Genomic DNA, 60,948 nt, shown 5'->3' on the forward strand with positions numbered 1-60,948 from the left:
CAGCCAGCCGATCTCTCCGGCCATTGTGTGCTGCCATGTGTTTACATTGCCTTTGTGTGATTATTTGAGCAGCACCATCTTTCGTCCTGGCAGCTGCCTGAAGTCGCAGACTGTGACGTTTAGGTTGAACAGGCTGCATTTGCACATGTGCCTGTGCAGTGCCACCTAGTGGCTGCATTGTCAGCAAACGCAGCCTTCATTAAAAGGGTTGAGAGCAATATATATAAGATACAGAAAACCATGCATTTCTCTCATTCATTCCCATTCATTCATGTATCCTACAACTTACTAAACTGTTTTTTCTTTGTGCCAGTGCTGCTTTAAATTCTCCCTTTTTGGCATCCCAGTAAAGATGTGGTTCTTTGGGGAAGTTTTGCTTCAGTTCACCCCTTTCCATGAATGCCGAGGGCCTTTGTTCCTGCTGTGGTAATTTTTTTCCAGCTGCGTTTGCTGACAACGCTACCACTAGGTGGCAATGCAGTTGCACATGCACAAACACAGCCCGTGTCACTAAAACGTCACAGTCTGTGACTTCAGGCAGCTGCCAGGACTAAAGATGGCGCTGCTCAAATAATCACAGGAAGGCAACCTTACCTAAACATATGGCAGCACACAATGGCCGGAGGGAGTGAGCGAGTGAGCGAGCGGCCCGGGGACAGTGGAGGGAGCGGGCCGGGGACGGGGGGAGCAGAGCGGGACGGGGACAGGGGGGAAGCGGAGCGGGACGGGGGGAGTGGGCCGGGCCGGGCCGGGGACGGGGGGAAGCGGAGCGGGACGGGGGGAGTGGGCCGGGCCGGGGACGGTGGGGGGAGCAGAGTGGGCCGGGCCGGGGAGGGGGGAAGCGGAGCGGGACGGGGGGAGCAGAGCGGGACGGGGACGGTGGGGGGAGCGGAGTGGGCCGGGCCGGGGACGGGGTGAAGCAGAGCAGGACGGGGGGAGTGGGCCGGGCCGACGACGGGGGGAAGTGGAGCGGCCGAAAGAGCGGAGCAGCTGGAGAGAGCAGCGTGGGGGGGGGGGGGAGGAGGGGGAGAGCGGAGCTTGACGCATGTGTGAATACCCGTTCGTGTTGCATTGCTGTACGCGTAAAGTGCATGCGCAGAGGCCGACCAGGCGCGTTGCCCGAAGATGCACATGTCACGCGGTGATGTCATCAGCGTATGCGTTAACCAGTCCTGGCAAGTCGGAACGCAGCGCACGCGCAGAGAGCAGGAGCCCATCTGCGCATTTGCGCACCTTGGCGCCACCTGATGACGTCAAGGCCGGCTGCGTTGTCAGGAATCACTTTGCTTTTTCCAGGAGTGTTAGTGGTGGGCGGATCTATCCTGAACTCTCAGTGCCTTGCTGAGTCATGCAAAGGCTTCTGATTCAGGGGATGGGTGGTTCCCTTTTCCTCTGACTGTGGGGGAGGATTCTTTGTTAATCTCCCCTTTATCTCTGGGACATTCCTGCCTGCAGGTATTTGTGTAGACTTTGCTGCACTTCCCTGCAGCACTTTGACTAGGTGAGGCATCACCCTCATGGATTCTCTGCCCCCTAGAGGTCTTTCTTTGTCTCTGCAGGTTCCTGTAAATGCTGTTAGCAACTCTGGTGGGGTGCTTCTAGTGTCTGCATTTACATAGGAGGATGTAGGGTCTAACTTTTCACATTTATCAGGGTTGGCTGACCGGACAGTACAGGTTTTCATCCAGGAATCCTCCTGGACATCCTTTAACTTGCCCTCTTGGTCACTTTTTCCCCTTCCCTTTCTAAACTTTTACCAGCCTTCTGCCAGCCTGTCCCTTTTTGTTTTTGGCGGGTGTCCCTTCCAGTTCACCAGCCCTCTGCTGGAGGGTCCTCCTAACACCAGTACAGGACTTAGGGGTGCAGGTTTCACTGTAGGTTGGGGTTTCCCCTCAACCTGACACATGTGGCAACTCCTGCAGTACTCCACCATATCTTTGTGGAATTTTGTCAGTCAAACTGCTGTCTTATGCGGGCTTTTGTCTTTCGTATACCAGCATGTACAGCCATTGTTACCTCGTTGGCACTTTATATTTCTCTCCGGTACCTCTGCGGCACGACTAATTGGTGAACTACTGTCCACTCCTTGCTCTCAGGTCTGTGAGGAGAACTCCAGTTCTCAATCAGTACCTCATTCTTTAAATAGTAATAAACAGGACTCCCTCTGCTTCACTTTCAGATTGGGCAGCCTGTGCTAACTGTCGCAATTCTGGGTCGCCTCGCTGAGCTTCAGCTAGGGAAAATCCAGTTCATTCATTCCCTGGGTCTCCTAACTTTCCAAAGAAAGTCTCAGACAGGCAGACCTCATGGTCATCTGCCCGCAGTGCCAATGCAGTCTCCTCTGGGGGAGCTGATTCATCAAGGCCTGATCCACTACACATTCAGGGACTCTGCAGAGGACCATCTCCTGCCACTGCCCTGTCTCTCTGATCTCCTGCGGTCTCTCTTTCACTGCTGGGGGGGTGGGGGCTCCCACTTTCACCCCCACCAGATCATTACCTAGGAGCAGGTCAACCCCATTCACAGGCAAACTAGAGACAATCCCTACAGTCACCGGTCCCGAAACTAGGTCACACTCCAGGAGCACCCGGTGTACAGGTACAGGCATACACTGCCCTCCAATACTATTCACCAAGATTTTGGTGTTCAATGCACTCTCTGGGGGAAAGGTCAGGCCTTTTTCCCAGTAAAAGGGATCTAGTGGCCCGTGTCCCTGAGCATCATTATGGGCTTGCTTGCCCCACTCGAGGGGTAAGGGGTTACTTTCCCTTCAAATACAAAACCCTGATGAGATGAGCTAGTTTTAACAATTCTGTACCCAGCCCTGAATTACACTCCTCCATATTGCCCATGCTTTCACTGGGGTTACTCAATCCAATGTGTCTGGGAGGCTGAGTCTGCCATGAAATGAATGTACTGCCCTGCTCTGGCAAAAAGGGCAGTGATCTGTGAGATGCAGTAGTGCGCTGCCACTTTCAAGATTCTACTAAGATCTGCAGCTCATCCTTGGAAGGATAAGAACATAAGAAATAGGAGCAGGAGTAGACTATTCAGCCCTTCAAGCCTGCTCTGCCATTCAATGAGATTATGGCTGACCTACTTCAGCACCTTTTTCCTGCACTATCCCCATAACCCTTAATGTTAATATGTAGAAATCTATCAATCTCAGTCCTGAACATACTGAGCCTCCACAGCCCTCCCGGGTACAGAATTCCAAAGATTCACCACTCTCCGAGCGACGAAATTCCTCCTCATGTCAATCCTAAATGGCCTTCCCCTTATTCTGAGATTGTGTCCCCTGGTTCTGGACTCCCCAGCTAGGGGAAACATCCTTCTTGCATCAATCAACCCTGTCGAGCCCTGTAAGAATTTTGTATGCTTCAATGAGATCACCTTGGGTGGCGCAGTGGTTAGCACCGCAGCCTCAACAGCTCCAGCAACCTGGGTTCGGTTCTGGGTACTGCCTGTGCGGAGTTTGCAAGTTCTCCCTGTGACTGCATGGGTTTCCTCCGGGTGCTCTGGTTTCCTCCCACATGCCAAAGACTTGCGGGTTGATAGGTAAATTGGCCATTGTAAAAAAAAATTGCCCCTAGTGTAGGTAGGTGGTAGGAGAATTGAGGGAATGTGAGAGGGAAAATGGGATTCATGTAGGGTTAGTATAAATGGGTGGTTGATAGTCAGTGGGGACTCAGTGGGCTGAAGGGCCTGTTTCAGTGTTGTATCTTTCTATGACCTCTCATTCTTCTAAACTCCAGAGAATAAAGGCCCAGTCTATTTAATCTTTTCTCATAGGACAATCCCTCCATCCCAGGAATTAGTCTGGTGAACCTTTGTTGCACTCCATGTATGGAAAGTATATCTTTCCTTACGTAAGGAGACCAGAACTGCACTCAATACTCCAGGTGCGGTCTCACCAAGGCTCTATACAATTGCAGTATGACTTCTTTACTCCTATACTCAAATCCTCTTGTAATGAAGGCCAACATACCATTTGCCTGCTGTACCTGCATGTTAGCTTTCAGTAACTCACAAACAAGAACACCCAAGTCCCTTTGAAATTCAACACTTCCCAGCCTCTCACCATTTAAGAAATAATCTGTATTTCTGTTTCTCCTACCAAAGTGGATAACCTCACATTTCTCCATATTGCATTCCATCTGCCAAATCTTTGCCCACTTACGTAGCCTCTCCAAATCTCCTTGAAGCGTCTTTGCACCCTGTTTACAACACACATTTACACCAAGTTTGGTGTCATCGGCACACTTGGAAATATTACATTTAATCCCCAAATCCAAATCATTGATATAGATTGTGAAAAGCTGGGGCCACGCACTGAGCCTTGCAGTATCCCACTATTCACACCCTGCCAATCCAAAAATGACGCATTTATTTCTACTCTCTGTTTTCTGTCTGTTAACCAGTTCTCGGAGGTTTTTAGCATTTTCCTCTGTGAAGACAGACACAAAATATTGTTTTGTTTCTCTGCCATTTCCTTATTCCCCACAATAAATTCTCCTGACTCCACTTGTAATGGACTCAAATTTGTCTTTGCTAATCTTTTCCTTTTTACTTATATATAGAAGCTTTTACGGTCTGTTTTTATGTTTCTTGCTAGTTTACTCTCTTTCTATTTTCCCTTTCTTAATCTTTTTCTTGGTCCTCCTTTGCAGCATTCTGAAATGCTCCCAATCCTGAGGCTTACCATTTTTTAAATCAACTTTATACACCTCTTCCTTTGATGCAATACAATCCTTGATACCTTTCATAAATAAAAACAAAGTGTTGGAAATACTCAGCAGTTCTGGCAGCATCTGTGGAGAGAGAAGCAGAGTTAATGGCTCAGTTCTGATGAAAGGTCACTGACCTGAAACATTAACTCTGCTTCCCTCTCTAAAGATGCTGCCAGATCTGCTGAGTATTTCCAGCACTTTCTGTTTTTATTTCAGATTTCCAGCAGCCGCAGTATTTTGCTTTTATTACCTTGATTTCTTTCGTTAGCCACGGTTGGAACACTTTCCTTGCTGGGTTTTGCGCATTAAAGGAATATATTTTGTTGTAGACTATGTATTAGTTCTTTAAATGTTAGCCATTGCCTGTCTACCGTCATACTTTTTTAATGCCATTTCCCAATCCACCATAGCCAATTTGCCTCTCATATCTTCATAGTTTTCTTTGCTTAGATTTAAGACCCTAGTTTCTGATTGAATTACATCACTTTCAAATTTAATGTAAAATTAAAAGTCCCAGCACGGTTCAGGTGAAGTCCATCCCAAGGGTACAGCCTCCACGTTTCCCAGTACTGGTTCCAGTGCCCCATGACCTGGAACCCACTTCTCCCACCCCAGTCTTTGAGCCACACATTCATATCTCCAATCTTATTTACCCTATGCCAATTTGTACATGGCTCAGGTAATAATCCAGAGATTATTACCTTTGAGGTCCTGCTTTTTAATTTAGTGCCTAGCTCCTCATACTACCTATGCAGAACCTCTTTCTGAGTCCTATCTATGTCGTTGGTACTTACATGGACCACAACCACTGAATCCTCCCTTTCCCACTGCAAGTTCCTGTCCAGCCCTGAGCAGATGTCCCAAAACCTGGCACCAAAGAACAAAGAACAAAGAAAATTACAGCACAGGAACAGGCCCTTCGGCCCTCCAAGCCTGCGCCAATCCAGATCCTCTATCAGACAGGCAACACAACCTTCTGGATTCATGCTCTCTCAGCTGCAGAGAACAGCATCTATCCCCCTGAGTATACTGTCCTCTACTACCACTACAGTCCTTTTAACTCCCCCCACTTGAATGGCTTCTTGTACCATTGTGCCATGGTCAGTCTGCTCATTCACACGACAACCCTCGCTCTTGTCCATACAAGCTGCAAGAACCTCAAACCTATTTCTCAGTTGCAAGGACTATTGCACTCCCACCTTTGCGATCCCCTTACCTGCCTGACTCGCTGTCACACCCTCCTGTCTCTGACCACTGAGCAAATCAGACGACCCCATCCTAAGGGGTGTGATGCCTTCTGGAACAAAGTGTCCAGGTAACTTACCCCCTCCCTGATGCATCACAATGTCTGCTGCTCGGCCTCCAGCTCATCTACTCTGAGCCGAAGCTCCTCAAGCTGCAGAAACCTACTGCAGACATGGTTGCCATGAATTGCAGTGGCATCCAGGAACTACCACATACTGCAGCCACGATACATCGCCTGTCATTCCATCTATATTGTGTTAATTTAATTTAATTTATTTTAATAGTTCCCCACTTCACCTAACTCCCTCATTCACCAAACTCCGTTCTTCACACTCTGTGCACTCAAGCAGCACTCACTGCAGACAAGCAGCACTCAGTGCAGACAAGCAGGACTCAGAGACCCCTGAATTTATAATCTCTGAAAAACAATGGAGTCAGCTCTGCTAGTACTCAGAAACCAGTTTAAGCTAGCTACCTAATTAACTAGCTACAGCTACTCTGAGAGAGCTTGTATATCCCTACTTAAAACAGGAAGAAACTTAACTTGCCTCTTAACTTGAACAGTAATTTTATTTAATTGCTAAATGTAAACACAAACTAGATTTTAGAGAGAAATTAACCCTTAAAATGTCATCACTTACCAAACTCCAGTCTTCATACTCTGTGCACTGAACCATCACTCAGTGCTGAGTGACCTTTGGCGACGAGAGAATAGATGTCCGTGACCATCTTTCTGGACAGTCGCAGTCTGCTGTAGCAGTCTCGGTCATATCCAACATGGCCATCAGCTCCATCTTCGGTGGTAGATCCTACGTTGAGGGTATGGTCGCTGTGTCTTCCTTGTGCCTCTTTCCTCTCCCATGCCCTCCTGCTGCTCAGAGTTCTGCTTCTCCTGTGGCAAGATATATCTCATGCTTTATGGCTAATGACCCCTCTAAGGAGCTGCACGAACAGCAGCAGAGAACCATCACAGAGCACGTATCTCAACCACAGTAGTCACTGAGGTCTTAAAGAGGAACCAGATAGATCAGGAATTGCCCTGCAGTATTCTCCAGCTGGTCCATATAGTCACCATCTGCAGGTCTGGGACCTGGACATTCATAAAAAGCTGCTTTGAATGCAGAACGACATGGAAACGAGCACCAGGATAACCATCACTCTACTGCCTCCTCAGTGACGCAGCTGTTCAGCAGAACACAAATTAGTCAACTGTTTTCAGATGTTTATTGCAGAACTTTAACACAATCCCCACAACTCAGCATGAAATAAGTGCACTAATTGAATTTGTAAACTGCATCAATAAGGCAGCATGATCATCCTGACATCAGTAGTGGGGAAAATGCTAGAATCCATTATAAAAGATGTAATAGCAGAGCACTTGGAAAACAATGACATGATTGGACAAAGTCAACATGGATTTACAAAAGGGAAATCATGCTTGACAAATCTACTGGAACTTTTTGAGCATGAAACTAGTAGAATAAATAAGGGAGAACCAGTGGATGTGGTGTATTGGACTTTCAGAAAGCTTTCGATAAAGTCCCAGATAAGAGATTTGCATGCAAAATTAAAGCACATGGGATTGGGGGTAAGGTACTGACATGGATAGAGAACTGGTTATAGAATCATAGAGAGATACAGCACTGAAACAGGCCCTTCAGCCCACCGAGTCTGTGCCGACCAACAACCACCCATTTATACTAATCCTACATTTAATCCCATATTCCCTACCACATCCCCACCTTCCCTCAATTCTCCTACCACCTACCTACACTAGGGGCAATTTACAATGGCCAATTTACCTATCAACCTGCAAGTCTTTGGCTGTGGGACAAAACCAGAGCACCCGGCAGAAACCCACGCAGTCACAGGGAGAACTTGCAAACTCCGCACAGGCAGTACCCAGAACCTATCCCAGGTCGCTGGAGCTGTGAGGCTGTAGTGCTAACCACTGCACCGCCCTACTGCACCACTGTGCAGTACGGGAAACAAAGAGTAGGAATAAACGGGTCTTTTTCCAAGTGGCAGGCAGTAACTAGTGGGGTACCGCAGGGATCAGTGCTGGGACCCCAGCTATTCACAATATATATTAATGATTTAGATGAGGGAATTAAATGTAATATATCCAAGTTTGCAGATGACACAAAGCTGGGTGGGAATGTGAGCTGTGAAGAGGATGCAGAGATGCTCCAGTGTGATTTGGACAGATTGAGTGAGTGAGCAAATACATGGCAGATGCAGTATAATGTGGATAAATGTTAGATTATCCACTTCGGTGGCAAAAACAGAAAGGCAGATTATTATATGAATGGCGATATATTGGGAAAGGGGGAGGTGCAGCGAGACCTGGGTGTCCTTGTGCACCAGTTGCTGAAAGTAAGCATGCAGGTGCAGCAGGCAATTAAGAAGGCAAATGATATGTTGGCCTTCATAGCGAGAGGATTTGAATACAGGAGCAAAGATGTCTTGCTGCAATTATACAAGGCCTTGGTGAGACCACATCTGGTGTATTGTGTGCAATTTTAGTCTCCTTATCTGAGGAAGAATCTTGCTATAGAGGGAGTGCAGCGAAGGTTCATCTGACTGATTCCTGGGATGGCAGGACTGACATATGAAGAGAGATTGGGTCAATCAAGCTTGTATTCGCTAGAGTTTAGAAGAATGAGAGGGGATCTCATAGAAACCTACAAAATTCTAACAGGACTGGACAGACTAGATGCAGGAAGGATGTTCCCGATGGTGGGGTATTCCAGGACCAGGGGGTCACAGTCTAAGGATAAGGGGTAAGCCATTTAGGACTGAGATGAGGAGGGATTTCTTCACCCAGAGAGTGGTGAACCTGTGGAATTCACTACCACAGAAAGCAGTTGAGGCCAAATCATTAAATATATTCAAGAAAGAGTTAGATATAGTTCTTAGGGCTAAAGGAATCAAGGGATATGGGGCGAAAGCGGGAACAGGGTACTGAGTTTGGACGATTAGCCATGATCGTATTGAATGGCAGTGCAGGCTCGAAGGGCTGAATGGCCTACTCCTGCTCCTATTTTCTATGTTTCTCTGGGTCTTGGGGAGAAAGCCAGAGAGAGACAGGCTTCCTTGTTCCAGGTTCCAGTTCAATCTACCTTCTGCCTTTCTCTGTGGCACAATTCAATAAACCCCGGGCTGCCCAGCAGGTCTGTCATGTGACCAGCTGGTTTGACCACATCTGTTTGCGGATTTTGCTATCATAGCAGTCATCCTGGAGTGTGAGCTTCCCCACCTTCAATGTCTGGTGATCACAGTCTATTTTGGGTTAAGTGGACCTTTGTTTCTCCAAGCACTGTCTGTTAGTATGCAAATATTTTTCCAGGCAAGTGTCAGTTGATTTTTTTTTAACAAGTCCTATCCTCACTCCAGCAAGAGTTTAAAATCAATGTTCATATGACAAAATTAATATGCCTCATTCTTGGCAGGTTGGGTCTGCAGGACACTTCCATGCTCAGCGGAATAAAAAGCGATTTTTAGAAAAGATAATTTCATTAAAAGGGACTAGAGAGAAGATAAGGACAGGAACACACACATGCATCTCTGTCATTCATTCAGAACCCTAAAAATTGTTATAGCCTGTCTGTTCTTGGTGGCAGTGCTGCTTTAAATGACCCTTTCTGGCATCCCAATAAACATGCGGTTTTTGGGGCAGTTTTTTCTTCAGTATGCATATTTCCATGACTGCCTAAAGGGGTATTTCTTCTTGTTGAGGTCTGCAGAGGGGAGGGTTAGGTTTAATTAGTCCTAGGTTGGAGTTCTGTTCAGGGGCGGCGGCAGTGGGCAGTTACACTCTGAACTCGCTTTCAATGCCTTGATGAGTCATGCTTTTCACCTGAAGGGATGGTTGGTTCCTTTTTCCTGACTGGGGGGGGGGGGGGGGGGGGGGGAGGGGGGGCAGCAGATTCTTTGCTAATCTTCTCTTTGTCCTCTGGGACACTCCTGCTTGCAGGTATTTGTCCAGATTCTACTGCACGCCCCTATGGCACTTCGACTAGGTAAGGCATCACCCTCACGGTTTCTCTGCCCTCTTGAGGACTTCCTTTGTCTCTTCAGGTGCCTGTAAATGATGTTAGCAACTCTGGTGTGGTGCTTCTAGTATTTGCATTTACCTAGGAAGATGTGGGGTCAAATTTTTCAAACATCTCAGGTTGGCTGACCGGACAGTAGGGGTTTTCATCCAGGATTCTTCCCAGACTCCCTTTAACCTGCCCTCTTTGTCCCTTTTTCCCCTTTCCTTTCTAACCTGTTGCCAGCACTTACCTTCCAGGAGCGGAGCGGAGAGGAACGGAGCGGGTCTGTGGGAAGAACGCCAAGTGCTGAGCCTATAAATCGACCCCGAGCATCGAGGCCCAGTCTCTTACCTTCCGGGAGCGGAGCACAGCAGAGAGCTGTTGAACCTCTTCCAGCGCGCCGGAGTTTTTAAAAAAAAAGCCAACAGGGATGTCAGAGGAGAGCTGCAAGGTGATTGGTTGGTGAGTAGCAGCTGTTAGAATATCTTAAAAAAATAAGGGGAAAGTTTTTTTTTGTTGAAAATAAAACCTCTGGTGATAAGGTGAGTACTACTAAAGTGTTTTTTTACGGACTTTAGATTGTAGTGGGTAGAACAAGGCCCCTAGTGTAATTAGTATTTTTTAATTCAGGGAGTAACTAATTAACCTAAGGGTAAGTCATGGCAGGAGAGCTCAGCCCCGTGATATGCTCCTCCTGCGCTATATGGGAAATCAGGGATGCTTCCAGTGTCCCTGATGACCATGTGTGCAGGAAGTGTATCCATCTGCAGCTACTGACTACCCGCATTACGGAGCTGGAGCTGCGGGTGGATTCACTGTGGAACATCTGCGATGCTGAGGATGTCGTGGATAGCACGTTTAGTGAGGTGGTCACACCGCAGGTAATGGCTGCACAGGCAGAAAAGGGATGGGTGACCACCAGACAGAGTAGTAGGCGTAGGCAGGTAGTGCAGGAGTCCCCTGTGGCCATCCCCCTCTCAAACAGCTATACCGCTTTGGGGGGGATGACCTCCCAGGGGAAAGCAGCAACAGCCAAGTTCATGGCACCACAGAGGGCTCTGCTGCACAGCAGGGGAGGAAAAGGATTAGAAGAGCTATAGTGATAGGGGATTCTATCGTAAGGGGTGCAGACAGGCGTATCTGTGGCCACAAACGAGACTCCAGGATGGTATGTTGCCTCCCTGGTACTAGGGTCAAGGATGTCTCGGAGCGGCTGCAGGACATTCTGAAAGGGGAGGGTGAACAGCCAGAGGTCGTGGTCCATATTGGTACTAATGATATAGGCAGGAAGAGAGATGAGGTCCTGCAAAATGAATATAGGGAGGTAGGCAGAAGGTTAAAAATCAGGACCTCTAGGGTTGTAATCTCAGGATTACTCCCTGTGCCACGTGCTAGTGAAGGTAGGAATAGGAGGATAAGGCAAATGAATGCATGGCTGAAGAGCTGGTGTAGGTGGGAGGGCGTCAGCTACTTGGATCATTGGGATCTCTTCTGGCGCAGAGATGACCTGTACAAGAAGGACGGGTTGCATCTAAACTGGAAGGGGACCAATATCCTTGCGGGGAGGTTTGCCAGTACTACTCGGGAGGGTTTAAACTAGTCTTGCAAAAGGTGGGATCCAAAGTAGTAGTCTCTCAGATGAGATAGTTGAGGCAAATGTAGAGGTTAAAGCAAGCAAGTCCAGTAGGCAGGCCGGGCAGGGGCAGGACAGGGAGCGTGGAAGATCTGATAGGCTAAACTGCATTTACTTTAATGCAAGAAGCCTTACAGATAAGGCAGATGAACTCAGAGCATGGACCAGTACATGGGATTGTGATATTATAGCTATTACGGAAATGTGGTGGAGGGATGGGCAGGACTGGCAGCTCAATGTTCCGGGGTACTGATGCTTCCGGCATGACAGAGGTGGAGGTAAGAGAGGAGGGGGAGTTGCACTATTGATTAGGGAGGACATCATGCAGTACTTAGAGAGGATATCCCGGGGGGAAGGTCCAGCGAGGCCATATGGGTAGAACTTAGAAATAAGAAAGGGGTGATCACTTTGATGGGATTATACTATAGGCCCCCCAATAGTCAGAGGGAATTGGAGGAGCATATATGTAGGGAAATCATAGATAGGTGTAGGAATTGTAGGGTTGTAATAGTAGGTGATTTTAACTTCCCTAATATTGACTGTAGATGGTACATGGTGTGCTGATGGTGGAGGGAGTGAATGTTTAAGGTGGTGGACAGAGTGCCAATCAATCTCATTCTCCTCCTTAAAACCTATTTATGTGACCAAGTTTTTGGTCAGTCCTTATTTGCTTGGGCATCATTTATCTATGTGATTACACTACTGTTACACCTTGGGATGGTTTCTCACGTTAAAGGCATCATAAAATACAAGTTGCTTTTACTTCAGTACTATAGTCGTGTTGTTCAAGATGGCTCCTGGGCTGGAAGCTCCCTGTTCAACTCTATCCATGGCCATCTGCTCCCATCCCTAACGTTTTCTCCCCCAATCTGCCCTCTTAAACTGTTTAAATTCCCCTGGCTCTTTAAATCAGTTCATTTTAGCCCTATCTAAAAGTTAACAGTTAGTTTAGTGTATGTTACCTGGGCCCACTGCCCTCCCCCAGCCACACCTGCTCTTTGTTTTCTCAATGAAATTGATCCGGATGAAACTGACGAGCACAGCTGCCGATACTTTAATCTCCGATCCTGCTGTCTTCACAGTCCAGAGTGTCTGCAGCCACGGCATGCGGTAAGTCCATTGAGGTGAAGAAGGAGCTGCGGGACCCGAGAGAAGTCCTGTGAAAAGGTGCCCCGAACACCCAAAACATCCACGAGCGGCCCCCCCGCCCGCAACTTCAAAGCGCCCGCGGGAGATGGCTCGGAGAGCATCTGCAGCGCACTGTCGGCAATGCTGCATGCCTTTATTTAAACCACTGCAAAAAAAAAAATTAGCAAATGTAATCACCTCCAAGTCTGCCAAATGATGCTTCACCTCCCGAAGGACGTGGATGAGCTTTCCGGACGTCGATGGTGGGCACTGAGGAAATGGCTTATTACCTGCACCAGATTCCACCCCCCCTCCCCCCCCCCCCTTTACCCCCCTTCCACCCCCCCACCCCCGTCCCCTTCCCTGCTCCACCCTCTCAGCTCACCCCCTCACAACCCCGTCCCAGCCCGCCCCCCCCTCGCACCATCTTCACCCCGCACCCCCTTCCCCTGCACCCCCCCCACCCCCTCCCTCTACCCCTCCCCCTTGCATCCCCTCCTCCCACCGGCACCATCCTACACCTGTGTAGGGGCCCCAACAACCCCACTGCCTTGTCGGCGTCTCGGGAGAGACCAAGGCTAAGGGAGTAAACCCTAACAGAAAATCCGGAGCGGAACCCCGTAGGCGGTCATGTGTCACCTTTGGCATGTTTCCGGCAGTTCCTGCAGCCATACTGGTGCCAAACGTCGTGTCCTGCACTCCTTTGGACCCCACCAGAAAGGCCGAGAGGGGGGTTTTGACGACTGGGCAACTCTCAACCTCCATAAATTTGCCCAGGCATGCGCCATGGAGAGGTCACTCCATAGTTGCCTCACAGCGACTAAAACAACACGGAAGGCAGCAGTTACGGGTTATAAGTCCAGATAAATTGGCGTAGAAACTGGGCGCCACGGGTTGCCTTTGTCGGTGGGAGAGGTCATTGCACCTCACTGGACAGCTACCGCCCGCCTCAAACCGGGCAGCCCCCGGTCAATAAGGTTCTGTCCCGCCACAGTCTGCCTGCTTCAATGGGTGCTTGGAGCTCAGGGTCATTGCCCGAAAGGTGGACTGATACACCGCACCAAACAACATGAAAAAAGGAAAGAAGGTACCAGCCCTTCGCTTTGCAAGCTGGAACGTCAGAACTATGTGTCCTGGCCTGTCGGAAGACCTTACACAAATCAACGATTCTCGGAAGACCGCCATCATTAACAACGAGCTCAGTAGATTCAATGTGGACATTGCAGCACTTCAGGAGACTCGCCTCCCCGCGAGTGGCTCTCTAGCAGAGCAAGACTACACCTTCTTCTGGCAGGGCAGGGATCCTGAAGAACCAAGACAGCATGGAGTGGGCTTCGCCATCAGAAACTCCTTGCTCAGCATGATAGAGCCTCCCTCAAATGGCTCGGAACGCATACTGTCCATCCGACTGCTCACCACCTCTGGTCCAGTACACCTACTCAGCATCTATGCTCCAACACTCTGCTCCGCACCTGAAGCTAAAGACCAGTTCTATGAACAACTCCATAACATCATTAGCAGCATCCCCAACACCGAACACCTATTCCTGCTGGGGGACTTTAATGCCAGGGTTGGGGCCGACCATGACTCATGGCCCTCCTGCCTTGGGCGCTATGGCGTTGGAAGGATGAATGAGAACGGGCAGAGACTGCTTGAGTTGTGTACCTATCATAACCTCTGCATCACCAACTCGTTCTTTCACACTAAACCCTGTCACCAGGTTTCATGGAGGCACCCAAGATCACGTCGTTGGCACCAGCTAGACCTCATTGTCACAAGGCGAGCCGCCTTAAACAGTGTTCAAATCACACGCAGCTTCCACAGTGCGGACTGCGACACCGACCACTCCCTGGTGTGCAGCAAGGTTAGACTCAGACCAAAGAAGTTGCATCATTCCAAGCAGAAGGGCCACCCGCGCATCAACACGAGCAGAATTTCTCACCCACAGCTGTTACAAAAATTTCTAAATTCACTTGTAACAGCCCTTCAAAACACTCCCACAGGGGATGCTGAGACCAAGTGGGCCCACATCAGAGACGCCATCTATGAGTCAGCTTTGACCACCTACGGCAAAAGTGCGAAGAGAAATGCAGACTGGTTTCAATCTCATAATGAAGAGCTGGAACCTGTCATAGCCGCTAAGCGCATTGCACTTTTGAACTACAAGAAAGCCCCCAGCGATTTAACATCCGCAGCACTTAAAGCAGCCAGAAGTACTGCACAAAGAACAGCTAGGCGTTGCGCAAACGACTACTGGCAACACCTATGCAGTCATATTCAGCTGGCCTCAGACACCGGAAACATCAGAGGAATGTATGATGGCATGAAGAGAGCTCTTGGGCCAACCATCAAGAAGATCGTCCCCCTCAAATCTAAATCGGGGGACATAATCACTGACCAACGCAAACAAATGGACCGCTGGGTTGAGCACTACCTAGAACTGTACTCCAGGGAGAATGCTGTCACTGAGACTGCCCTCAATGCAGCCCAGCCTCTACCAGTCATGGATGAGCTGGACATACAGCCAACCAAATCGGAACTCAGTGATGCCATTGATTCCCTAGCCAGTGGAAAAGCCCCTGGGAAGGACAGCATTACCCCTGAAATAATCAAGAGTGCCAAGCCTGCTATACTCTCAGCACTACATGAACTGCTATGCCTGTGCTGGGACGAGGGAGCAGTACCCCAGGACATGCGCGATGCCAACATCATCACCCTCTATAAAAACAAAGGTGACCGCGGTGACTGCAACAACTACCGTGGAATCTCCCTGCTCAGCATAGTGGGGAAAGTCTTTGCTCGAGTCGCTCTGAACAGGCTCCAGAAGCTGGCCGAGCGCGTCTACCCTGAGGCACAGTGTGGCTTTCGTGCAGAGAGATCGACTATTGACATGCTGTTCTCCCTTCGTCAGATACAGGAGAAATGCCGTGAACAACAGATGCCCCTCTACATTGCTTTCATTAATCTCACCAAAGCCTTTGACCTCGTCAGCAGACGTGGTCTCTTCAGACTACTAGAAAAGATCGGATGTCCACCAAAGCTACTAAGTATCATCACCTCATTCCATGACAATATGAAAGGCACAATTCAACATGGTGGCTCCTCATCAGAGCCCTTTCCTATCCTGAGTGGTGTGAAACAGGGCTGTGTTCTCGCACCCACACTTTTTGGGATTTTCTTCTCCCTGCTGCTTTCACATGCGTTCAAATCCTCTGAAGAAGGAATTTTCCTCCACACAAGATCAGGGGGCAGGTTGTTCAACCTTGCCCGTCTAAGAGCGAAGTCCAAAGTACGGAAAGTCCTCATCAGAGAACTCCTCTTTGCTGACGATGCTGCTTTAACATCTCACACTGAAGAATGCCTGCAGAGTCTCATCGACAGGTTTGCGTCTGCCTGCAATGAATTTGGCCTAACCATCAGCCTCAAGAAAACGAACATCATGGGGCAGGATGTCAGAAATGCTCCATCCATCAATATTGGCGACCACGCTCTGGAAGTGGTTCAAGAGTTCACCTACCTAGGCTCAACTATCACCAGTAACCTGTCTCTAGATGCAGAAATCAACAAGCGCATGGGTAAGGCTTCCACTGCTATGTCCAGACTGGCCAAGAGAGTGTGGGAAAATGGCGCACTGACACGGAACACAAAAGTCCGAGTGTATCAGGCCTGTGTCCTCAGTACCTTGCTCTACGGCAGCGAGGCCTGGACAACGTATGCCAGCCAAGAGCGACGTCTCAATTCATTCCATCTTCGCTGCCTTCGGAGAATACTTGGCATCAGGTGGCAGGACTATATCTCCAACACAGAAGTCCTTGAAGCGGCCAACACCCCCAGCTTATACACACTACTGAGTCAGCGGCGCTTGAGATGGCTTGGCCATGTGAGCCGCATGGAAGATGGCAGGATCCCCAAAGACACATTGTACAGCGAGCTCGCCACTGGTATCAGACCCACCGGCCGTCCATGTCTCCGTTATAAAGACGTCTGCAAACGCGACATGAAATCGTGTGACATTGATCACAAGTCGTGGGAGTCAGTTGCCAGCATTCGCCAGAGCTGGCGGGCAGCCATAAAGACAGGGCTAAATTGTGGCGAGTCGAAGAGACTTAGTAGTTGGCAGGAAAAAAGACAGAGGCGCAAGGGGAGAGCCAACTGTGCAACAGCCCCAACAAACAAATTTCTCTGCAGCACCTGTGGAAGAGCCTGTCACTCCAGAATTGGCCTTTATAGCCACTCCAGGCGCTGCTTCACAAACCACTGACCACCTCCAGGCGCGTATCCATTGTCTCTCGAGATAAGGAGGCCCAAAAGAAGAAAGAAGAATATTGACTGGGACTGCCTCTGTGCAAAGGGATCAGATGGGGAAGAATTTGTTAAGTGTGTCCAGGATAGTTTTCTGAAGCAGTATGTGGATGGCCCTACTAGAGAAGGGGCTACACTCGACCTCCTCATAGGAAATGAGGATGGGCAGGTGGTTGATGTGTCAGTGGGGGAGCACTCTGGGACCAGTGACCATAACTCTATTAGCTTCAAGATAGTTATGGAAAAGGATAGGACTGGTCCTCAAGTTGAAGTCCTAAATTGGGGGAAGGCTAATTTCGATGGCATCAGACAGGAACTCTCAAAAGTTGAATGGGAGAGGCTGTTTACAGGTAAAGGGACGTCTGGCAAGTGGAAGGCATTTAAAAGTGAGATAGGAAGAGTTCAGGGTCGGCATGTTCCTGTTAGATGGAAGGGCAAGGCTGGCAAGTTTAGGGAACCTTGGTTGACGAGGGATATTGAGGGTCTGGTCAGTACAAAGAAGGAGGCATATGTCAGGAATAAAAACAAGAAATGCTGGAACCACTCAGCAGGTCTGGCAGCATCTGTGGAAAGAGAAGCAGAGTTAACGTTTCGGGTCAGTGACCCTTCATCGGAACTGCATATATAGGCAGCTGGGATCAAGCGAGTCTCTCGAGGAGTATAGGGGATGTAGGACTTCTTTGGCCGCCTTGTCTCGAGAGACAATGGGTAAGCGCCTGGAGGTGGTCAGTGGTTTGTGAAGCAGCGCCTGGAATGGCTATAAAGGCTAATTCTAGAGTGACAGACTCTTCCACAGGTGCTGCAGATAAAATTGGTTGTCGGGGCTGTTACACAGTTAGCTCTCCCCTTGCGCTTCTGTCTTTTTTCCTGCTAACTGCTAAGTCTCTTTGACTCACCACGCGTTAGCCCCGCCTTTATGGTTGCCCGCCAGCTCTGGCGATCGCTGGCAACTGACTCCCACGACTAGTGATCAATGTCACAGGACTTCATGTCGCATTTGCAGACCTCTTTAAAGCGGAGACAAGGATGGCCGGTGGGTCTGATACCAGTGACGAGCTCGCTGTACAATGTGTCCTTGGGGATCCTGCCATCTTCCAAGCGGCTCACATGGCCAAGCCATCTCAAGCGCCGCTGACTCAGTAGGGTGTATATGCTGGGGATGTTGGCCGGCTCGAGGACTTCTGTGTTGGAGATACGGTCCTGCCACCTGATGCCAAGGATTCTCCGGAGGCAGCGAAGATGGAATGAATTGTGACGTCGCTCTTGGCTGACGTACATTGTCCAGGCCTCGCTGCCGTAGAGCAAGGTACTGAGGACACAGGCTTGATACACATGGACTTTTGTGTTCTGTGTCAATGCGCCATTTTCCCACACTCTCTTGGCCAGTCTGGACATAGCAGAGGAAGCCTTTCCCATGCGCTTGTTGAATTCTGCATCTAGAGACAGGTTACTGGTGATAGTTGAGCCTAGGTAGGTGAACTCTTGAACCACTTCCAGAGCGTGGTCGCTGATATTGATGGATGGAGCATTTCTGACGTCCTGCCCCATGATGTTCGTTTTCTTGAGGCTGATGGTTAGGCCAAATTCGGTGCAGGCAGCCGCAATCCTGTCGATGAGACTCTGCAGACACTCTTCAGTGTGAGATGTTAAAGCAGCATCGTCAACAAAGAGGAGTTCCCTGATGAGGACTTTCCGTACTTTGGACTTCGCTCTTAGACGGGCAAGGTTGAACAACCTGCCACCTGATCGTGTGTGGAGGAAAATTCCTTCTTCTGAAGACTTGAACGCACGTGAGAGCAGCAGGGAGAAGAAGATCCCAAACAGTGTAGGTGCGAGAACACAGCCCTGTTTCACGCCACTCAGGATAGGAAAGGGGTCTGATGAGGCGCTGCTATGCTGAATTGTGCCTTTCATATTGTCATGGAATGAGGTGATGATACTCAGTAGCTTTGGTGGACATCCGATCTTTGCTAGTCGTCTGAAGAGACCACGTCTGCTGATGAGGTCAAAGGCTTTGGTGAGATCAAAGAAAGCAACATAGAGGGGCATCTGTTGTTCACGGCATTTCTCCTGTAGCTGGCGAAGGGAGAACAGCATGTCAATGCTGGATCTCTCTGCTCGAAAGCCACACTGTGCCTCAGGGTAGACACGCTCAGCCAGCTTCTGGAGCCTGTTTAAAGCGACTCGAGCAAAGACTTTCTCCACTATGCTGAGCAGGGAGATTCCACGATAGTTGTTGCAGTCACCACGGTCACCCTTGTTCTTATAGAGGATGATGATATTGGCATCGCGCATGTCCTGTGGTACTGCTCCCTCGTCCCAGCACAGGCAAAGCAGTTCGTACAGTGCTTGGCACTCTTGATGATTTCAGGGGTAATGCCGTCCTTCCCAGGGGGGTTTTCCACTGGCGAGAGAATCAATGGCATCACTGAGTTCCGATTTTGTTGGCTGTATGTCCAGCTCATCCATGACTGTCAGAGACTGGGCTGCATTGAGGGCGGTCTCAGTGACAACATTTTCCCTGGAGTACAGTTCTAGGTAGTGTTCCACCCAGCGGGCCATCTGCTTGCATTGGTCAGTGATCGTGTCCCCTGATTTAGATTTGAGGGGGGCAATCTTCTTGATGGTTGGCCCAAAAGCTCTCTTTATGCCACCATACATTCCTCTGATATTTCCAGTGTCAGAGGCCAGCTGAATATGACTGCATAGGTGTTGCCAGTAGCCATTTGCGCAGTGCCTGGCTGTTCTTTGTGCAGCGCTTCTGGCTGCTTTAAGTGCTACGGATGTTAACTCCTTGGGGGCTTTCTTGTAGTTCAGCAGTGCAATGCGCTTAGCAGCTACGACAGGTTCCAGCTCTTCAATGTGAAATTGAAATCAGTCTGCATTCCGCTTCACACGTTTGTCATAGGTGGTCATTACTTAAGGACTACACTTAAGGAAATTAGGAGTGCGAAAAGGGGCCATGAGATTTCCCTGGCAGATAAGATAAAGGGAAATCCTAAAAGATTCTATAAGTATATTAAGAGTAAAAGGGTAGCGAGAGAGAGATTAGGTCCCCTTAAGGATAAGTGTGGTAATCTATGTGTGGAGCCATGGGAAATGGGCGAGGTCTTAAATTAATATTTCTCATCCGTATTTACCGTGGAGATCGTCATGGAAGCTAGTGAGCTCAAGAGAGGGAACAGCGATATCTTGGAGCATATCAACATTACAAAGGAGGAGGTGGTTTTGAAGCGCATTAAGGTGGATAAATCCCCAGGGCCTGACCAGGTGTATCCTAGGATGCTATGGGAAGCAAGGGAGGAGATTGCTGGGGCCCTGGCAGAGATTTTTGTATCATCGTTAGCCACGGGTGAGGTACCGGAAGACTGGAGGATAGCTAATGTCGTGCCTTTATTTAAGAAGGGCAGCAGGGATAAGCCAGGGAACTACAGGCCAGTGAGCCTTACATCAATGGTGGGAAAGTTATTGGAAGGGATTCATATGCATTTGGAAAGGCATGGTCTGATTAGGGATAGTCAGCATGGCTTTGTGCATGGGAAATCATGTCTCACGAATTTGATTGAGTTTTTCAAGGAGGTGACCAAGAGGATTGAGGAGGGCAGGGCGATGGACGTTGTCTACATGGACATTAGCAAGGCCCTTGACAAGGGCCCGCATGGTAGGCTGGTTCAGAAGGTTCAAACACATGGGATCCAGGGTGAGCTAGCCAATTGGATACAAAATTGGTTTGGTGACAGGAGGCAGAGGGTGGTAGTGCAGGGTTGTTTTTCAGATTGGAGGCCGGTGACCAGTGGTGTGTCACAGGGATCGGTGCTGGGACCTCTGTCGTTTGTCATATATATTAATGACTTGGATGCGAATGTAGGGGGCATGATTAGTAAGTTTGCAGATGACACCACAATTGGTGGTATAGTGGACAGTGAAGAAGGTTGTCTAAGGCTACAACAGGATATAGATCAACTGGGAAAGTGGGCAAGGGATTGGAAAATGGAATTGAATGCAGACAAGTGTGAAGTGATGCATTTTGGGAAGTTAAACCAGGGCGGGACATATACAGTGAATGGCAGGGCCCTGGGGAGTGTTGTTGAGCAGAGAGACCTTGGGGTGCAAGTACATAGTTCCCTGAAAGTGACAACACAGGTAGACAGGGTGGTGAAGAAGGTGTATGGCATGCTTGCCTTCATCGGCCGAGGCACTGAGAACAAGAGTTGGGACGTCATGTTACAGTTGTACATAATGTTGGCTCGGCCACACTTGGAATACTGTGTGCATTTCTGGTCACCGCACTACAGGAAAGATGTGATTAAGCTCGAGAGGGTGCAGAAAAGATTCACAAGGATGTTTCCTGGTTTGGAGGGCTTGAGTTATAAAGGGAGACTGGATAGGCTGGGTCTGTTTTCCCTGGAGCGAAGGAGGCTGAGAGGGGACATGATAGAGGTATATAAAATTATGAAAGGCATAGATAGGGTAGATAGTCGGAGTCTGTTTCCCATGGTAGGGGTGACTAAAACTAGAGGGCATAGATTTAAGGTGAGAGGGAGGAGGTTTAAAGGGAATCAAAGGGGTAAATGTTTCACACAAAGAATAGTGGGGATCTGGAATGAGCTGCCTGAGGAGGTAGTGGAGGCAGGAACATTGGCAACATTTAAGTGGCATCTGGACAGGTACTTGAATGAGCAAGGCATCGAGGGATATGTATTGAATGCAGGCAGGTGGGATTAGTATAGATAGGCATTATGGTCAGCATGGACGCGGTGGGCCGTAGGGCCTGTTTTTAGGCTGTACGACTCTCTGACTCTCTCTCTCTCTCTCTCTTACTCTCCTTGTGCCTGCCTGTCCTCTTTTGTTCTCAGCAGGGGTCCCTTACAGTTCACCAGCCCACTACTGAAGGGTCCTCCAAACACCGATATAGGAGATATGGGTACAGGTTTCACTGTAGGTTAGGGTTTCCCCTCAACCTGGCACATGTGGCAACTCCTACAGTACTCCACCACATCTCTGTGGTGTTTTGGCCAGTCAAACTGCTGTCTTATGCGGTTTGTTTTTCGTATACCCACATGTACAGCCACTGCAATCTCATGGGCCATCCTTACTATTTTTCTCCAGTACCTCTGCGGCACCACTAACTGGTGAACCACTGTCCACTCCTTGCTCTCAGGTCTGTGAGGAGAACTCCATTTCCTCATCAGTACCTCGTTCTGTAAGTAGTAGCAATCAGGGACTCCCTCTGCTTCACTTTCAGACTGGGCAGCCTGTGCGAACTCTCGCAATACTGGGTCAGCTTGCTGAGCCTCAGCTAGGGAAGATCTATTTAACTCATTCTCTGGGTCTAACTTTCCAAAGAAAACCTCAGATGGACAGACCTCATGGCCATCTGCCTGCAGTGCCAATTCAGTCTCCTCTGAGAGAGCTGGTTTGATCATGGCCTAATTCATTACACATTCAAAGAAACTGCAGGGGACCTTCTCCTGCCACTGCCCTGTTTCTCTGACCTCCTGCAGTCTCTCTTTCACTACTGGGGAAGCTACCATCTTTATCCCCGCCAGATCATTACCTAGGAGCAGGTCAACCCTGTCCGCAGGCAAACTAAGGACAATCCCTACAGTCACCGGTCCCGAAACTAGGTCACAGTCCAAGCGCAGCCGGTGTAAAGATACAGGCATTCGCTGCCCTCCAATACCATTCACCACCATTCTGGTGTTTACTGAGTTTACTAGGAGACTGAGTGAGACCAACAGAGGTTAAAAGTGCAGCGGCAGCATGAAGGAGCGAGACTGAGTGAGACCGGCAGAGTTTAAAAGTGCAGTGGCAGTGGGAAGGAGTGAGACTGAGTGAGAGTTGGCAGAGTTTAAAAGCGTAGCTGCAGCTGGAAGGAACGAGACTGAGTGAGACCGGCAGAGTTTAAAAGTGCAGCGGCAGCGGGAAGCAGTTTTGAAAATAAAAGCCAACAGTGACGTCACAGGAGAGCTGCAAGGTGATTGGTTGGTGAGTCACTGCTGTTAGGGAATAGCTCTAAATAGCTGGGTAAGTATCTCAGGTAAGAAATGTTTAAAAGTTTAAAGTTTATTTCAAATATAGTAAGTAGTGTTTTTTTTTTAGGGAGTTCTGTAGTAACGCGGACCAGGGAAGAAGGGCCCTAGAGTAACTGATATTATTGGACATTAAGATCTTCCAGAAGGTTTAATTTAAAGTCATGGCAGGAGAGCTCAAAGCCGTGGTGTGCTCCTCGTGCTCCATGTCGGAAGCCGGGAACAATTCCAGTGCCCGGCACCAGCATGTGTGCAGGAAGTGTCTCCAGCTACAACTCCTGGAAGTCCAGGTTTCAGAGCTGGAGCGGCAGTTGGGCACATTGTGGTGCATCCACGAGGCAGAGAGTATTGTGGATAGCACGTATAGAGAGGTGGTCACACCGCAGGCTCAGACTCCACAGGCAGGAAGGGAATGGGTGACCACCAAGCAGAGCAAGAGGACTAGGCAGGCAGTGCAGGAATCTCCTGTGGCTATTCCCCTGCAAAACAGATATACTGCTTTGGATACTGTTGGGGGGAATGGCCTCTCAGGAGAAAGCAGCAACAGCCCAATTTGTTGCACCACGGTTGGCTCTGCTGCACAGGGAGGAGTAAAATGTATGGGAATGCAATAGTTATAGGGAATTCAACTGTAATGGGAATAGATAGCCGTTTCTGTGGCCGCAAAAGAGACTCCAGGATGGATGCCTCCCTGGTGCTAGGGTCAAGCATGTCTCAGAGCGGTTACAGGACATTCTGAAGGGAGAGGGTGAACAGCCAGTGGTCTTGGTACACATTGGTACAAACAACGTAGGTTAAAAAAAAAATCCTAAAAGCAGAATATAGGGAGCTAGGAAGTAAGTTGAAAAGTAGGACCTCAAAGGTAGTGATCTCAGGATTACTACCAGGGCCACGTGCTAGTCAGAGTAGAAATAGCAGGATATATCGGATGAATACATGGTGTGAAGGGGAGGGTTTTAGATTCCTGGGACATTGGGACCAGTTCTGGGGGAGGTGGGACCAGTACAAACTGGACGGGTTACACTTGGACAGGACCGGGACTGATGTCCTAGGGGCAGTATTTGCGAGAGTGGGTGGGGAGGTTTAAACTAAAATGGCAGGGGGATGGGAACCTTTGCAAGGAGACAGAGGAGGGGGGATCAAAGACAACAAAAGACAGTAAGGGGAATAAGAAAAGTGATAGGCAGAGAAATCAAGGGCCAGAATCAAACAGGGTCACAGTGAAAAATAGTGCGAAGGGGACAAATAATGTTAAAAAGACAAGCCTTAAGGCTTTGTGCCTTAACACACGGAGCATTCGCAATAAAGTAGATGAATTAATCGTGCAAATAGATGTAAACGAGTATGATATAGACGGGATTACTGAGACATGGCTGCAAGGTGACCAGGGATGGGAACTGAACATCCAGGGATATTCAGTATTTAGGAAGGAGAGACAAAAAGCAGAAGGCGGTGGAGTTGCATTGCTGGTTAAAGAGGAAATTAACACAATAGTGAGGATGATTTGATGATGTGGAATCTGTATGGGTAGAGCTGAGACACACTAAGGGACAAAAGAAGTTAGTGGGGGTTGTATATAAACTCCCAAACTGTAGTGGTGATGTTCGGAATGGCATTAAACAGGAAATTAGAGATGCATGCGATAAAGGAACATCTGTAATTAATCTGCATATAGTTTGGGCAAATCAAATTAGTGGGCCATCAGCAGCAGCAGAATTGTACTCAACCACAATCTGTAACCTCATGACTGGCATATCCCCCACTCTACCATTACCATCAAGCAATGGTTCAATGAAGAGTGCAGGAGGGCATGCCAGAAGCAGCACCAGGCCTACCTCAAAATGAGGTGCCAACCTGGTGAAGCTACAACCCAGGAGTACTTGCATGCCAAACTGCATAAGCAGCATGCGATAGAGCTAAGCGATCCCATAACTAACGGATCAGATCTAAGCTCTGCAGTCCTGCCACATCCAGCCGTGAATGGTGGACAATTAAACAACTAACTAAACAAATATACAAACTGGGTGGTTTTATTTTAATAAAAAAAAGTCAACAGATGAAACTCTCCACTTAACTGGAGGAGGTGGATCCCCATTCTCAATGATGGGGGAGCCCAGCACATCAGTGCAAAAGATAAGGCTGAAGCATTTGCAACAATCTTCAGCCAAAAGTGCCGAGTTGATGATCCATCTTGGCCTCCTCCTGAAGTCCCCAGCATCACAGATGCCAGAGTTCAGACAATTCGATTCACCCCGCGTGATATCAAGAAACGACTGAAGGCACTGGATACTGCAAAAGCTATGGGCCCTGACAATATTCCGGCAATAGTACTGAAGACCTGTGCTCCAGAACTTGCCGCGCCCCTAGCCAAGCTGTTCCAGTACAGCTGCAACACTGGCATCTACCCTGCAATGTGGAAAATTGCCCAGGTATGTCCTGTACATAAAAAGCAGGACAAGTCCAACCCGGCCAATTACCGCCCCATCAGCCTACTCTCAATCATCAGTAAAGTGATGGAAGGTGTCATCAACAGTGCCATCAAGCAGCACTTGCTTAGCAATAACTTGCTAACTGACTCTCAGTTTGGGTTCCGCCAGGGCCACTCAGCTCATGACCTCATTACAGCCTTGGTTCAAACATGGACAAAACAGCTGAACTCAAGAGGTGAGGTGAGAGTGACAGCTCTTGACATCAAGGCAGCATTTGACTGAGTATGGCATCAAGGAGCCCTAGCAAAACTGGAGTCAATGGGAATCAAGGGGGAAAACCCTCCGTTGGCTGGAGTCATAACTAGTGCAAAGGAAGATGGTTGTGGTTGTTGGAGGTCAATCATCTCAGTTCCAGGACATCACTGCAAGAGTTCCTCAGGGTAGTGTCCTGGGCCCAACCATCTTCAGCTGCTTCATCAATGACCTTCCTTCAATCATAAGGTCAGAAGTGGGGATGTTCGCTGATGATTGCACAATGTTCAGCACCATTCGTGACTCCTCAGATACTGAAGCAGCCCGTGTAGAAATGCAGCAAGACCTGGACAATATCCAGGCTTGGGCTGATAAGTGGCAAGTAACATTCACGCCACACAAGTGCCAGGCAATGACCATCTCCAACAAGAGAGAATCTAACCATCCCCCCCCCTTGACATTCAATGGCATTACCATCGCTGAATCCCCCACTATCAACATCCTAGGGGCTACCATTGACCAGAAACTGAACTGGAGTAGCCATATAAATACCGTGGCTACAAGAGCAGGTCAGAGGCTAGGAATCCTGAGGCTTGTAACTCACCTCCTGACTCCCCAAAGCCTGTCCACCATCTACAAGGCACAAGTCAGGAGGGTGATGGAATACTCTCCACTTGCCTGGATGGGTGCAGCTCCAACAACATTCAAGATGCTCGACACCATCCAGAACAAAGCAGCCCACTTGATTGGCACCCCATCTGCAAACATTCACTCCCTCCACCACCGATGTACAGTGGCAGCAGTGAGTACCATCTACAAGATGCACTGCAGCAATGCACCAAGGCTCCTTGGACAGCACCTTCCAAACCCGCGACCTCTACCAACTAGAAGGACAAGGGCAGCAAATACATAGGAACACTACCACCTGCAAGTCCCCTCCAAGTCACACACCATCCTGACTTGGAACTATATTGCCGTTCCTTCACTGTCACTGGGTCAAAATCCTGGAACTCCCTTCCTAACAGCACTGTGGGTGTACCTACCCCAAATGGACTGCAGCGGTTCAAGAAGGCAGCTCACCACCACCTTCTCAAAGGCAATTAGGGATGGGCAATAAATGCTGGCCTGGCCAGTGACGCCTACATTTTGAGGTATGCCTGGTGCTGCTCCTGGCCTGCCCTCCTGCACTCTTCATTGATCCAGGGTTGGTCTCCTAGCTTGATGATAATGGTCGAGTGGGGGATATACAGGCCATGAGGTTACAGATTGTGGTTGAGTACATTTCTGCTGCTGCTGATGGCCCACAGCGCCTCATAGATGCCCAGTTTTGCATTGCTAGATCTGTTCTAAATCTATCCCATTTAGCACGGCGATAGTACCACACAACACGATGGATGGTATCCTCAATGTGAAGCCGGGATTTTATCTCCACAAGGACTGTGCGGTGGTCACTCCTACCAATACAATCATCGACAGAAGCATCTGCAGCAGGCAGATTGGTGAGGACGAGGTCAAGTATGTTTTTCCCTCGTGTTGGTTCCCCCACCACCTGCCGCAGACCCAGTCTAGCAGCTATGTCCTTTAGTACTCAGCCAGCTCAGTGAGTAGTGGTGCTACCGAGCCACTCTTGGTAATGGACATTGAAGTCCCCCACCCAGAGTACATTTTGTGCCCTTGCCACCCTCAGTGCTTCCTCCAAGTGGTGTTCAACATGGCAGAGTACTGACACATCAGCTGAGGGAGGGCGGTAATCAGTGGGAGGTTACCTTGCCCATGTTTGACCTGATGTCATGAGACTTCATGGGGTCCGGAGCCGACGTTGAGGACTCCCAGGGCAACTCCCTCCCTACTGTAGACCACTGTCCCGCCACCTCTGCTGGGTCTGTCCTGCCCCTGGGACAGGACATACCCAGGGATAGGGATTGCAGTGTCTGGGACATTATCTGTAAGGTATGATTCCGTGAGTATGACTGTCAGGCTGTTGTTTGACTAGTCTGTGGGACAGCTCTCCCAACTTTGGCACAAGCCCCCAGATATCAGTAAGGAGGACTTTGCAGGGTCGACAGGGCTGGGTTTGCCGTTGTCATTTCCGGTGCCTAGGTCGATGCCGGGTGGTGCGTCCGGTTTCATTCCTTTTTATTGACTTCGTAGCTGTTAGTTACAACTGAGTGGCTTGCTAGGCCATTTCAGAGGGCATTTAAGAGTTAACCACATTGCTGTGGGTCTGGAGTCACATGTCAGCCAGACCAGGTAAGGACAGCAGATTTCCTTCCCTAAAGGACATTAGAGTACATTGCAGATGACACAAAACTGGGTGGGAGGGTGAGTTGTAAGGAGGATGCAGAGAGGCTTCAGGGTGATTTGGACACGTTGAGTGAGTGGACTAATGCATGGCAGATGCAGTATAATGTAGATAAACGTGAGGCTATCCACTTTGATAGCAAAAACAGGAAGGCAGATTATTATCTGAACGGCTATAAACTGAGAGAGGGGAATATGCAGCAAGACCTGGGTGTTCCCGTACACCAGTCGCTGACGGTAAGCATGCAGGTGCAACAGGTGGTAAAAAAGGCAAATGGCAAGTTGGCCTTCATAGCGAGAGGATTCGAGTACAGGAGCAGGGATGTCTTGCTGCAATTATACAGGGGCTTGGTGAGGCCACACCTGGAATATTGTGTGCAGTTTTGGTCTCCTTATCTGAGGAAGGATGTTCTTGCTACTGAGGGAGTGCAGCGAAGGTTTACCAGACTGATTCCTGGGATGGCAGGACTGACCTATGAGGCTGGATTGAGTCAGTTAGGATTATATTCGCTGGACTTGCTGCAGTGTTCCAGTGAACATCAACGCACGCTCGAGGTAAAGCATCTCACTTACCGATTAGGCACACTACATTCTGCCGGACTGAACATTGAGTTCAATCATTTCAAAGCATGATGGGCCCCCCTTTTTATTTTTAGTTATTTTTTTTACTTTTTATTTATTTTGTTTCATCATTCATTTTTTTTACCATGTGCCTACCCACCTTTTTTTTCATGTTTGTGCTTTGGGCCAGGACTGTTCATTTTTTTGTCCATTAACACCCTCTCTGCACTCACGCTTTGTCTTTCAGCACACTGTTAACATACTATTTGCCTTTGCTCCTTCTGGTCAGTTATTCTTTGTGACCCTCTATCCTATCAACACCTTGCCTTTTGTTATCTCTTCCCCCAGCCCCACTTTATTCACTTAAAACCCATTACATTTCTAACATTTGCCAGTTCTGATGAAGGGTCACTGACCTGAAACATTAACTCTGCTTCTCTCTCCACAGATGCTGCCAGACCTGCTGAGTATTTCCAGCATTTCTTGTTTTTATTTCAGATTTCCAGCATCTACAGTATTTATTATGGATGTTGGGTAAGCAGTCTGAATTTGGCAACATGGGAGGAGTCAAGAGAGATAGTAGTTAAGTAAAGCTGGGTGTCGTCAGTGTACATGCAAATACAAACACTGCTTTGGATGATGTTGCTGAGGGGCAGCATGTAGATGAGAAATAAGAGAGACCAAGGCTAGATCCTTGGGCGACACCAGAGGTAACAGTGCAGGAGCAGGAAGAGAAGCCATTGCAAGTGATTCTCTGGCTACAATTAGATAAGAGAAAAATGGAACCAGGTGACAGCAATCACAGCAAGCTGGATGACAGTGGAGAGGCTTTGCAGCAAAATGGTGTGGTCAACTGTGTTAAAGGTTGCAGACAAGTCAGGAAGGCAAAGAATGTTTACTTTTGTCACAGTTATAGAGGGTGTCATTTGTGACTTTGATAAGAGCTGTTTCAGTACTATGGGGCAGGGAGAGAAACCTGATTGGAGGGATTCAATTATGGAGTTCCTGGAAAGATGGGAACAGATTTGGGATGCGACACATTTGAGATTTTGGAGAGGAAAGGGAGGTTGGAGATGGAATGGTAGTGGTATCTCAGGCAGACTCAAGGACCTATATTTATCACCCATGATATGTTTTAGTATTTCAAAGGTCACCTGTCTGAATAACCTCTGCTTCAGATAATGTACTCCAGCATCTGCTGCGGACTGACTTACAAACAGCTTCAATAACTGGGATGGTACTTGTTGTATGTGTGAATGGATGTCTAGCCAAAGAATATACTAGAAGAGATGATTAAAAGCTTAGTCAAAGATGAATTTACAGGATGGTATTAAAAGTGGAGGACCAGAGACATTGTTAGAATTAGAATTAGAACATTACAGCGCAGTACAGGCCCTTCGGCCCTCGATGTTGCGCCGACCTGTGAAACCATCTGACCTACACTATTCCATTTTCATCCATATGTCTATCCAATGACCACTTAAATGCCCTTAAAGTTGGCGAATCTACTACTGCTGCAGGCAGGGCGTTCCACGCCCTTACTACTCTCTGAGTAAAGAAACTACCTCTCACATCTGTCCTATATCTATCACCCCTCAACTTAAAGCTATGTCCCCTCGTGTTTGCCATCACCATCCGAGGAAAAAGACGCTCACTATCCACCCTATCTAACCCTCTGATTATCTTATATGTCTCTATTAAGTCACCTCTCCTCCTCCTTCTCTCCAACGAAAACAACCTCAAGTCCCTCAGCCTTTCCTCGTAAGACCTTCCCTCCATACCAGGCAACATCCTAGTAAATCTCCTCTGCACCCTTTCCATAGCTTCCACATCCTTCCTATAATGCGGTGACCAGAACTGCACGCAATACTCCAGGTGCGGTCTCACCAGAGTTTTGTACAGCTGCAGCATGACCTCGTGGCTCCGAAACTTGACCCCCCTACTAATAAAAGCTAACACACCATATGCCTTCTTAACAGCCCTATTAACCTGGTTAGCAACCTTCAGGGATTTATGCACCTGGACACCAAGATCTCTCTGTTCATCTACACTACCAAGAATCTTCCCATTAGCCCAGTACTCTGCATTCCTGTTACTCCTTCCAAAGTGAATCACCTCACACTTCTCCGCATTAAACTCCATTTGCCATCTCTCAGCCCAGCTCTGCAGCCTATCTATGTCCCTCTGTACCCTACAACATCCTTCGGCACTGTCCACAACTCCACCGACCTTAGTGTCATCTGCAAATTTACTAACCCACGCTTCTACACCCTCTTCCAGGTCATTTATAAAAATGACAAACAGCAGTGGCCCCAAAACAGATCCTTGCGGTACACCACTAGTAACTAAACTCCAGGATGAACATTTGCCATCAACCACCACCCTCTGTCTTCTTTCAGCTAGCCAATTTCTGATCCAAAGCTCTAAATCACCTTCAACCCCATACTTCCGTATTTTCTGCAATAGCCTACCGTGGGGAACCTTATCAAACGCCTTACTGAAATCCATATACACCACATCCACTGTTTTACCCTCATCCACCTGTTTGGTCACCTTCTCGAAAAACTCAATAAGGTTTGTGAGGCACGACCTACCCGTCACAAAACCGTGCTGACTATCGCTAATGAACTTATTCTTTTCAAGATGATTATAAATCCTATCTCTTATAACCTTTTCCAACATTTTACCCACAACCGAAGTAAGGCTCACAGGTCTATAATTACCAGGGCTGTCTCTACTCCCCTTCTTGAACAAGGGGACAACATTTGCTATCCTCCAGTCTTCCGGCACTATTCCTGTCAACAATGACGACATAAAGATCAAGGACAAAGGCTCTGCAATCTCCTCCCTAGCTTCCCAGAGAATCCTAGGATAAATCCCATCTGGCCCAGGGGACTTATCTATTTTCACACTTTCCAAAATTGATAACACCTCCTCCTTGTGAACTTCAATCCCATCTAGCCTCGTAGCCTGAATCTCAGTATTCTCAACAACATTTTCTTTCTCTACTGTAAATACTGACGCAAAATATTCATTTAACACTTCCCCTATCTCCTCTGATTCCACACACAACTTCCCACTACTATCCTTGATTGGCCCTAATCTAACTCTAGTCATTCTTTTATTCCTGATATACCTATAGAAAGCCTTAGGGTTTTCCCTGATCCGATCCACCAATGACTTCTCGTGTCCTCTCCTTGCTCTTCTTAGCTCTCCCTTTAGATCCTGCCTGGCTAGCTTGTAACTCTCAAGCGCCCTAACTGAGCCTTCACGTCTCATCCTAACATAAGCCTTCTTCTTCCTCTTGACAAGCGCTTCAACTTCTTTAGTAAACCACGGCTCCCTCGCACGACAACTTCCTCCCTGCCTCACAGGTACATACTTATCAAGGACACACAGTAGCTGCTCCTTGAATAAGCTCCACATTTCGATTGTTCCCATCCCCTGCAGTTTCCTTCCCCATCCCACGCATCCTAAATCTTGCCTAATCGCATCATAATTTCCTTTCCCCCAGTTATAATTCTTGCCCTGCGGTATATACCTGTCCCTGCCCATCGCTAAGGTAAACCTAACCGAATTGTGATCACTATCACCAAAGTGCTCACCTACATCTAAATCCAACACCTGGCCGGGTTCATTTCCCAGTACCAAATCCAATGTGGCATCGCCCCTGGTTGGCCTGTCTACATACTGTGTACATCCTAAGCTACTGAAGACACGGCAGTCAAAAGGTCAGAGTCAAAGGAACAGAGAGTGGAGGCGGTAGATGGTCGTTGGGGTGGTGGAGATTCGAGATAGGAAGTGGAAAGGTTGTGAAGGGATTTAAAAACAAAGACAAGAATTTTACATTTGAATTATTGGGAGAACAGGAGCCAATGTAGTTCAGCGTGAGTTACTGCTGGAAAGGCTACAGCAACAGAGTTTTAGATGAGCTGAATTCTATGGAGGGCGAATTATGAGGGACCAGCTGGCACAGCATTGGAATAGTAAAGTTTGAAAGTGGCAAATGCATGGATGAAGGTTACAGCAGATGGTCTGAGGTAGGGATGAAGACAGGTGATAATACAGAGGTGAATTAGGTGGTACTTGGGATGAAGAAGATATGGGTTTGGAAGCTCAGCTCAGAGTCAAATAGAATGCTAAGCTTCAATTTGAAACAGTAGCCAGAGAAGGGATCCAGGGCACTGAAGATAATGGCTTCAGACTTACCAAAGTTCAACTGCAGGAAATTGCAGTTCATCCAAAACTGGATATCAGATAAGTAGGTGGACAACACAGGGGTAGAGAAGAGGTAGAGCCGGGGTTCGTCAGCATACATTCAGAAGCTGAACTAAAGCCTCTTGATGATATCACCAAGAGGCAGCATGTAGATTATTAAAAGGCCAAATTCACCAGAAAGAACAGTCCAAGGGCAGGACGAGAAGCCATTGCTGGAAGTACTCTAGCTACAAAAAATAGGTAAGAATGGAACAGAGTTGTACAAAGAGGAAGGCGTGTCGACTATCAATGGCTGCAGAGGTTGAGTAGGACAAGGAGGGATAGCTTACCACAGTCACAGAGGATGTCATTTGTGACTTTGATTAGGGGCATTTCAGTGCTTTGGCAGAGCTGGAAACCTGATTGAAAAGTTTCAAATATGAAGTTTAGGAAAGATGGGTTAAGATTTGAGAGGCAACGACACATTTAAGAACTTGAGGAAAGGAGGTTTGGAGATAGGATGCTAATTTACAAGAAGCATGGAGTTGAGAGACAGTATGTGAGAAGAGGGAACAATTTACAATGTTAGCATAGTCAGAAAGGGAAGTTGGGTGGTAGCAGTGGTGTTCATAGAACAGGAGGTGGATGTCATGGATAAGATGAGCTCTGTGAGGGCATGAAAACAAATAAGAGAAAAACTAAAGAAAGACACAGGTTCAGATTAAGACAAGGTGGGGATACGGCAGAGGCAACAGAAAGGATGATCTCAGTCTTGTGACAAAAAAATTCCAAGAGCTCCTCATACTTGTTGTTAGAAGCAAGGGTGGAGGGAGCAAGGCTACAAGGAGGTGAGTGATATAGGAGAAAAGAAGTAGTCGGTTACCATTAGCCTCCATGGATGATCCTGAAATAGTAAGCAGTTTTGACAGAGAAGCGCCGGTCCAACTGGGTCTGCCGCTGAATGGCTAAACAAGTTACATACCAAAAACCCTCAAGTCTGCTCCTTGAAACTTAATTTTACAGCAGAAGCACAATGGCCGAAAGGCCGCCTTCTGTGCTGTATCATGCTCTGAATGAGGGAGTGAAGATAGAAACATAGAAACAGGAAAATGCCATTCAGCACCTCAAGCCAGTTCCACCATTCAATTAGATTAGATTAGATTAGAGATACAGCACTGAAACAGGCCCTTCGGCCCACCGAGTCTGTGCCGATCATCAACCACCCATTTATACTAATACTACACTAATCCCATATTCCTACCACATCCCCACTTGTCCCTATATTTCCCTACCACCTACCTATACTAGTGACAATTTATAATGGCCAATTTACCTATCAACCTGCAAGTCTTTTGGCTTGTGGGAGGAAACCGGAGCACCCGGAGAAAACCCACGCAGACACAGGGAGAACTTGCAAACTCCACACAGGCAGTACCCAGAATCGAACCCGGGTCCCTGGAGCTGTGAGGCTGCAGTGCTAACCACTGCGCCGCCCTAATTAGATCATGGTAAATCTACACCTCAACTCCACTTACCCACCTTTGTTACATATCCCTCAATATCTAATAAAAATCTAGCAATTTCTGTCTTAAATTTCAATTTACCTCCAGCATCCATAGCCTTTTGGGGAGGGGTGGGGAGAAAACAAGCTCCACATTTCCACTATCTTTTGTGTGAAAAATCACTTCCCGATTTCACTCCTAAATGATCTAACTGTAATTTTAAGATTGTGCCTCCTTGTGGAGGGAGGGTGGATAAAATGGGTAGTACTGTGTAGGAAAATGAAAATCACACTAATACACTCTGCCCATAAGAACAAGGGCAGCAGACGCATGGGAACACCACCACCTCCAAGTCACACACCATCCTGAATTGGAAATATATTGCCGTCCTTCATAGTCACTGAGCCAAAATCCTAGAACTCTCTACCTGACAGCACTGTGGGTGTACCTGTACCACACGAACTGGCTCACCACCACCTCGTCCTCAAGGACAACTGGGGATGGGAAATAAATGCTTGCCAGCAACACCCACATTCTGTGAACAAATACAAAAAAACACTAACTGTAAGTACATACGAAGTTTACAAATCTTATACCCTAGAATGGCACCTAAAAGTGACACACAAACAAGACAATGCAGAACTTTTAATACAGGCTATAGATATTTTGGTAAAATATACATAGGTTCAAGGAACAAACAAGCCCAAACATTTAATGTTATGCTCAATGAATACTCTAACTGTTGCATAGATGTCTAATGGGCAGAATCTCATAGAGGTGATATGAGGCAAAAAAAAGATGCATGATCCAGAAAGTACTGCCTGTAAAGGCGGTGGAAGAAGATTCAATAGCAACTTTCAAAAGGTAATTGGATAAATAATTCAGAAAATTTTGCAGGGCTACAGGGAAAGAGCAGGGGCGTGGGATTAATAGGATAGCTCTACTAAAGAGCCAGCACGAGCATGATGGGCCGAATAACCTGCTTTTATGTTGTAAGATTCGGTGTGTACAGTGTTGAAAGGGATGGTACCAATTACAAACAGTTCAGCATATTAATCAAATTAACTTTGTCAATCCTAATAAAACCTACAATGAAGTAAAAACCCTTTTAGAAAATTGGCATTGTTAGAACCAGCAAGAGAGTGTGAGGTTTCTGATAAATCAAATGACAGCATGTTTCAAGTCACACTGCAACCCGAGAGAAGAAATTGGCAAATCATCAATTTCAAGCTGCAAGTTCCAAAAAAAAGTATGTATCCAATGAGGATAAACAGTGGCTTTCCTCTCTCTTCACTGCCTCGTTCTTGGGCTACACACCTCCTGCAGCCTTCTTACACCCCACTGCCATCACAAACCAGCCACTGCCACCCAACCAGCAGAAGGCTAAAGTCTTGCCTCTGCTTTCTCTCTGCACTCGAGGATGTCGGAGCGCTGACTACGGCCTGTTCCACAGCAGAGTTTTACAACTAGGCCTCATCACTTCCCAATACAAGCCAATATATAGCTCTACCAGCCGTCAACACTAGTGCAAAAAAGTCCACAGTTCCATCTTTATTTCTCAAAGGCATTGGACACATTCACTAAAACTTCAACGCGGCATCAGCCTGAAGTTAAAAGCAAAATCAGCAGACCGAAAGAACCAAATTCAGGCTGGACAAAGCTTCAGATTTTTGAGTCTATAGCCTCTTCAAAGAGGAAGGATAGTGAGATGTCTGTGACCAATGGGGATGCAAGTGCTGGCTGATTATGACTCCAACTCCCCCACCTCTTCATCAGGACAACAGTAATATTCTACAAAGCTGATCTGTCCATCTTCATTCCGGATCATGTATTGCAAGGACAGAAATCCACGGTTATCTGTGCGGAGCGAAACTTTACAAGACAGAGCCAAGGCTTTTGTAGATGGCTTCAGTAATGAGATTTTATACCTGATCAAAAGAGAACAAGATTATACTTTGATACCACATAATGGCAACCACTGCAGTAACAGAGCATGGTCAATGTGCCACCTCACCTATTGCATTGGGTCTGGTTGCAATGGAATGCCTCGATCATATCAGAGTCTTTTGGATAATCACAGTGTGTACTCCCAGCATTTCCAAAAGTAGATAACCTGAAACAGAAATGGTGCTCTGTAACAATTAATAAACACAGCAGAATTGATGAAACATCAGAAATGAAAGATAATAGATTATGACAAAGGAGGGCAACTTTACCCTTATGGCATGGGCAGGAAATTGATTGGGAGATAGGAAATGGACAGTATGGATAATTGGTATGTACTATAATCGGCAGCATGTGACAAGAGATGTACCCAGGAATCTGGACTGGGGATTCAGCTTTTCATTCTATTTATCAATGACTTAGATGATATAGAGAATCAGATTTCCAAGTTTGCTAATAACACAAAGTTACCTGGCACAGTAAACAGTGCAGATATTTGGAGAAAATTACAACGGGACATTGTGGAGGAGAACCTTCGGGGTTTGTGTACAGAAATCACTAATAGCTACTGGACAAGTACAAAAATAATTTAAAAGGCTGTGGAACGTTGGCCTTTATCTCAAGGGGGTGGAAATTATGCTACAGTTATATAAAGCGGTGCATCACATCTCAAGAATGATGTATTGGCCTTGGAGGGGATGCAGAACAGATTCACTAGAATGACACCAGGGCTAAAAGGGTTAAATTATAAGGACAATGTGCTGTATTTCTTCGTGTATAGAAGAATTAAGGGGGATCTAATTGAGCAGTTTCATACGTTTAAAAGGATTCAACAGAGTATAAATTATTTCCTCTGGTGGGGGAATCCAGAACAAGGAGACTTAACCTTAAAATTAGAGGTAGGTCATTCAGGGGTGATGTCAGGAAGCACTTCTTCACACAAAGGGTAGTGGAAATCTGAATCTCCTGCAAAAGGTGTAGAAGCTGGGAATTAGAGCTTTCACAATTGAGATGGGTAGGTTTTTGGTAGGTATTAAGGGATACAGAATCAAGGTGGGTAAATAGAAGGAGATACAGATCAGCCATGCCCTAATTAAATAGAAAATATCAGACACAAGGGGTTAAATGGTCTCCTCCTGATCCTGTCCATAAAATCAGAAAGTTGAAGAAAGTATGTTGGGACCAGATTGCAGTGCTCTTTTCTGGTTAAGGCCTATTTAGAGTTCCAAGGGCTCAGTACCTGAAATAGGGTTTATCTGGAGACATTGTGATCTGCAGCACCTCACTGCTCATATCAAGCTCAGCAAACGCCTCCCTTAGGCTCTCAGACTGCAGAATTATTTTATTCAGAACATTTGTGCTACAAAAGTCAAAGTCAAGAGTTTCCTCTGGTTCTTGAGTCTGAATTTTACAGACAGTTACCACACCACTGTCCTCCAAGAACAGTGTCAGCGGGTAGCCATATCCACGGTAACACATTCGCAAAGCTGTTGTCACTCCTACAAAGGAACAAAGCAAACCCAGTGAGTCATGGCTGCATTTCAATGTTCCATAAGTTTGCAAAATGTCTGGATTTGAATGTGTTTAAGTACAAAATTATCAAAACGCATTTACCTGGCAGTGAACTCGCACTAAATATTGTGAGACAGTCCAAGAGAACTGTTAAGTTAATTAGAAACATCACAGAATCCTCCTCAATATGGAATTCCTGAAAGATACATGCCTGAAAAAAAAACATTGAAAGAAAATCACCAAATGGCAGAAAACCACAGCTCATTGGGGAATTGAGGGCAGCATGAAAGATGGGAGGAGGGGGTGGGGTGTGACGGGAGGAGAGGGGTGGGGTGTGACAAAGAACAAAGAAAATTACAGCACAGGAACAGGCCCTTCGGCCCTCCAAGCCTGCGCCGATCCAGATCCTCTATCTAAACATGTCGCCTATTTTCTAAGGGTCTGTATCTCTTTGCTTCCTGCCCATTCATGTATCTGTCTAGATACATCTTAAAAGACGCTATCGTGCCCGCGTCTACCACCTCCACTGGCAACGCGTTCCAGGCACCCACCACCCTCTGCGTAAAGAACTTTCCACGCATATCCCCCCTAAACTTTTCCCCTCTCACTTTGAACTCGTGACCCCTAGTAATTGAATCCCCCACTCTGGGAAAAAGCTTCTTGCTATCCACCCTGTCTATACCTCTCATGATTTTGTACACCTCAATCAGGTCCCCTCTCAACCTCCGTCTTTCTAATGAAAATAATCCTAATCTGCTCAACCTCTCTTCATAGCTAGCGCCCTCCATACCAGGCAACATCCTGGTGAACCTCCTCTGCACCCTCTCCAAAGCATCTACATCCTTTTGGTAATGTGGTGTCCAGAACTGCACGCAGTATTCCAAATGTGGCCGAACCAAAGTCCTATACAACTGTAACATGACCTGCCAACTCTTGTACTCAATACCCCGTCCAATGAAGGAAAGCATGCCGTATGCCTTCTTGACCACTCTATTGACCTGCGTTGCCACCTTCAGGGAACAATGGACCTGAACACCCAAATCTCTCTGTACATCAATTTTCCCCAGGACTTTTCCATTTACTGGAGAGTTCATTCTTGAATTGGATCTTCCAAAATGCATCACCTTGCATTTGCCCTGATTGAACTCCATCTGCCATTTCTCTGCCCAACTCTCCAATCTATCTATATTCTGCTGTATTCTCTGACAGTCCCCTTCACTATCTGCCACTCCACCAATCTTAGTGTCGTCTGAAAACTTGCTAATCAGACCATCTATACTTTCCTCCAAATCATTTATGTGACGGGAGATGGGGAGGGGGATGACGGGAGGAGGGTGGGAGAGAGATGGTTGGGGCGGGGGGCGGGGGAAGAGATGGCGGGGGGGGGGGGAAAGAGATGGCGGGGGGGGGGGAAAGAGATGGCGGGGGGGGGGGAAAGAGATGGCGGGGGGGGGGGAAAGAGATGGCGGGGGGGGGGGAAAGAGATGGCGGGGGGGGGGGAAAGAGATGGCGGGGGGGGGGGAAAGAGATGGCGGGGGGGGGGGAAAGAGATGGCGGGGGGGGGGGAAAGAGATGGCGGGGGGGGGGGAAAGAGATGGCGGGGGGGGGGGAAAGAGATGGCGGGGGGGGGGGAAAGAGATGGCGGGGGGGGGGGAAAGAGATGGCGGGGGGGGGGGAAAGAGATGGCGGGGGGGGGGGAAAGAGATGGCGGGGGGGGGGGAAAGAGATGGCGGGGGGGGGGGGAAAGAGATGGCGGGGGGGGGGGAAAGAGATGGCGGGGGGGGGGGAAAGAGATGGCGGGGGGGGGAAGAGATGGCGGGGGGGGGGAAGAGATGGCGGGGGGGGGGGAAGAGATGGCGGGGGGGGGGAAGAGATGGCGGGGGGGGGGAAGAGATGGCGGGGGGGGGGAAGAGATGGCGGGGGGGGGGAAGAGATGGCGGGGGGGGGGAAGAGATGGCGGGGGGGGGGAAGAGATGGCGGGGGGGGGGAAGAGATGGCGGGGGGGGGGAAGAGATGGCGGGGGGGGGGAAGAGATGGCGGGGGGGGGGAAGAGATGGCGGGGGGGGGAAGAGATGGCGGGGGGGGAAGAGATGGCGGGGGGGGGAAGAGATGGCGGGGGGGGGAAGAGATGGCGGGGGGGGGAAGAGATGGCGGGGGGGGGAAGAGATGGCGGGGGGGGGAAGAGATGGCGGGGGGGGGAAGAGATGGCGGGGGGGGGGGAAGAGATGGCGGGGGGGGGAAGAGATGGCGGGGGGGGGAAGAGATGGCGGGGGGGGGAAGAGATGGCGGGGGGGGGAAGAGATGGCGGGGGGGGAAGAGATGGCGGGGGGGGGAAGAGATGGCGGGGGGGGGAAGAGATGGCGGGGGGGGGAAGAGATGGCGGGGGGGGGAAGAGATGGCGGGGGGGGGAAGAGATGGCGGGGGGGGGAAGAGATGGCGGGGGGGGGAAGAGATGGCGGGGGGGGGAAGAGATGGCGGGGGGGGGAAGAGATGGCGGGGGGGGGAAGAGATGGCGGGGGGGGGAAGAGATGGCGGGGGGGGGAAGAGATGGCGGGGGGGGGAAGAGATGGCGGGGGGGGGAAGAGATGGCGGGGGGGGGAAGAGATGGCGGGGGGGGGAAGAGATGGCGGGGGGGGGAAGAGATGGCGGGGGGGGGAAGAGATGGCGGGGGGGGGAAGAGATGGCGGGGGGGGGGAAGAGATGGCGGGGGGGGGAAGAGATGGCGGGGGGGGGGAAGAGATGGCGGGGGGGGGAAGAGATGGCGGGGGGGGGAAGAGATGGCGGGGGGGGGAAGAGATGGCGGGGGGGGAAGAGATGGCGGGGGGGGGGAAGAGATGGCGGGGGGGGGAAGAGATGGCGGGGGGGGGAAGAGATGGCGGGGGGGGGGAAGAGATGGCGGGGGGGGGGAAGAGATGGCGGGGGGGGGGAAGAGATGGCGGGGGGGGGGAAGAGATGGCGGGGGGGGGGGAAGAGATGGCGGGGGGGGGGGAAGAGATGGCGGGGGGGGGAAGAGATGGCGGGGGGGGGAAAGAGATGGCGGGGGGGGGAAAGAGATGGCGGGGGGGGGAAGAGATGGCGGGGGGGGGAAGAGATGGCGGGGGGGGGGAAGAGATGGCGGGGGGGGGGAAGAGATGGCGGGGGGGGGGAAGAGATGGCGGGGGGGGGGGAGAGAGAGATGTGGGGGGGGGGGAGAAGAGATTGGGGGGGGGAGAAGAGATGTGGGGGGGGGGAGAGAGAGATGTGGGGGGGGGGGGAGGGAGAGATGTGGGGGGGGAGAGACAGATGTGGGGGGGGAGAGACAGATGTGGGGGGGAGGAGATTGGGGGGGGGGAGAAGAGATTGGGGGGGGGGAGAAGAGATTGGGGGGGGGGAGAAGAGATTGGGGGGGGGAGAAGAGATTGGGGGGGGGAGAAGAGATTGGGGGGGGGGAGAAGAGATTGGGGGGGGGAGAAGAGATTGGGGGGGGGAGAAGAGATTGGGGGGGGGAGAAGAGATTGGGGGGGGGAGAAGAGATTGGGGGGGGGAGAAGAGATTGGGGGGGGGGAGAAGAGATTGGGGGGGGGGAGAAGAGATTGGGGGGGGAGAAGAGATTGGGGGGGGGAGAAGAGATTGGGGGGGGGGGAGAAGAGATGTGGGGGGGGGGGAGAGAGAGATGTGGGGGGGGGGAGAAGAGATTGGGGGGGGAGAAGAGATGTGGGGGGGGAGAAGAGATGTGGGGGGGGAGAAGAGATGTGGGGGGGGGGGGAGAGAGAGATGTCGGGGGGGGGGGAGAGAGAGATGTCGGGGGGGGGAGAGACAGATGTGGGGGGGGAGAGACAGATGTGGGGGGGGAGAGACAGATGTGGGGGGGGGAGAGACAGATGTGGGGGGGGGAGAGACAGATGTGGGGGGGGAGAGACAGATGTGGGGGGGGAGAGACAGATGTGGGGGGGGAGAGACAGATGTGGGGGGGGGGAGAGACAGATGTGGGGGGGGAGAGAGAGATGTGGGGGGGGGGAGAGAGAGATGTGGGGGGGGGGAGAGAGAGATGTGGGGGGGGGGAGAGAGAGATGTGGGGGGGGGGGAGAGAGAGATGTGGGGGGGGGGAGAGAGAGATGTGGGGGGGGGGAGAGAGAGATGTGGGGGGGGGGAGAGAGAGATGTGGGGGGGGGAGAGAGAGATGTGGGGGGGGGAGAGAGAGATGTGGGGGGGGGGGAGAGAGAGATGTGGGGGGGGGGAGAGAGAGATGTGGGGGGGGGGAGAGAGAGATGTGGGGGGGGGGAGAGAGAGATGTGGGGGGGGGGAAGAGAGAGATGTGGGGGGGGGGGAGAGAGAGATGTGGGGGGGGGGGAGAGAGAGATGTGGGGGGGGGGAGAGAGAGATGTGGGGGGGGGGGAGAGAGAGATGTGGGGGGGGGGGGAGAGAGAGATGTGGGGGGGGGGGGGAAGAGAGAGATGTGGGGGGGGGGGGAAGAGAGAGATGTGGGGGGGGGGGGAGAGAGAGATGTGGGGGGGGGGGGAGAGAGAGATGTGGGGGGGGGGGAGAGAGAGATGTGGGGGGGGGGGAGAGAGAGATGTGGGGGGGGGGGAGAGAGAGATGTGGGGGGGGGGAGAGAGAGATGTGGGGGGGGGGGAGGGAGAGATGTGGGGGGGGGGGAGGGAGAGATGTGGGGGGGGGGGGAGAGAGAGATGTGGGGGGGGGGGGAGAGAGAGATGTGGGGGGGGGGGAGAGAGAGATGTGGGGGGGGGGGAGAGAGAGATGTGGGGGGGGGGGGGGGAGAGATGTGGGGGGGGGGGGAGAGAGAGATGTGGGGGGGGGGGAGAGAGAGATGTGGGGGGGGGGGAGAGAGAGATGTGGGGGGGGGAGAGAGAGATGTGGGGGGGGGGGGAGAGAGAGATGTGGGGGGGGGGGGAGAGAGAGATGTGGGGGGGGGGAGAGAGAGAGATGTGGGGGGGGGGGGGAGAGAGAGATGTGGGGGGGGGGGAGAGAGAGATGTGGGGGGGGGGGGAGAGAGAGATGTGGGGGGGGGGGAAGAGAGAGATGTGGGGGGGGGGGAGAGAGAGAGATGTGGGGGGGGGGAGAGAGAGATGTGGGGGGGGGAGAGAGAGATGTGGGGGGGGGGAGAGAGAGATGTGGGGGGGGGGGGGGAGAGAGAGATGTGGGGGGGGGGAGAGATGAGGGGGGGGTGGGGGGGGAGAGATGAGGGGGGGGGGTGGGGGGGGAGAGATGAGGGGTGGGTGGGGGGGGAGAGATGAGGGGGGGGGTGGGGGGGGAGAGATGAGGGGTGGCGGTCTTTGGGTGATGCCTTTTATTTGCCCTCCTCCCTCCAAGCCCCGGCCCCCGGTACCTGGATGAACGCGTTCCCCTGGACGCTTTTGGCGGCCTCGGCCGTCACTCTGATGCCGTTGGCTGAGGCGAACACGGTGGCCTGGTCCCGAAAATGAACGGCCTTGAGCAGGTTCGACAGGTTCCGCGCGTTGTCTAAACTGGCGACTAAAACATACCGATCCGCTCCTACATCAGGCCCGGGTGACTGCGGCATTGCGACGCGAATGAACTAAACTCCAAGCTCGAGGCTTCCCGCGCCGCTAGGCCGCGGCTTCGCGCTTTAATTCCTCCGCAAATTTCCAGGCAAGTTACAGGTTCCGCAGCAAGACTTGCATTTCTATAGCACCTTTCACAATCTCCGTCCCAAAGCGCTTTACAACCAATGAAGTCCTGTTGAAGTATAGTCACTGTTGAAATGTAGGAAAGCCTGCAGTCAAATTCCACACAACAATCTCCCACAACTACAATATCATAAAAGCAAAGTACTGGAAATACTCAGCAAGTCTGGCAGCATCTGGGGAGAGTGAAACAGAGTTAATGTTTCAGGTCAGTGACCCTTCATCAGAATTGACATAATCTTTTATATAGCACCTTTAACATACTAAAACATTTCAAGGTGCTTCACAGGAGCATTTTAAAGCAAAATTTGTAACGAGCCACATAAGGAAATATTAGGTCCAATGGTCAAAAGCTTGGTCAAAGAGGTAGGTTTGAAGGAGCGTCTGAAAAGAGTAGACAAGGTAAAGAGGCGTAGGGAGGGTATTCCTGAGCTTTGGGCCTCAGCAACACATAAGGGGGCAGAGGGCATAGCTGAAGTATTAAATCAGTACTTTGCATCTGTTTTTTCCAAGGAGGAAGATGCTGCCAACATCATAATGAAAGACGAGGTACTTAAGACGAGATAGTTGAGACACTGGATCAGCTAATAATTGATAAAGAGGAGGTTATGGAGTCACAGAGTCATTTATGACATAGAAGGAGGCCATTCAACCCATTGAGTCCATGCCATCTCTCCAGAGACATCCAGTCAATCCCACTCCCCAGCTCTGTAGCCCTGCAAGTCTATTTCCTTCCTGTACCCTCCAGTTTCCTTCTGAAATCATTGATTGCCTCTGCTTCCACCATCCTCGTAAGCAGTGATTTCCACGTCATTACCACTCGCTGCATTAAAAAGTTCTTCTTCACATTCCCCCTGCATTTCTTTGCCAAAATCTTCAATCTGGGTCCCCTAGTCTTTGTACCATCAGTTAATGGTATTATGGACAGGTGGTATGTGATGTGGGTGGTTCCCACGTTTCACCTCCCAACTGACTGCAAATAGTGTTTTGTTAAAAATAGTATGTTGGTCCCTGAGTGGTTTATGGGTCAAATAAATAGACAAAGAACAGGTTTTCTCACAGATTTAAAATTTTTTTTTTATTTAAACAGCAAAACCTAAATTGTTCACAACCTTCACCCACACACACATTCACACACACATGTGTACACAAGAATAGATAGATAGAGAGAAAAAGGGTCAGATGCAATTAAAGTTCAAAGTAATGTAAGAGTTCGTGGTTCACAGAAACCTGTTGAATCTTCTCGGGAGGAACATCTTTTCAAAGGTGCAGGCCTGGATGTTTACAGTTGTGAACTGGCTGAGGTGTTGTAGAGTTTTGGTGGTTAAAACTTCTGTCTAGAAGTGGTGGTCTTTTTTTAATTTCTCTGCTGCAGCAAGTTGAAGTATAGTATCAGCAGCAGGGCTTTTTCGTTAGCTGGACCAATCTTACAGCCTTTGGCTGGAACTGGCTTTCAGTGGGGATAGTGGTGAAAAGTGGAGTAGAGGTAGATGATCAGCCATGATCTGTTTGAACAGCGGAGCAGGCTCGACAGGCCAAATGGCCTACTCTTGCTTCTATTTCCTATATGCGAATGTTCCAGAGGGCTACCTTTATAAGGTAAAAATCCATGACATTTGAGTCTCCGTCAGGTGACACAGGACCCTCTCCCCTGCTGTGACCACACAATAGTCCAGCATACAGAAACCATTTCTACCTTGGAGTCTGGATGGGATCCATTCTGTTACTTCACACCCATAAATATGGGTTTGGGCTGTGGAGTCAGTCTGTCTTTTTGAATCTTTGTTAGTCCCATTCCTATAGGTAGGTGTCATTAACATGCAATAAAAATTTTAAAGAGTTTGGCAGTGCTCAAGGGTATCTATTTCAATGCAAGGACTTTAACAAATAAAGCAAATGGCTGAAGGTACAGATAGCCATGTGGCAGTATGATATCATAGCTATGAACAGAAACATGACTTAAGGAGGGACAGGAATGGCAGCTCAATGTTTTTGGGTTACAGGGTTTTCAGACACAATAGGGAGGGGGATAAGAAAGGAGGGGAGTGGCAATTTTGGTCAAAGAAACTATTACAGCTGTGAGAAAGGATGATGTGTTGGAAGGTTCATCAAAATAAGGCCAAATGGATTGAGCAAAAGGACAAAAAAGGGGCAATCACACAGCTGCAAGTGAACTATAGACCCCTAAAACAGTCAGAGGGAGATAGAAGCGCAGATATGTAGGCAAATCTCAGAGAAGTGCAAGAACAATAGAGCAGTAATAGCTAATTTTAACTGCCCTAATATTAACCTGAGGCACAGTGTGGCTTTCGTGCAGAGAGATCGACTATTGACATGCTGTTCTCCCTTCGTCAGATACAGGAGAAATGCCGTGAACAACAGATGCCCCTCTACATTGCTTTCATTGATCTCACCAAAGCCTTTGACCTCGTCAGCAGACGTGGTCTCTTCAGACTACTAGAAAAGATCGGATGTCCACCAAAGCTACTAAGTATCATCACCTCATTCCATGACAATATGAAAGGCACAATTCAACATGGTGGCTCCTCATCAGAGCCCTTTCCTATCCTGAGCGGTGTGAAACAGGGCTGTGTTCTCGCACCCACACTTTTTGGGATTTTCTTCTCCCTGCTGCTTTCACATGCGTTCAAATCCTCTGAAGAAGGAATTTTCCTCCACACAAGATCAGGGGGCAGGTTGTTCAACCTTGCCCGTCTAAGAGCGAAGTCCAAAGTACGGAAAGTCCTCATCAGAGAACTCCTCTTTGCTGACGATGCTGCTTTAACATCTCACACTGAAGAATGCCTGCAGAGTCTCATCGACAGGTTTGCGTCTGCCTGCAATGAATTTGGTCTAACCATCAGCCTCAAGAAAACGAACATCATGGGGCAGGATGTCAGAAATGCTCCATCCATCAATATTGGCGACCACGCTCTGGAAGTGGTTCAAGAGTTCACCTACCTAGGCTCAACTATCACCAGTAACCTGTCTCTAGATGCAGAAATCAACAAGCGCATGGGTAAGGCTTCCACTGCTATGTCCAGACTGGCCAAGAGAGTGTGGGAAAATGGCGCACTGACACGGAACACAAAAGTCCGAGTGTATCAGGCCTGTGTCCTCAGTACCTTGCTCTACGGCAGCGAGGCCTGGACAACGTATGCCAGCCAAGAGCGACGTCTCAATTCATTCCATCTTCGCTGCCTTCGGAGAATACTTGGCATCAGGTGGCAGGACTATATCTCCAACACAGAAGTCCTTGAAGCGGCCAACACCCCCAGCTTATACACACTACTGAGTCAGCGGCGCTTGAGATGGCTTGGCCATGTGAGCCGCATGGAAGATGGCAGGATCCCCAAAGACACATTGTACAGCGAGCTCGCCACTGGTATCAGACCCACCGGCCGTCCATGTCTCCGTTATAAAGACGTCTGCAAACGCGACATGAAATCGTGTGACATTGATCACAAGTCGTGGGAGTCAGTTGCCAGCGTTCGCCAGAGCTGGCGGGCAGCCATAAAGACAGGGCTAAATTGTGGCGAGTCGAAGAGACTTAGTAGTTGGCAGGAAAAAAGACAGAGGCGCAAGGGGAGAGCCAACTGTGCAACAGCCCCAACAAACAAATTTCTCTGCAGCACCTGTGGAAGAGCCTGTCACTCCAGAATTGGCCTTTATAGCCACTCCAGGCGCTGCTTCACAAACCACTGACCACCTCCAGGCGCGTATCCATTGTCTCTCGAGATAAGGAGGCCCAAAAGAAAGAATATTAACTGGGATAGTTTTAGTGTGAAAGTAATTGAGGGAGCAGAATTCTTGAGGAGAACCTTTTTGCCCAGTATGTAACAAGTCCAACAAGAGAGAGTGCAGTTTTAGACATAGTTTTAGGAAATGAAGATGGGAGGTGGAAGAGGTGGCAGTGGGAGAGCATTTTGGTGGTAGTGGTCATAATTCAGTCAGTTTTAATAATCATGGAAAAGGACAGAGATAGAACAGGAGTTAGAGTTCTCAGTTGGAGCAAAGCCAATTTTACTAAACTGAGGAGTGATTTAGCGAAAGTGGACTGGAAACAGCTACTTGAAGGTAAATGTGGGGACAGATCAAAAGTAAGTTAATCAGCTAACAGACTAACTGTGGAGTTGTGCAGCCAATTTATAAAAAATAACAAGCAGAAGCTAACAGGACAGCTGCAGATAGCTTAATAGTAGCCTATTGTTTAATAATCAGCCTAAGAGTTCAAGGAGGGGGGATGTGAAACTACTGAAATAAAATGCAAATATAAAATGCTAGGACGAATGAACCAATCATGCACTGATAATAGAAGTCTGCAAACCACTCAAACAAGGGTGGGGGATTACTAGTTTTGTTTGAGTATCTATAAGAAAGGCTTGCTGTAGTGAGCACATGGGACAGGACGTCAGAAATGCCCCATCCATCAATATTGGCAACCACACACTGGAAGTGGTTCAAGAGTTCACCTACCTAGGCTCAACTATCACCAGTAACCTGTCTCTCGATGCAGAATTAAACAAGCGCATGGGAAAGGCTTCCTCTGCTATGTCCAGACTGGCCAAGAGAGTGTGGGAAAATGGCGCATTGACACAGAACACAAAAGTCCAAGTGTATCAAGCCTGTGTCCTCAGTACCTTGCTCTACGGCAGCGAGGCCTGGGCAACGTACGTCAGCCAAGAGCGACGTCTCAATTCATTCCATCTTCGCTGCCTCCGGAGAATCCTTGGCATCAGGTGGCAGGACCGTATCTCCAACACAGAAGTCCTCGAGCCGGCCAACATCCCCAGCATATACACCCTACTAAGCCAGCGGCGCCTGAGATGGCTTGGCCATGTGAGCCGCATGGAAGATGGCAGGATCCCCAAAGACACATTGTACAGTGAGCTCGTCACTGGTACCAGACCCACCGGCCGTCCATGTCTCCGCTTTAAAGAGGTCTGCAAATGCGACATGAAGTCCTGTGACATTGATCACAAGTTGTGGGAGTTAGTTGCCAGTGATCGCCAGAGCTGGCGGGCAGCCATAAAGGCGGGGCTAAAGAGTGCCAAGTCGAAGAGACATAGCAGTTGGCAGGAAAAAAGACAGAAGCGCAAGGAGAGAGCCAACTGTGGAACAGCCCCAACAACCAATTTTGTCTGCAGCACCTGTGGAAGAGTCTGTCACTCTAGAATTAGCCTTTATAGCCACTCCAGGCGCTGCTTCACAAACCACTGACCACCTCCAGGCGCTTACATTTTGACTCCCGAGACAAGGAGGCCAAAGAAAAATAAAGTGAGCACATGTTCTTTTGTTCTTTTGCTTGGTCTTTTGTTTTGCTTTTTGTTCCTTTTGTATCCTATGTAACAATCATATACTGCAATAAAGTTTCTAAAAGTTATGGTTGGACTTCGTCACTCTTTGTAACTGATGGGATCCAACAACTTGGCGTAGTCGGCAGGATCGCTGGAGGATAAATACCAAAGCCCTGGATATCGGACCTATATCGGCCCCCAGAGGTAAGGACTCCTCTTTACTTTAAAAAGTCCTCGGCCGTTATCTAGTTTCGGTACCCCACCACGCGATCCCGAACTCTTCTGAGGCTCGAGACCCCCTTTATAGACGTCTAAATCGGCGCTGTTCGATGGTAATACACCAGCCCAGCTGAAAAGCTCTACGGCACCTGTATAAGAAGCCCCACGGCTTGTGACCCTCTCCCCCACACAAAATTAGTACAATGACTGACGAAGGAAACCGACAGTTGTCTACCACCGTAAAAGGTGGGCGGACCCCGCCAGACGTTTCCAAAGATGAAATTCATCAGCAGTTAAAAGGATGTATAGAGCAACAGTTTAATTTGGCTAAAACCTGTACTGAAATTGAACAGAAATACGGTGCCTCCAAGGGACAGTGGTCCCTGGAAGATATAAAGAGAGTTTGGGGAAAAACGACCCGTTTAAAGGATAAAGAACGGATCCAATGGTCTTTAGTCGTAATGGGCCAGATCTGACAGCGTAATGAAATTATCGAACAAGCTCAACTGTGTCAACGTGACCGCGACCTGACTAATGCGAAGGACCAACTGAAGGTGGTTTGCGAACAATTAAGAAAGGAAAAGCTTAAATTAGAAAAACTAGAAACTGAAAAAGCAAGGTTGGAAACCGAAAATAAAGAACTTGAAAAACAATGTCGAGAAGAACAGGCGACCCAACCGAAGGGACCAGGACCGCCCTGCGGACCCCGCTGACCAGGACCGCCCTGCAGACCCCGCCGACCACCAGGACCGCCCTGCGGACCCCGCCGACCACCAGGACCGCCCTGCGGACCCCTGAGACCACAGCGTCTCGCCTGTACCCGAATCTGGAGTCATTACTAAAAGAACTACGAAAAACGCAACAGCATGAAGCCGGTATAGAGGAAGCTGAATCCTCCAGCGAAGAAAGTGATACTGATGATGAGTTTCCTTTTGCGCGGCTCGCCCCCCTTAAACAGAAACGCGTTAAGGTCAAGCAGGAAAAGAAGACTACAGACGATAACGAGGTGATTACGTTTGAGCACAACACTTATTGGATGCATGTCCCGGTGGATCCTGAGAAAATTGATAAATGGTCTGAAGAATTGCCTGACCCGAAAAAGGGGGGTCAGAAGACATGGGAACAGTTGGAATGTCTGAAGGGAATTTACCACCTCCATCCGTGGGACGGGGTACAGATTTTGACTGTGATGGTGTCCGGGCGAGCGGGGCGAAGACTGAACAGAGAGGTCCAAACTGCTTTGGGCGAGGACAAGCAACAACTAGATGCAGGATGGGCAGTGACAACCCTACACGAAGTTGTGGCAACAGGATGTCTGCCCTCGGGGACGTCAGCCCAACAGGCCGAATTACAGGCCCTGTCGGAGGCATGTCGGATAGCAGAGGGAAAGACGGCTAATCACACCACTAAGGTCTTGTGTAAGGATTTCATCCCCAGATGGGAGGTTCCGGTCAGCACTGATTCTGACCAAGGGACTCATTTTACAGGCGCAGTCTGTCAGGAGGTCTGTCGGCTACTGAACATTACCTGGGATTTACACTGTCCTCACCACCCACAATCCTCGGGCCAAGTGGAGCGAATGAACCAGACTCTAAAACAACGATGATCTAAGTATCACCAGGAAGGAATACCATGGCCCCAGGCGCTGCCGATAGTTCTGTGCAGTATTAGGGCGACTCCGAACAGAACTACGGGCCTGAGTCCATTTGAAATAATAACAGGGAGACCCATGTCTCTGCCGGGAACAATTGATTTACAAAAAGCTGATTGTCACCTGATGAGTGACGCTCTACTAGAATATTTTCAGAACCTAACAAATGCTATCAATTCTGCTTCCTCGCAGGTATCGGTAGCTTGGGGTGACCACACCAGAAGGAGGGCATGACATCATCCCGGGAGTCTGGGACTACGTGAAGAAAATACATAAAGAACCATTGGGCGCCAAGTGGGAGGGACCTTTCCAGGTGCTACTGACCACCCAGGCAGCAGTTAAGGTAGAAGGGAAGAAAGCCTGGATACAAGCCTCTCACGTCAAGCGAGCGACCCGTGACTAAACACCGACCTGCTATCAGGACAATTACCATTTGCCAATAGGTTCAGAATTTTTATTATCCTCTTTGCAGGCATTTTAAGTATCTGCTTACTTTTGGCTAACCAAACCTTTCCACTTTGGGGAACTAATCGAGTGTCCAGGGAATTGCACGTTAACACTTTCCTTTACATGTTTTATACCTATGCCAAGGCAGCTAACATCTCTAGCTGTTGGGTATGTGCACACGTGCCCATCCATTCCAGAGGAGGCATTCCGTTACGGCCCATACTTCTTAATACATCCCAGATGGGATGGTGGCTGACAACCCATACGTTGGGACAGGGGGTTTGCGACCCCCCTTCGTATAGGTTCGGGATTCGCCAATACCTGATATCATCCAGGTATAACGATAGCACGCGGGGCTCGTATACACCTTCCTTTAATGACTCGAGTACAGCTCCTTATCTTCCATTGACCAATACCTCAGGAGTGGGACGGCCAATGGGAATAGTGTGCATGTCCCGTAATTTGACTGATGGCTACCCCGTCAGTAATAGCATTTGCAACTATACAGTGTTCATAGACCGCTCCCCCCAGGCGACAACGTCTCCATTTCCCTTTTTAATCACACAGGTCAAAGCCATTGGAATCTCACGTTTCTGCCCAAGGCACTAAATTCGTCCAAATTCACCTCCTACAATGGCACTTACTTTATTTATGGCCACAAGGCCTATCCCTGGTTACTGAAACTTTGGACGGGATCATGTTATTTGGGTTATGTTACACCTTATATCCGTCATTTGACCTCCCTGCCTGTGCCACCTCACTAGCTAAGGGTGAGGTGAGCTATCACGGAAACGGAGAGATTCTTTGCGATCTCCTAGTGCATGAGTTGCAAAAGGTTAGTATGCAGGTACAGCATGTAATTAGGAAAGCTAATAAAATGTTATCATTTATCGCGAAGGGAATTGAATACAAAAGTAGGGAGGTTATACTTCAGCAATACAGGGCATTGGTGAGACCACATCTGGAGTACTGTGTACAGTAATGGTCTCCTTATTTAAGGAAGGATGTAAATGCGTTGGAGACAGTACAGAGAAGGTTTACTAGACTAATACCTGGAATGGGCGGGCTGTCTTATGAGGAAAGATTGGACAGACTAGGCTTGTCTCTGCTGGAGTTTAGAAGAGTAAGAGGTGACTTGATTGAAACATATAAGATCCTGAGGGGTCTTGACAGGATGGATGTGGAAAGGATGTTTCCCCTTGTGGGAGAATCTCGAACTAGGGGTCACTGTTTAAAAATAAGGGGTTGCCCATTTAAGACAGAGATGAGGAGAATTTTTTTCTCTGAGGGTCATGAGTCTTTGGAATTCTCTTCCTCAAAAGGCAGTGGAAACAGAGTCTTTGAATATCCTTAAGGCAGAGGTAGATAGATTCTTAATAAGCAAGGGGGTGGAAGGTTACCGGGGGTAGGTGGAAATGTGAAGTAATCAGTTCAGCTTATTGAACTGATTGATGAACTTATTGAATGACGGAGCAGGCTCGAAAGGCCGAGTGACCTACTCCTGCTCCTAATTTGTATGTTTGTAAGTGGTCTATGTGTATTTTAGCAAGGCTTTTAGTTTTAGTTTAGTTTAGAGATACAGCACTGAAACAGGCCCTTCGGCCCACCGAGTCTGTGCCGACCATCAACCACCCATTTATACTAATCCTACACGAATTCCATATTCCTACCACATCCCCACCTGTCCCTATATTTCCCTACCACCTACCTATACTAGGGGCAATTTATAATGGCCAATTAACCTATCAACCTGCAAGTCTTTTGACAAGGTCCAACATGGCAGACTTGTTAACAAAGTAAAATCCCGTGGGATCCAGGGAAATGCAGCAAAGTGGATACAAAATGGGCTCCATGGCAGGAAACAAAGGGTAATTGTTGACGGGTGTTTTAGCGACTGGAGGGCAGTTTCCAGTAGTGTTCCGCAGGGCTCAGAACACCTCCACTCAGTCGGCAAGCAGGACCCCGAGCTTCCGGCTGCTTGCCATTTCAACACTCCCCCCTGCTCTCATGCTCACATCTCTGTCCTGGGATTGCCGCAATGTTCCAGTGAACATCAACGCAAGCTCGAGGAACAGCATCTCATTTACCGATTAGGCTCGCTACAGCCTGCCGGACTGAACATTGAGTCCAATAATTTCAGAGCATGACGGGCGGGCGCCCCCCCCCCCCCCCCGCCCTCCCATTTTACTTTTATTTTTAGTTTTTTTTTCTTTTTCCTTTTAAACATTTTTTTTCATGTTTATTTTATTTCATCTTAGTTTGTTCAGTTTGCTTACCCACCGTGTTTTTTTCATGTTTGTACTTGCGGCTGTTCAATTTTCAGTCCGTTAACACCCTTTCTGTACTAATGGTTTGTCTTTCAACACACCAAGATCCCTCTGACCCTCTGTACTTCCTAGGGTCTTACCATCCATTGTATATTCCCTTGCCTTATTAGTCCTCCAAAAATGCATCACCTCACACTTCTCAGGATAAAATTCCATTTGCCATGACCCACTGTTTTCTGTCCTTGAGCCAAATGTTTAACCAATTGGACACTGACCCCTACATTCTATGAGCCTCAGTTTTGTTAACTAGCCTTTTATGTGATACTTTATCAAACTCTTTCTTAAGATCCATACAGACAACATCCACCTCATTCCCTTTATCAGCCTTCCCTGTTACTTCAGAGAAAACACTGACACAAATGGGAATGCACGGGTGTCACAGCAATGTAAATGTGTCTTTCACTAAATGTTCCTCACCAGCATGTGTGTCTTTTTCATCAAGAAATGCAATTAAATCAGTCAAGCATGATCTGCCTTTTATAAATCTGTGCTGGTTATCCTTAATTAACTCAAACCTCTCCAAGTGCCTGTTGATCTTTTTTAACCTGATTATTGTTTCGAAAACTTTACCCATCACTGATGTTAAACTAACTGGCCTGTAGACTCATAGAGTCATAGAGTTATACAGCACCGAAACAGGCCCTTCGGCCCATCATGTCCATGCGGGCCATCAAGCACCTATCTATTCTAACCCCACTTTCCAGCACTTGGTCCGTAGCCTTGTATGCTATGGTGTTTCAAGTGCTCATCTAAATACTTCTTAAATGTTGTGAGGATTCCTGCCTCTACCACCTCTTCAGGCAGTGTGTTCCAGATTCCAACCACCCTCTGGGTGGAAAATATTTTCCTCAAATCCCCTCTAAACCTCCTGCCCCTTACCTTAAATCTATGCCCCCTGGTTATTGACTCCTCTGCTAAGGGAAAAAGTTTCTTTCTATCTACCCTATCTATGCCCCTCATAATTTTGTATACCTCACTCAGGTTCCCCCTCAGCCTTCTCTGCTCTAAGGAAAACAACCCTAACCTATCCAGTCTCTCTTCATAGCTGAAATGCTCCAGCCCAGGCAACATCCTGGTGAATCTCCTCTGCACCCTCTCCAGTGCAATCACATCCTTCCTATAGTGTGGTCCCCAGAACTGTACACAGTACTCCAGCTGTGGCCTAACTGGTGTTTTATACAGCTCCATCATAACCTCCCTGCTCTTATATTCTATGCCTTGGCTGATAAAGGCAAGTATTCCATATGCCTTCCTAACCACGTTATCTACCTGTGCTGCTGCCTTCAGTGATCTGTGGACAAGTACACCAAGGTCCTTCTGACTTTCTGTACTTCCTAGGGTCCTACCATCCATTGTATATTCCCTTGCCTTGTTAGCCCTCCCAAAATACATCTCCTCACACTTTTCAGAATTAAATTCCATTTGCCACTGCTCCGCCCATCTTACCAGCCCATCTATATCTCCCTGTAATCTAAGGCTTTCCTCCTCACTATTTACAGCATCACCAATTTTCGTGTCATCTGCAAACTTACTGATCATGCCTCCTATATTCATGTCCAAATCATTAATGTAGTTGAATAAGGGTGTCACATTTGCCACTCTCCAATCAAAGAACAAAGAACAGTACAGCACAGGAACAGGCCATTCGGCCCTCCAAGCCTGCGCTGATCTTGATGCCTGCCGAAACTAACACCTTCTGCACTTCCGGGGCCCATATCCCTCTATTCCCTCCCTATTCATATATTTCTCAAGATGTCTCTTAAACGTCGCTATCGTATCTGCTTCCACCACCTCCCCTGGCAGCAAGTTCCAGGCACTCACCACCCTCTGTGTCAAAAACTTGCCTCGCCCATCCCCTCTAAACTTTGCCCCTCGCACCTTAAACCTATGTCCCCTAGTAACTGACTCTTCCACCCTGGGAAAAAGCTTCTGACTATCCACTCTGTCCATGCCGCTCATAACTTTGTAAACCTCTATCATGTCGCCCCTCCACCTCCGTCGTTCCAGTGAAAACAATCCGAGTTTTTCCAACCTCTCCTCATAGCTAATGCCCTCCAGACCAGGCAACATCCTGGTAAACCTCCTCTGTACCCTCTCCAAAGCCTCCATGTCCTTCTGGTAGTGTGGCGACCAGAATTGCACGCAATATTCTAAGTGTGGCCTAACTAAGGTTCTGTACAGCTGCAACATGACTTGCCAATTTTTATACTCTATGCCCCGACCGATGAAGGCAAGCATGCCGTATGCCTTCTTGACTATGTTATCCACCTGCATTGCCACTTTCAGTGACCTGTGGACCTGTACGCCCAGATCTCTCTGCCTGTCAATACTCCTAAGGGTTCTGTCATTTACTGTATACTTCCCACCTGTATTAGACCTTCCAAAATGCATTACCTCACATTTGTCCGGATTAAACTCCATCTGCCATTTCTCCGCCCAATTCTCCAACCGATCTATATCCTGCTGTATCCTCTGACAATCCTCATCACTATCCGCAACTCCACCAACCTTTGTGTCATCTGCAAACTTACTAATCAGACCAGCTACATTTTCCTCCAAATCATTTATCTATACTACAAACAGCAAAGGTCCCAGCACTGATCCCTGCGGAACACCACTAGTCACATCCCTCCATTCAGAAAAACCCCATCCACTGTTACACTCTGTCTTCTGTGACTGAGCCAGTTCTGTATCCATCTTGCCAGCTCACCTCTGATCCCGTGTGACTTCACCTTTTGCCATGCGGGACCTTGTCAAAGGCTTTACTAAAGTCCATATAGACAACATCCACTGCCCTTCCTTCATCAGTCATCTTCGTCACTTCCTCAAAAAACTCAATCAAATTAGTAAGACACGACCTCCCCTTCACAAAACCATGCTGTCTCTCACTAATAAGTTCGTTTGTTTCCAAATGGGAGTAAATCCTGTCCCGAAGAATCCTCTCTAATAGTTTCCTCTGGCACCTTCCCATATCTAAGGAAGATTGGAAGATCATGACAAGCCCTTCCACTATCTCCATTCCCACTTCCATTAGCAACCTTGGATGCCAGCCATCCAGACTAGGTGACTTATCTACCCTAAACGTAGCCAGCCAAGGCTAGTTTTTAAGTCCCATTTCCATTTACAGGATGATACTGAGAAAGACTGAACAGGCTGTGGCTCTTTTAAAGGATGTTTTTCCTATGTATTTCATTAGAGAGAAGACTCAGTAACTGTTGAGTAAGATTTACATACACTCATGTGGCACTACATGCCACATTTCCGTTATTACCACTACATCATATTCCAATGCTGCTATTTGTGCTTATAGCTCGCAAACCTTATTCACCACACTTTGTGCATTTACACACACGCATTCTAAACTTGTCTTTGCATTCCTCGCAGTCATAGAGTCGTACAGCATAGAAACAGGCCCTTCGGCCCACCATATCCATGCCGACCATAATGCCTATCTATACTAATCCCACCTGCCTGCATTAATTCCATATCTCTCTATGCCTTGCTCATTCAAGTACATGTCCAGATGCCTCTTAAATGTTGCTACTGTTCCTGCCTCCACCACCTCCTCAGGCAGCTCATTCCAGATACCCACTATTCTTTGTGTGAAAAATGTACCCCTTTGATCCCCTTTAAACCTCCTCCCTCTCACCTTAAATCTATGCCCTCTAGTTTTAGTCACCCCTACCATGGAAACAGACTCTGGCTATCGACCCTATCTATGCCTCTCATAATTTTATATACCTCTATCATGTCCCCTCTCAGCCTCCTTCGCTCCAGGGAAAACAGACCCAGCCTATCCAATCTCTCTTTATAACGCAAGCCCTCCAAACCAGGCAACATCCTTGTGAATCTTTTCTGCACCCTCTCGAGCTTAATCACATCTTTCCTGTAGTGCGGCGACCAGAACTGCATACAGTACTCCAAATGCGGCCTAACCAACGTTGTGTACAACTGTAACATGACGTCCCAACTCTTGTACTCAATGCTTCGGCCGATGAAGGCAAGCTTGCCATACGCCTTCTTCACCACCCTGTCTACCTGTCCTTCTCAGTCCATTCCTATCCAATATGGAATTACTCCCTTCTCTGGTACTGTCCAATACTCACATTATGCTCCTTAATCCACTTTTCTACTTCTGTATGCTGGTGCCTAGTCCCTTGTAATTTAGTTTAAACCCTCCCACACCACACCAGTGGACCTCCTTGCGAGGACATTGGTCCTAGTCCTATTGGGGTGCAACCCATCCCTTTTGAATAGATGCCTTCTGTCCCAGAACTGGTCCCAATGCCCCAAGAATCTAAAACCCTCCCTCCTGCACCATGCTTCAAGCCATGCATTGATTCTCCCTATCTTCCAATTTATATTCACGCTAGCAGCAGGCCACTGGGAGTGATCCAGAGATTATTATCTTCGAGGTTCTACTCTAACTTTCTCCTAGTTCCTGAAGATCTCACCATAGGACCTCAGTAGCAGCCCTTGCTAATGTCGTTGGTACCAATGCGTACCACAACTTCTGACTCATAAAAATATAAGAAAGAAATAGGAGCAGGAGCAGGCCATTCAGCCCCTCAAGCCTGCTCCGCCATTTAAGAAGATCATGGATGATCTGACTGTGGGCTGAACTCCATCTTCCTGCCTGCCCCCCTTAACCCTTGACTCCCTTGTAGATCAACAATCTGTCCAGCTCAGCCTTGAATAAATTCAATGACCCAGCCTCCCCTGCTCTCTAGGGGAGAGATTTCCAAAGATTAACTATCCTCTGAGAGAACATATTCCTCCTCATCTCCATCTTACAGGGAAGACCCTTATTTTGAAACTGTGCCCTCTAGTTCTAGATTCCCCAACGGGAAACACCCCCTCAGCGTCCTCATCAGACAACCTCTTCATCCCAAGAATCAGCCTAGTGAACCTTCTTTGAACTGTTTCCAATGCAAGTATATCCCTCCTTAAGTAAGGAGACCAAAACTGTACACAGTACTCTAAACACAGTCTCACCAATACCCTGTACAGTTGTAGCAAGACTTCCCTACTTTTATACTCCATCCCCTTGTAATAAATGCCAACATTTCATTTGCCTTCCTAATTACTTGTTGCACCTGCATGCTAACTTTTTGTGTTTCATGTACAAGGACACTCAGATCCTTCTGTACCGTAGCATTCTGCAGTTTCTCTCTTGTAGATAATATTCTGCTTTTCTATTCTTCCTGCCAAGTTGGACAACCTCATATTTTCCCACGTTATACTCCATCTGCCAAATTTTTGCCCACTCTCTTAACCTATCTATGTCTCCTTGCAGGCACTTTGTGTCCTACTCAAAACTTGCTTTCTACCTATTTTTGTATTGTCTGAAAATTTGGCTATAATACACTCTGTCCTTTCATCCAAGTCATTAATATAGATTGTAAATAGTTGAGGCCCCAGCTCTGAACCCAATGGCACTCCACTAATTACAGTTTGCCAACCTAAAAATGCCACATGAAGCCCAGCTTTCTGTTTCCTGTTAGTTAGCCAGTCCTCTATCCATACTAATATATTACCCCAAACACCATAAGCTGTTATCTCGTGTAGTAACCTTTTAATGTGGCATCTTATTGAATGCCTTTTAGAAATCCAAATACATGAAATCTACAGGTTCCCCTTTATTTACCCAGCTTGTTACATCCTCAAAGAACTCTAATAACTTTGTCAAATATAATGTCCCTTTCATTAAACCATGTTGACTCTGCCTGCTTGCTTGTTCAAATTTCCAATTTAAGCACTCTTATCGCACAGCACTCAATCGAGCAGAACTTTGTGCTCACTCCCTTCGCATTTTTCCAATGACAGGTGTTAGGCTAACTGGCCTATAGTTTCCTGCTTTCTGTTGCACACCCTACCCCCCCCAAAAAAAACTTTCTTGAATTGTGGTGTTACATTTGAGATTTTCCAATCCGTTGGGATCTTTCCAGAATCTAGGGAAATTTGGAAGATTACAACCAATGCATCCACTATCTCTGCAACCATTTCTTCTAAGACCCTAGGATGCAGGCCATCAGGTCCAGAGGACTTGTCAGCCTTTAGTCCCATTAGTTTTCCTAGTACTTTTTCTCTAAGTGAATGTTTTAAGTTCCTCCCTCCCTTTTGCCTCTTGATTTTTTGCTATTCTTGTGATGCTTTTTGTGTCTTCTGCTGTGAAGACAGATACAAAATAGTTGTTAAAAGTCTCTGCCATTTCCTTGTTTCCCATTATTAATTCTGCAGTCTCTTCCGCTGAAGGACCAACACTTACTTTAGCTACTCTCTTCCTTTTTATATGTTTGTAGAAGCTTTTATTGTCTGTTTTTATATTACTTGCTAGTTTACTCTTATACACTAATTTTTCCCTCTCTTATTTTTTTAGTCATCCTCTGCTGGTTTCTAAAATGTTCCCTATGTTCTGGCCTACCATTAATCTAAGCAGCATTTGATACCATTGTTAACTTCCTTAGTTAGCCATACTTCTAATATATTCCTTCTTTCTCAATGGAATCTATCTTTTTTGAGAGTTACGAAATATCTCCTTAAATATCTGCCATGACTTCTCCACTGTCTTACCTTTTAAGTTATTTTCCCAGTCCACTTTTGCCAACTCTGTCTTCAGGCCCTTATAATTGCTTTTATTTAAATTTAGGACATTAGTTTCAAACCCAAACTTTTCACCCTCAAACTGAAAGTGAAATTCTATCATGTTATGATCACTCTTACCTGGAGGATCCTTTATTGTGAGATCATTTATTAATCCTGTCTTATTACGTATTATCAGATCTAAAATAGCCTGGTCCTGGGTTGGCTCCAGAGCATATGGGACTGAAATTTAACAATGGCGGTCTGCCCACGCGGGCTGCACATCACAGTGCCACTGCGATATTAAATGCGACGGCTCATTTAAATAGCTGGGGTGAAGCACCCATCCGGATGGCGTGGAAGAGTGGGATGTCCGTCCCGGCAATGCCTTTGCACAGGCGCTGATGCCATTTTTAAAGGGCTTTGGGCCCTACTTTTCAATTTAAATATTGTTATAGCCAAGGCGGGAGTAATTCAGTCCCACTACTCCACAGGTCACAACATATTAGTAAAGTTTCCCACCTACCGTAAATTAGCCAAATTAATCATTTTATTTATCTCCCAGAATAAAGCACACCAAACCAGGTTTCTTTAAACAACAACAAAATTATCTGTTTATTAATAAACCATGTTTTAAACAATAATGAGATAAATCTATATGTATGAAAAGATTTTATAACTCCTTATTCTTTCTAACCCTCATGCACACACATATACATTCAAAACAAATGGGGAAAACGGATGTATTGATTTTACAACGGTGTCTTAGGAATAATAAAATAACTGGGTAACTTCTGGTCGGATATTTCAGGATCAGTGAGGGGTCCCAGAGTCGAATGGTCGGATGCCACTCGCAGTTTCTCCAGGTGAGATTGATGAACAGTCTGTGATGGGTAGACATTCAAAGCAATTTGGCTGCAGCAGGTGCCACACAGAAAAAAGAGTGTAGCAACAGGTCTATTTGGATTTTTAAGT

General features: G+C 48.4%; 1 protein-coding gene across 1 annotated transcript; it reads right to left on the bottom strand.

The window, feature by feature from the left end:
• Positions 1 to 35,885: 35,885 nt before the first annotated feature.
• On the bottom strand, positions 35,886 to 43,652 carry rad1 (RAD1 homolog (S. pombe)). Its single transcript, XM_068048944.1, has 5 exons — positions 43,132 to 43,652; positions 37,908 to 38,016; positions 37,534 to 37,792; positions 36,364 to 36,462; positions 35,886 to 36,277 (listed from the first exon to the last, which is right to left on the bottom strand). Exons 1-5 carry the CDS (start codon positions 43,324 to 43,326, stop codon positions 36,094 to 36,096), a joined length of 846 nt encoding a protein of 281 aa, XP_067905045.1. The 5' UTR covers positions 43,327 to 43,652; the 3' UTR covers positions 35,886 to 36,093.
• Positions 43,653 to 60,948: the final 17,296 nt, after the last annotated feature.

This window comes from Heterodontus francisci, chromosome 17 (assembly GCF_036365525.1).
Source record: "Heterodontus francisci isolate sHetFra1 chromosome 17, sHetFra1.hap1, whole genome shotgun sequence".
Taxonomy (NCBI): Eukaryota; Metazoa; Chordata; class Chondrichthyes; order Heterodontiformes; family Heterodontidae; genus Heterodontus; species Heterodontus francisci.

Coding starts and splice junctions, on each gene's coding strand:
- rad1 (XM_068048944.1), bottom strand. CDS start 43,326: ATGCCGCAGTCACCCGGGCCTGATGTAGGAGCGGATCGGTATGTTTTA. Junction 38,017..43,131: donor AGGGGAACGCGTTCATCCAG/GTACCGGGGGCC, acceptor TTTTTTTTTCAG/GCATGTATCTTTCAGGAATT. Junction 36,463..37,533: donor CCAGATAAACCCTATTTCAG/GTACTGAGCCCT, acceptor TTTCTGTTTCAG/GTTATCTACTTTTGGAAATG.